This window comes from Eleutherodactylus coqui, chromosome 9, assembly GCF_035609145.1.
Source record: "Eleutherodactylus coqui strain aEleCoq1 chromosome 9, aEleCoq1.hap1, whole genome shotgun sequence".
In the NCBI taxonomy this organism is placed as follows: domain Eukaryota; kingdom Metazoa; phylum Chordata; class Amphibia; order Anura; family Eleutherodactylidae; genus Eleutherodactylus; species Eleutherodactylus coqui.
This window is the reverse complement of record NC_089845.1, coordinates 123,727,235-123,790,992: the sequence shown is the minus strand read 5'-3', so window position 1 is coordinate 123,790,992 and position 63,758 is coordinate 123,727,235. Positions and strand designations below refer to the sequence as shown.

Sequence of the window (63,758 nt, the reverse complement as noted above, 5' to 3'; positions counted from 1 at the left end):
TAATAGGTCAGGTGACTGCAGATGACTTGACAGATGCAGATGTAGTGTTAGGTCAGCACCATCTTGGGGTGGTGGAGTTGGAGGAAAATTGGTAGAGAAAGACAAACGTGTTCCAGTAACTTAAGACCCCAGTGTAGAAGGCAGCAGGAAAGCTTTACTCGCCGCTGCCATGGGCTATAAGGAGTTGATGAAGAGGGTAAAAAAAGATATATTTCTACACTGTCCAGACCTCTGCGAGCTGCCTGCACAACCCACTGTCTACAGTAATACAGTAAATGCATGATCAATACAAACTGTGTTCCAAAACACATTGATGTGTTGGCAAAATGTGACATGGACCTGACCATTTTCTGGCCATGAGGAAGCCTAGACCTGCAACCTGTAGCTAGGATTTCTTTGGGGGGGTACAAACAGGACACCCGGCAGTGGGGTCCACCATGCAGTTCTCCAAAGACACCACTATGGCCATTGGAGTTGCTTGCCCAAGTTTCTGAAAGACAAGCCGGGATACCGGTGTCAGGTAAGGCATTGGCTGAGGCTCCCCTCTGGCCCATTCCTCCTCCTAATAGGGGCTCCTTCTCTATTATAGGCCCCATTAAACATACATATTACGTTGTCTGCCAAATCCAACTACTTTGTATGGGAGTCTCCTGACTCTTGGTAGAGAAAATAATCGAGCAGTTGGATTTCAACATGCCCACTCCTTTTGCTGTCGTGGAGATAGGCACCGCCAGTGGAGTCTGGCAGCAGCTTTGTGCAATGTCCGAGGAGCGGGCCCTAGCCTAGGAGACAGCAGGGATTGATGTAGGCCTTGTCACGGTGGTCTACCGTCTCCACATGAAGGGTAACCAGGGAGTCATCCAACAGGCCATGGGCAGGCTATTAAAGTTAGGTTAACCTGGGAAGGGTTAACCTTAGTCCACTCTTGTCACGGGTGATGCCACCATTCCTTCCTCCGTGGTGATCTCTCGGTGAATGGAAAAAAGAGCCCACACACAGGGTGAAGTTCTAAAGGCAGAACTGGGAACAGTCAGTAGAGCCGTTTACTGGGAACATAACTTGTAACAACTCCAATACAGTTCACGCTTAACATGCACTGGTAGCATACGTAGTGCAAGAGAACATGTAATGTGACAGGGAGGAAAACACGGGTGAACAGAGTGACTAAGGATGCCTGTCCACGGCCGTGACGGAATATCACCATGACAAATAGATACTTTTCCAGACATAACCCAGACTGTAACCCATTCAGTGCTGCAGCTATGCAATACACATCATATTCACTCACATGGAACACATTGACAAGACACGATAGCACAAGACTACCATTCAGAAACATCCAGAAACTTCTGTACAGTACAATTGCACCTCTCTCCTCATTCAGAACATATACATGCCTTGGTGACCCAAGTGTGCTTGGGGTGTTGGGGGTGATAGCTGTTAGCTGTTGGGTGAAAGCTCATTTAGCTATCTAAAATGTATGGCCAGTTTAAGACCATTCATGGTCTACATTGGGAAAACAGCACCATAGTCTGGAGAGATAGGAAATACTGCAGACCAATTCCTTGTGATATGGAATCCCACTCTGTCCGCGGCCGAGGACACATATTTACCTGTGCGCATCTCCAGCGTCCTGCCCGGATCTTCTGTCTTTTTCACTGTGGATGTGCGTGGAAGTGCCACGCATATGCTCAGTACATTTTTTTTCACTCCTGCTTTCCTGCGGTATTCACGGCCCATTAAATTGCGGATGGGACGCGGATTGCACGGCTTCCATTGACTTCAATGGAAGACGTATGTGCGGGATTTGCAGCAAAATGGAGCATGCTTTAAAAATGGAGAAAGCTCCACAAAACAAATCTGCATGCTTTAATGTATTTGCGAATGCCCATGTATCCCTATGGGTGGCTTGATTTGCGGATCACCCGTGCAGATTCTGCAAATCAAATCCGCCCGTGGACATGAGGCCTTAGGGCTCCTGCACACAAGCGTATTTGTGCATGCGAAATTTGTTTTAATGGGTTTGTTCTCATTCCCCGATTTTGTGCAAGCGCAAAAATATATGACATGCTCTACTTTCCTGCACATTTACACAGCAAAGGCCCCCATAGAAGTCTACGGAAGGTGCGCAAGTGTGCAATATGGTGCATAACTCTGCTGGAAAAAGAACACATCTGGACCTCATTAGGCTAAAGTGTGAACAAAAAGTACAATACAATGCGCTAATACTCACGCATATCAACCTCGTTGTGCTGAAAAGTGTGCATTTGCGCATACGCTCGTGTGAAGGAGCCCTTATATGTTGATAAAGCCCCTGATGCATGATTCGAATGCATAGAGTGTTTGCAGTGTGAACAGAGCCTAAAATGAACATTTAAGGGCTTATTCACATGAACGCATATGAGCTGCATATTACTCATGCAAGTTTTGCGCGCACAATACGCAGTGAATAGAGCTCATTGATTTGCATCATCTGAGCATATTTTGAGCGTGCATTTCGTTTGCACAAAAAAATATGCAGCATGCTCTATTTTTTTGTACAATATGCTAATTAAACGTAATTGTCCATTGAAATCACTGTGGTTTTTTTTCCTGCTTATATGAAATGAATGCGTGCGCAAAAAATTTTGTAAAATACGCACGCAAAAACACAACGCCCATCGTGCAAAAACACAACGCCCATCGTGCAAATGCGCATGTAAATACGCTGACGCCCGTGTGAAGCTGGAATAAAAGACACCGTCGTGAAATAAATTAGGAGGAGCAGTACGAAAGCAGAGAACAGCAAAGTTCAGAAATGTTAGACGTGCGAGATGCCTTTAACATGGAATATTTGTGGATTGTCTGTCTCAGACGTTGCCGGTGGCTCATTAGATTCTGTCGCACTTCATGACTAAGTGATAATTAGTCCTAGAAGGAAGCATTATGCGGTGCCACGTTTGTAATCACTTTTTTCCCTCCGTTCCTAATGACTTTTTGCTCCTGTATATGCAGTAATGCCTATCTGGACATGACATCTTGGTACCCCTGGTGACATCACACCTGCACCCCAGTGCTGCATATGCAGCTGTTAGCATGAAGGCAAGTTGTCCATCCCACCTATGCAATTTGATGACCCCCTACAAGGAGCCGTAAGCAATACTATTTACACTACTTGGACTTGGAGGCCTACTGAAAACTATCAACAAACAGGACACGGAGTATCAACAGAGCTGCTCCTCCAGTTTCACTGTTCTTCTTGACTCATTTCATTGAAGTTTATTCACATAACAAAACTTTTTTCAATGCATATTTCTGACAGTTTACATATTTTTGTTCCCTTTCGTCTTCACAGCAGACTGCAATGAGTTGGACAAATTACAATAGATGAAAGAAAATTTAAATGGGCACTAAACTTTCAACAAACTTTGCATAATTCAATAATACAGGTGGATATAAGAAACTTTATAATACATCTAATCAGAGAAAAATGCTTCTCTCTCTACTTTTTAGGCTCTTTTCTTCCTTCTCCTCCATCCTAAACTGTTTACTCATTCTGAAAAACTGCTAAGACCCCCTGTCCACAGCAGTTTATTCGCTGGGGGTAAACCACCGGCGAATCACGCCGGCCGACGCTTCCCATAGCATTGCTATGGAAAGCCCTGCACCTGTCCACGAGCGGAGAATCAGTGCGATTCTCCGCTCGCAGCGGGCAATTCGCAGCATACTGCGAATTGCCCCAATTCTCCGCGGTCAGCCTATCTATTAGATAGGGCTGACCAGTGGAGATTCGGCGGGATACCGCATCATCCGTGAACAGCCGGCCTAAAGCTGTTGGACTGACAGCTCACTGGAAGATCAGATAACATGCTCCCCTTAGTAGTCTATAGAGAGGAGAGGGGTAGAAAGAGAGATCTGCAGGACAGAGGAGCAGAGAGACACACATGGATGTGCTGCTGTGTAACAAGGGCTTTCATTTCTATTGTTGCACTGTTTTTGTTCTGTGACGTTTTCTTTATGTTGTGTGCCTCCAGAGACATGGGGGAAGGACAAGGGTTGGCTGGGACTGATGCAGTGCTGCAATGCAGAAGTAAAAAAGAGGAACGGTGGAGTCTTATGAACATTTTTTACGCAGGTGTGTTGTGCAGCTACACTGTGTCAAGAGAAGCTTTGTGTGAGGCCCGTTCTGGCTGTCTTAGCCTGTGAGCTCCGAAGGTGTGCTGGACCCGATGCAAGTCCTGAAGCTTTGCTGCTTCTATTCTGCCACCGTGCTCCTGGACTGCGGTCCAGAGAAATTGAACCAAACCACGTAGAATTGTTTGCTGTTGCCGTTAATAAAAGTATCTCATCATTGGAGCATTCATTTAGAAGTGTCTTCCTTCCGTCTTTCTACAAACCTCCACAATGTTGCCCTGGGTAAGAACAGTGATTGGGCAATTGCCCAGCGTTTCCCCATTCCGGAGATAACAATGTACTACCTCCTGGTTCCCCATATGGTCCCTCCTCTGCTGAGCAGTTAGGATTTAGATGAGGACTATCCAGCTAGCTCTCTCCCTTCTGCTGCAGCTAATAGTATTTTACTGCCTCACAGCTACTTGAATCACATCTATACTGTTCAGTACTTCCCTATAACTTCCTCCATGCTACTGCTGCTCTGTACATAAAAGACAGAGAGGTAGGGGAGCAGGATCTCCTCTTCTTTATGTGTACTGTATATGGGAGACATCATAGCAGCTAGTCTACACCCACCAGCTCAATGAGGGCTGAGAATTACAGATAAAGCCTGCCGAGCAGAAAATGGTGATAAATACTGTATGTATACACACACCATTTATCGTCATAAGCTATAGGAATAATAGTTGCTGATTTATTGTATTCACACCCATGTAAGTTTCCTCTGTGTTTGATCATATTAAAAGTTACGTTTTAGGGAAAACTTCTTCTTCTGTGACTGGTTACATTTTGGTTGCATTTTGCATACTTTTCAGTGACTACTTCCAGAACATAACTTAGAGAGAGTGTAATCACTCCATGCCCAGGTTGACTAAGCTGTTTATGACAGCCATACCTGTAGGGTGTCATATGCAACAGATGAATCCAGCCAAGAGAAGCCCTAAAATTGCAGGTGGCATATCAGCAGCATATAGTCATACATGCGCTTTTGAATGTCTAAATCCGGGCTCGCACGACCAGGTGAGATTCCACATGCGGGAGGCCCACAGCGGATTCCGTATGTGAGCCCGGCTGGTGACCGTGCATATGACACTTAATAGTATTGCGCATGACAGTGGAAGCATACAGGCAGTCATGCGCAGTACAGGTTTTTTGCTGTATTTGTATTTCCCACACCAGCGCTTAGCGATAACACGGGCACCCACAGCCCATACGCAATACCAATTGTGTATAGGCTGAGGATTGTACGCCTCCACTGACATCAATAAAGGCCGTCCGCGCAGTAAAATAGATCATGCTGCGATTTTTCATAAAAAAATACATAATTCGTACCTGCAAATGCATGCCTTTCAATGCCCGTGTTTTACTTTGTACCAACCGCGCGGACACTGAACGCTGAATCCCCAATTCAAACCCAGACCCCCCCTTACATGTATATTTTTGTTGTCCCCTCCAGAAGTAACTCCGGCTAGTTTGTTGCAGTTCTAAGACTTCTGTTTGCATAATAAACAAAGGAGAAGAACTTTATATGTAAGGAAACAGGAACACAGCAGTTATTGTGTGTCACACTGGAAATTACAGCCTGTGAGGGCAGTCAGTGCGTGTGAGCCACCGGAGCAGGAACCAGAAGCCAGCGCCGTCATGCCTGGGTCCGAGTTTTATTTCAATGTGGACTGCGGCTATCTGGAGGGATTAGTCCGAGGGTTCAAGGGTGGAATCCTGAAGGCCGGAGACTACATCAACCTGGCGCAATGTGAAACCTTAGAAGGTAAATTACAATTAATGCTATCAGTATTTTATTATTGCAGAGATTGTGTGGAAAGACACAACTATTCTTAGACCGGCTGCACACGGACGTATTTGCGCGCACAATTCGCAGAAAAAAACACCCATTAATTTCAATGGGTTTGTTCAAATGTTCCTATTTTTCCTGTGCATTTTGGTCACGCAAAAAAAAACTAGAACATGTTCTATTTTTCTGCGTATTCGCGCACCAAAGGTCCCCACAGAAGTCAATGGGGGTGCACAAATGCGTGCGGAATACTAAAGGAAATGTGTGAATTTCATTCTATATTTCCCCTATCTCATTGGCTGTCAATTTGCAATCTGCTGATGCAATTCTTAACTGCAGAACTAGAACAACACACATTGAAGAGAATATAGATTATATGAGCAATTACATAAACTAGTGCACTCATTAACAAAAAAATAAACAATGCACGCTTATAGAAATGCCGGATTGCTGCAGAACTCGGCCCCCAGTTATGTCCTGGGCAGATATGTACATGATTACAGTTGTGGTCTGATTAGACATTGGGTCTTGCCTTCTGAGGCCATAAAGGTGCTTCCCCCCTGCTGCTATCATCTACTTTTGTGTCGTGTACCTCTTGTTGAGAGATCATTGATTTCTAGATGACTTTTTGTCCACTTAAGAGACCTTGAGAGAGCTCATTGGAATAAGAAAAGCAGGGCGGGCGTTCTGAGGAATTGCCCGCCATCCAGGCTTTCTAAGCCGTTGAGAGCAGTGGTTACGTGAGGGCGCACACGGGACATATCAGACTCTCTACGGCCCAGACACACCACCAGTAGAGAGGATCATTTGATCACCAAAAGCACAAGCAGAGCCAACAGTTTCATTGTTCACCATTCGGACAAAGGGCGCCAACACGGAGGGAATGGCGGGGAAGGTAAGTATAAAACCTACACCCTTGGACTTAGTGGGACACCTACTTTGCCCCCAAAAGCCTTGCTTATAGGGCTCAAAGTAGCAGGCAGATTCCCTTTAAGGCGAGCAGAAAACAATGCATGAGATAGTTGTTCCCTAAATGCAATTTACTTACCCAAACCAAGTTCATTATGGCTCCAGTGATTTATGAAGGGCCCGTGACTTCATATGTCCAGGTGCACAGGCCACTCTCAGTCTAACCCTGCGTCTCTTGTTACTTATGTCTTTGGGGTTAACATCCCCCATTACAGAACAGGACAGTTGGAAACTTATTTGTGCCTTTATTATATTTTGTAAGAAAAAGTGGCATAATGACCCCAAATCACTTTGCCACATCCCTTATATGCCAATGTTACACTAGCTATAAAGAAAGTCATGCCGCATACCTTCTCATGCCTGAAATGCTCACAGGGACCCAATTTTTTATCTACTCCACGACAACTATTAGACACCTGCCAGATGGGTGTTTTGCTAGAAAAGGAAATGTGCTGCTGCAGCAAGTAGTCAATGAGGAAAACCAACTGAAGAGGCAAACTGTAGCTTGGAGAACCCAGAGAAGACTGCAGGAGAAATATAACAAGCCCCATGCACAAAGTTTCTGGTGTTAAAACAAGTTGCAAACTTTTGAGCAAGTGTTTCTGCTGCCGTAAACGTAGTGGAAGAGGGTGGGGTCGTTTGTGGCCTCAAAATGTACTAGAATGTATACCAGGAACTTGCATAAACTATAATACTGCTATATGCATCACAAATTAAACCACTATATAGTGCCCAAATAATATGCAGTACTTAAAGGGAACTTGTCATCACTTTCCAGCATATTAAGCCTTTCCAATCCACTGTCTGACATCTGAAGACATTATGATTTAAGGCTGTACAGCTCCAATGTTGGAAGATGCCCGTCAGGGTTCTCTTACTGTATATTGCCAGCCTCTCAGCTGTCGGAGCCTATCCAACGTGTCACCTCACGCAGTACTACTTTAGCCAGCAGATAGAGCCGTTGGATAACAGCAGAAAAAGAGTAAGCCCCCTAGGCAAACCAGGATACAAATTGGATTGGAACAGGTTAAACCAAGCCCAGCGATAGAATATTCACCATCATTTGTTTCAGAATTTATATTGTTCTGGTTCCTAATAAAAGCATACCTGAAGAATGAGCACTGCATGCAAATTATGTAGACCACTCCACTGGGCGGTCTGGACTGTCTCTGCTGGCTGGAGTTTTTTTTTTCCTTAACCCAATCATGCATACGCCTTCAGCTTGCTGACTGGTGCATGCACAGATAAGCATGCTGAATCTGCCCACAAAAGGGACAGATATAATCTGTGCATATTCCAGCTAATGAATTCAAGGCAAGTGTGCAAGATCTGCTGCAATCTGTGGATGAGCAGAGAAGGGCGGGTTTAGGAAAAAACCTCCAGCCAGCCGAGATGGTCTAGTCCAGTGTTCCCCAACTCCAGTCCTCAGGGACCGCCAACAGGTCATGTTTTCAGGATTTCCTCAGTGTTGCACAGGTGATGTAATTATCCTCAGTGCCTCAGACATTGCCACAGGTGTTCTTAGCATAGGATATCCTGAAAACATGACCTGTTGGTGGTCCCTGAGGACTGGAGTTGGGGACCTCTGGTCTAGCCCACCCACCAGACCGGTCCACATAAATTGCATGTGGCGCAGAAATCTTATGATTCTTCAGGTATGCTTTTATTAGGAGCCATAACAAAATACATTTTTGAAACAACTGTATGTCAGTATTCCATTGCTGGGCTTGGTTTAATATACTGGAAAGTGATTACAGTTTCCCTTTAATACTGCCTTAAAGAGCACGGCTAATACTGCCATATAGCTCCCACATAGTACTGCAATTCAATGCAGTTTCCATATAATACCATAATACAGTACACTGCCAAATAATAGTGAGATGTTTCTATCTGCCCCTGTGGTACTTGCATTGGGGGGCCACTAATAAATGGAGGCCATTGACAATTATCAAGTGTCTGCACTAACGCCAGTCTTGTGCCATATGTCGGCTCAAACTGAACTTTTGCGTTGAGTGGGAAGTGACTCAAAACCGGAAGACAAGATGAATCATTGTCCCACGGATCCATTACTATGTATGGTGTATAATAGTAGTAGTGTCTCAATCTTAAAACTGCAGCCTGATATTTGGGATCTGTCTGAATGGAACAATATGGCAAACTATTTGAGTCTATTTACCAAAAACATTACTTTTATTAGGTGTTAATGGCAATTTGGAAGAAATATAATTATTACTTCTATCCTCACGATGTAAAAGTCAAGGTGAATTGACTCACTTATTAAAAAGTATATGCTCTCCTCAAAAGTATGTGGCCCCCTAAAATCATATGTGCCTCCTGAAAGGTGCGTGCTCCACCCCAAATGTTTGTCCTCGGAAATGTATGTGTCCACCCAAAAAAAAAAAGTGCCCTGCAAAGTATGCCCCGCCGGAAAAAGTATGCTTCCCCTAAACGTATGGACTAGAGATGAGTGAGTATACTCATTAAGGCTAACTACTCGAGCGAGTAGTGCCTTAGCCGAGTATCCTCCCGCTCGTCTGTAAAGGTTCTGGGGGCGGGGAGCGGCGGCGGAGAGCGGGGAGGAACGGAGGGGAGATCTCTCTCTCCCTCTCTCCCCCCCGCGCTCACCGCCGCAACTCACCTGTCACCGGCGCCGGCAGCCGAACCTTTTCTTCCGAGCGGGCAGGTACTCGAATAAGGCACTACTCGCTCGAGTAGTTAGCCTTAGCGAGTATACTCACTCATCTCTAGTATGGACCCCTCCCCAAAAAGTATGTGCCCTACTCAAAGAGGACGCCTTGATGATGTAAAACTTCTAATTGTCCATGGATCAGAGCATGGCAAATAACTTCTCAATTCTGCCAAAATTACAAAGGGACATATTTAGTTAGACTATTGCTTTATATGCCGGACTAAGTTAATGTCGCGCCCAGTAATGAGTGAAAAACATATTAAGAGGCGCATATATGTTTCATCTAGCAGCACCTCTAAAGGCAGGGTGGAAGTCTATAAGCTGGAGTAGGCTCATAGTATAATGTATGCCATTTAAGGGTGACTTCCCACTACAGTTCTTTTTCACTGCGAAATTTGCAGCGTTTTTTTTTTCTCCAGGGGTCTATGGGACTTGTTAATGTTAAAATCGCATCGCGCAAAATCGTGATTTCACAGTAAATTGCGATTTTGCCGCTATGCGTTTTTAACATTAGAAAGTCCCATAGACACCTGGAAAACAAAACACAGCAAATTCGCAGACGCTAGGGGGTAGTCACCCTTATGGACTACATTATATTTAATATGACAGGCTCTGCAAAGCCTCACCCACTAATCCTAGGCTCTGCCGACTTTTTGAAACTTTGTTGGCTCTTGGCACAAATGCCCGTAAAGTCACAATTTTGGCATGTTCACTATTGCACCTTTTGTACCCCAGAAAATTGGCATACAGCGGATCATAAATATGTTCCAATTGAGTCCAGAAGTGTCTAAAACACGTTGTAAATATGTGCAGAGCATGGAAGGGTGGTCTCACCTCTGCGTCCGGGTTCCACTTTACTTCTCCATTCAGGGAGCAGCAAAGGGGAATCCCTATAGCCGGACAGCTCCATCTCAGAGAGGAACTGAACAGGATTGAACGGACCCCATTGACTATAATCGGGTCTGTTCGGTTTCTTATCAGCTGCTCTTAGACAGTAGAAAAGGTGCTGCATGCAGTGCTTTTTCTTCCGGTATTTTGAGCCGGACCGGTGACGGAATGTGAAATCGGCCTAGGCCGCCTGCGCATAGGTGATCCGGATTCCGCATGCAGGAGAACATGGCAGACCCCAGCTCTGACCCCGGCCGGCGACCCTGCGTACCTCTGCTTTCTGTATTGCGCATGACTGCAGATACTCGCCGTCAATCATGCGCAGTACAGATTTTTTATTTAAAATATTTGTTTTTCGCACATTGTCGCTAGGCGATGAAGCGGGTAACCGCGGTGTATCCGCAATGTTAATTGAAGCTGTCTGTGCGTGATTTTAAATCTGCTCACGGAAATCGTAATCACTATCCATTCATGTGAGCGGACATACAATGTTCTATTTTTTCAATGGGTGCGGAATACCGCATATTGTCTGTGCAGGTGACGATCATGGATTCTGCAATGGAAATCCGGTTGTGTGCAGGCGGCCTAATACAGTTTTCCAGTGGATGGGTGGATAGATAGATAGATAGATAGATAGATAGATAGATAGATAGATAGATATCAGATAGATAGATAGATATCAGATAGATAGATAGATAGATAGATAGATAGATAGATAGATATGAGCTAAATAGATATGAGATAGATAGATATGAGATAAATATGAGATAGATAGATAGATAGATAGATAGATAGATAGATAGATAATATCTATTTATTTCTCCATTAGTCATTTAATGTCCCAGCTTAATGACACAGAACCTTGCTTATCAACTCTGTCACTACTCCCAGGCATCTCAAGCAGTGCGACCTTTGCTGTGTTTTGGCAACAGAGTCGTAAGCTGGCCGGCGTGCAGCCCTTGATTAGAGGACAAACATTTCTTACAGCTGAAGCAGTTCTTGCTGGTACCATTCGGTATAGTTTGGTAATATCCTAAGAGGCTCGTCCAATCCTGTTGAGATGAATGACATACATTTGGTCGAGAAGTCTTTGCTAGATAATCAAGTCTCACTTTCTGGATCACTGTTCTTGACCTCATGAGATAGTTATATTGTAAACTGAGATTCCCAGAATTTGTATTGAGAGCAGTCTCTTGTCCTCTTGTCTGAACTTGTAATTTATAAAAAAAAAAACCTGGACATCATTCCTTTCATTAAGGCCAATATATACATTTAAAGGGGTTGTCCCGCGCCAAAACGTTTTTTTTTTTATTCAATAGGCCCCCCGTTCGGCGCGAGACAAACCCAAGGGATGGGTTAAAAAAAAAAAAGGTTTAGTACTTACCCGAATCCCCGCGCTGCGGCGACTTCTTACTTACCTTACAAAGATGGCCGCCGGGATCTTCACCCACGATGCACCGCGGGTCTTCTCCCATGGTGCATCGTGGCCTCTGTGCGGTCCATTGCCGATTCCAGCCTCCTGATTGGCTGGAATCGGCACACGTGACGGGACGGAGCTACGAGGACCAGCTCTCCGACACGAGCGGCCCCATTCACCAGGGAGAAGACCGGACTGCGCAAGCGCGTCTAATCGGGCGATTAGACGCTGAAATTAGACGGCACCATGGCGACGGGGACGCTAGCAACGGAACAGGTAAGTGAATAACTTCTGTATGGCTCATAATTAATGCACAATGTATATTACAAAGTGCATTAATATGGCCATACAGAAGTGTATAACCTCACTTGCTATCATGGGACAACCCCTTTAACTATCTTCTGACATGTCCCAGAAACATATTTGAAGATAGTATTGGTTGGGGTCTAAACTAGGACTGCCACTGATTGCTCTAAGACTATGGCCCGTGATGTCATCCTAATATGCAATGGTGTACATAGAGGAAAGAGGGTCCCCTTTTGGTGCTGGTTGACATCGGCACACCCCTAACCCTCTGAGACAGAAGGATTTGATGCCTGTTTGACCATGCTCTTTTTATGATGGGTTGGTTCTTCAGTACAACAGAATATAAAACTTCTCTACAGTACCTGTGTTGCAACAAACTGGTGAGAAACGCTATATTTTCTCCATAGGGAGAGCACCTGGACGGTGAGGAGACTCATAAGGCCATTCATGCTCCTCTGGGTAATATGCAAGTAAGGGAGATAAAATAATACCTCCACAGTGCCAGCTATTGGAAGGCAGCATTCCTTCAAGCCAAAGTTAGACTCTTTATACAAGCCTTATAACAATGACTGGGAATTAAAATCAAAGCCAGACTCCTGTCTACTGACTAGTTCTCAGGGTGATGGCTCCAATCAATTTCCTGATGCGATTCTTCCTAGTCACTTGGTGTTTGGTTGATGGCCTCTCTATGACCATAACTGTCTCAGACATGTCACCTGTAGCTCTAGTCATAGTCTGAACTGATTTGGCCATTCAACTGTTGCAGGCCTGTTCCTGGTCAGTCTACCCTATGCACTCTGTTGTACCACTCTTCTGAGGAGAAGGTACATGTAGCAAGGGACCATGTCTGATAATCCAATATTAACTCTAAGGACAGTACTTTGACTAGAAAATATGGAATCCTGTTTGATACAGCAAGAGTGAGACTCAACTGGTATGACAGAAATATTGGACAGCACTCCCTCCCATCATCAATCCCGAAGGTCTTAAAACAATTAATCAATGATGATTTTCTCATTTGGTTCCCCATTCCCGAGTGGACGTCTGAGCTGGAGAGCGCACTGGTCTTGTCCCAGAAATCCAATTGGTCCCAGTTTAGAAATCACAGCATATGGAGGAAGAAAATAGTAACCATCACTCAGGGGTGTAAACAATAACAATTAAAGGGCCATAGACAGTAAATCCTCACTTGTTTAGTGGGATGTGATACTTGGTTCAGCCCCCCTAAATCCAAGATCATTTTTCATATTTCCGTTCGGAAATGGAGATGGAACACATGACCCACACTTTCTTAGGGTAAAGAAGCCTGGACTTTATTTCGGCATAGTCAGGAAAGCAAAGTGTTTTGGAGGTCAAATGTTCCGTCTCCAGATCTGATTAATCCTAATCCTAATTACAAGCGCAGCTCTCTTTGAAATCAATGGGAGCTGAGCTTGTAGTTACTAGCGCCGGCCACTACACAGGTGTCAGAGCTGCGCTTCCACTCTGACCCCGGTGTATCTTGGCGGCTGCTGCCTGGATAACTCCTTTGCGGTTCTTCGTACACAGAACGATTATAGTTCAAAAAAGTCATTGGATCATGCAAATTTGGCCAATAATCGTTCAGTGTAGACACACCCAACGATTGAATGATGGATGATAATTTGTGCGCTTCTCGTTAGTCGTTCATTTTATGCAGGCATAAAAATTATCGCTGGCTCGTTCGCAGCATATTACATACAAACAGCGATCATTCATTCATTTAATGATACAGTGAATGTGATCGACTGAATGATGAGCGAAAATGTAAAAGATTTATCTGCCTGTATAAACAGGCTAAACGAGCGACTCCGTCATCATTCGCTCATGTGAACGATTTCTCGCTCTGTGTAAAAGGACTCCAACCAATGCACCTTGAGGCTTTTTTCACACAAGCGTATAAACGGTGACGTTTTGACGCCCGACCGATATACGCAACCATCTGTTCACATGGGCGAATATACGGCACGTAAAAAGTGGAACATACGCGATCGAAATACACGCCAATGCATATACAGTGGGCAAAAAGATAGTTCTGGAACTATCTTTTGCCCAATATACATCTATGGGAGTCTATGGGAGCTGGACAAAGAAAGGGAGGGGAAGGCAGGTTAGCAGCTTCCAACGCTGCGAAAAGCTTACAGGTGCCTCTATATAGGCATTGGAAGGCATCCTGAGGATTTTTGCCGAGCGAGGGATTTCAAGGGTGCAACATATTTTTTCGCTAAAAACGACGCTCACGGTAGAGTAAATGGGCAAGAAAACGCTAGCCATAATCACGGAAAAACGTCCATTCATGCCAATAAATGGCGTGGACATGAAAACGTAAAATCGCGTACGCTCGTGTGAAAGAGCCCTGAGAACCACTGCACTCCACAGCATAACATGGAGCCCTATCACATTAGATTGTGGCAGGCGGAATACACAGGTTAAAAACATAAGGCTCCTTCTCCAGAACTCTACCAGTAAAGAACAACCAAGGGCTCCCGCACACTTGCGTTTTTCTTGCGCGTTTGTTTCACGCGATATCACCGCGTTTTTTCAATGCAAATGTCTTTCTAATGTTACAAACGCATCACACAAAAATCCTATTGACATTCACGTTAAAAAAACGCAGTGATATCGTGATCGCAAGTGTAAAGGCACCCTTAGGCTTTTGAAATCTCAGGCAACAGCTGATGCTGTGGGAGGAGTTATTGATGGCCATATATTTCTCTACAGCACCCCTGCAGGGGAAAGGTAGTATAACATGCTGGCCATTTAGATGCATGGTGAAACGTATAGGCCAGTCCACTTGAGTAAGTGCTGTTTTTGTCATGAGCTCTCTGCTCTGGCTTATAGAGGGGGATCCTGAATGAGGGACAACTTTTATGATGTCCATGTATCTTCAATGCAAATCTCTAATATTGTGTTACTTGCTGATGTATTGCAAAGTAATTGATGTGAATTGAACGGGGAACTGCTTCTTCTTCCGAGGAGTGCCAAGTAGGTGTCAGGAGACCTATTGGCCATGCAATGCTCCCCTCCCCTGAAAATTTGGTCTGCAAATAGGAAATGGTATAATGCCTCTGCAGCGCCACCTATGTGAAGGTATCTTCCCTATAAGTCAATGCCTGGCCTTTTAACAGACTTTGTAACATGACTAAGGATACATATATAAGGCAAACCATAAGGAATAGTCACCCATCTACAGAAAGCTGTTTGGGGCTTCTGGCTGTCATCAGGGTACTATAGGGTTCAGGTTGACTGGGTAAAAGGCCCATGATGTGGGTCAGGAGGGATACTGTTTCTCCTTGTAGTGCCACAGAGCCATTATACCATCTCCAATTTGCATACCAAATTTCTCAGAGGAACATTGCTTGGACTATAAAGCTCCTTACACTTAAATTGGTACTCTTTATAAGGAGACATAGTACCCCTCCTGATCCACATCACAGGCTTCTCATCCAGCCAACCAGAACCCTACTCTGATGAGTGGCAAGAATCCTCAAACGGTTGTCTGCATTTTGGTGTTTTTACCCCACGGGGAAGGTTTTGGTTTAGCTTTTATCCCTTGTCATGTTACAAGGTCTGTTAGAAGATTGACTATTGATTTATAGGGAAGCTATTTTCAATAGGTGGCGCTGCAGAGGCATTATACCATCTCCCATTTAGATACTAAAGTAATTGACGGCAACCAAGAGCTTTCATCAGCTTAACAAATACTAATACTCTAATGCAGTTTGTAACTAACCCTCTGAATCTACAGTTTTATTTCCTACTATTTTAAGCCTTTTTGCGGATCTCGGAATATAAATCTCCATTGATCCATCCATTCTTCCCATAACCTCTACATTTCCTCATGTTAAAGCTTTCAGAATGCTGAATACAAGTAATTAAGAATAAACTCTTCATACGGTGAGTCAGGAAAGTCTTCAGACGCTTTCACTTTGTTACATTCTGGTATGTTGTGGCCTTGTGCAGGTTAAAAACAAATATCAGGTTTTTCCCCCATCATTCTGCACTCAATACCCCATAATGACAAAATGACAACAGAATGTTAGAAAACTTTATAACTTTTTAAAAAATGAAAAACTAACGTTTCGCATTGACATAAGTATTCACACCCTGTACTCAGTATGTAGTTAAAGCACCTTTAGCAGCAATTACAGCCCCCAGTTTTCTTGGGTATGATGCCACAAGATTTGCACATCTGTATTTGGGGATTTTCTGCCATTCTTTTCTGCAGATCCTCTAAAGCTCTGTAAGGCTGGATGGGGCGTCTGTGGACAACCATTTTCAGGTCTCTCCATAGATTTTGGATTGGCTTCAAGTCAGGACTCAGGCTGGGCCACTCAAGGACATTCACAGGGTTGTATCTCAGCCACTCCTGTGTTGTCTTATTAGGGTCATTGTCTTGTAGGAAGGTGACCCTTTTGCCAAGTCTGAGGTCCTTTGTACTCGGCATCAGGTTTTCATTAGGAACCTCGCTGTACTTTGCTCCATTCAGCTTTTCCATCCCACCTGCTGAAAAACACCCCCACAGTATGATGCTTCCACCACCAGGCTTCACTACAGGGATCTTTGGGGGCAGGTGATAAGCAGCACCTGGTTTCCTCCCGATATAACACTTAGAATTTTCAGCCAAAGAATTCAATCTTGGTTTCATCAGACAAGAGAATCTTCTTTCTCATAGTCAGAGTCCTTTAGGTGCTTTTTGGCAAACTACTGGCTGGCTTTCATGTGTGTTTTACTGAGGAGAGACTTCTTTCTGGTCACTGCCACGAAGCCCAGATTGGTGGAGTTCTGCAGTGATCAATGACCTTCCAGACGTTTCTCCCATCTGCACACAGGATCTTTGGAGCTCAGCCAGAGTGAACATTATGTTCTTGGTCACCTCTGTTACCAAGGTCCTTCTCCCCCAATTACTTAGTTTGGTGGGTCAGTCAGTTTTAGGAAAAGTCCTGGTTGTATCAAACTCATTCCATGTAAGAATTATGAAGGCCGCCATGCTCTTTGGAACTTTCAGTGCAGCAACATTTTTTTGCAGCTTTCTCCAGATCTGTGCCTCCACACAATCCTGTGTCTGAGCTCTACAGACAGTTCTTTCCTTCTCATGGCTTAGTTTTGGATCTAATATGCTGTGAGATCATATATAAACAGGGGTGTGTCTTAAAATTATGTCCAATCAACTGAATTTACCGCAGGTGCTTCCGATCATGGTGTAGAAAGATCTCAAAGATGATTAAGAGAAATGGGAGACCCTCTGTGTTAAATTTTAAGTGCAATACCAAAAGGTCTGAATACTTATATAAATGCAAAGTGTAAATTTTGAATTAAGAAAAAATGTACAAAGTTTTCTAAGATTCTGTTTTGACGTTATCATTATGGGTAGAAATGAGTGAGCATGCTCAGATAAGGCAGCTACTTGAGCGAGCATCACTTTTCTCGAGTAACTGCATTCTTGTCCGTGCAGGCTCGGGGAGGCGGTGAGGGGTGGCGGGTTGGAGCAGGGGGGAGAGTGAGAAAGATCTCTCTCTCTCCCCCCGCTAACCCCCCCCCCCCCCGCCCCCCTGAACCTGCTCGGACGAGAATGCAGTTACTTGAGAAGAGCGATGCTCGCTCAAGTAACTGCCTTATCCGGGCGTGCTAGCTCATCTCTAATTATGGGGTATTGAGTGCAGAATGATTGGGGAACAGCTTAATTTTTTTTAACCTGCACAAGGCCACAACATAACAAAATAAAAAAAAGTGAAAGGGTCTGAAGCCTTTCTGGACCCACTGTATATATAGTATTTTAACTCAATACTTTTTGCTCTTTAATGTAAAAAATAAAGTGCCTTAATTTGCTCTTTGATGTCTCTGATTAATGGTCGGAAAAATCATAAACTTTTCCAGTGATAACCGTCTGTTGTATTTATATCGCTGTGTACAGTAAAGCAGTCATCAGGAATAAGTCAACCAAACAAGCTCTGTTTTCCGAGTTCCAGAAACAACAAATGAGTCAATAACTCATGGTCGCTGTCATGTGGTCACTAAGATTAGTAACAATAAAAACGGCTTTCAGGAAACATTTATTAACTGGAAATCGCAGCATTGTTCTCCTTAATTCTTAGCTTTGCGGTTGGTTTTGTGGTTGGTTTTAATATTTCTCAATGTTGCATGTATGATTTAGATAGGTATGTGTTTTCAATTTTTAAGACATTTGAACAAAAAAATAATTAGAGCAAAAAAATCATTTTTTTATTCAGATTATCACATTTTTAGATTTCTTTTTTATACTTATCTATTTTTATATCAAACAACTTTTTAAATGCTTTATAACACATTGCAGCTTGGGATCGGGGTGATGTCACAACATCAACCCTGGCCCATGTGATTTCGGCGCTGGCGCATGCAATCTGTTATTTGGTGCTGATGTGATCACTACTCTCTGCAGGTGTGGGGATTGATTAGTTGGCTTGGAGGTGTTTCCCCCAGCCAGGTGATGAATCATTCTGGAATACTGTATATGTTGGTACCTCTCCTCAGAGGGCGCTGGTGATTCATCTGCCTGGTGGTGTTCTGGTAATGTCAGCATCCCTGCACTGGGGCAGATAGGTTTGGTGTGGTCATTCCTGTACTATGCTTTGTGATATCTGTTACCTTGATCTGATGTTACTATTGTAATTTCTATCTGTCAGTCGTTACCTCCCTCATTACTAGCTGGGGTCAGACAAGGTTGTCCCAGGTTCCCGGATGTCAGGCCGCCCTTACCTGGGCAATCGCCCTGCTTTTAGGTAGGGATGGCTTGTATTAATACATTAGGGTAACATTCCCCTTTTCCCCACTTTTTAGTTTTGTGAATTTTAATGTGGATTTTGGTATAGATTTTGATGCAAATTTCACCAGCTCATTTGAAGCTGTGAAATCAGATGTAAAATTCTCCCCACAAGGCAATTTATGCTGCGGATGTTATCTGCAGTGTGTGAATACAATTTCTGGAATTTTCATCCACAGCGCCGGTACAGTAAGATGTAGTTGGTATGTTCACACGGCAGAAATAATGCTTATTTTCCGAATGGACAATCCACATTATTAACAGTACAAGCCGCATGGATGAGATGTAACAAATTTCATCCACATGGTATGGAAATAAATATTTTCCTCACATGGAATTTGTAATCCATGGGGAAAAAAATTGACATGCCAACTCATCTGAAGCCAACACAGATTTGCCCCATTGATTGTTGATAAATCTGCATGCGGATCAACATGAAAATCCAAGGCAGAACTCCGAGACTAACCTTGGAGATGACTAATTAGTCTGATGAGTGACAGATGTGTTATTTTTCCTGCACAATTACGCAGTGTTTTACACATCTCCTAGTGAACTCCATGCACATCTCCATATTATGTGTGTGCAAATTGTGCATATGCAAATATGCATAAACATACGCCCATGTAAATCCGGTCTTAAGGTGACCCCACAGGAATAAATCCAGAGAGGTCAAATCTAGAGAATGTGATGGCCAAGGAACAGGAAGGTGTTGACCAACCCAGCAGGTTCCAAACCAGGAATGGGGTGGAGCGTCATCACACTGGTGCCAAACCCATTGACATTGCACTAATGGAAATTTTTTGCATCATGCATTCGTTGTTGTGTTTAGAATGATCAAATGTTGGTCATTATTCAGGGAGCCCTCAATGAAAACAGAACCAATGAGCTGCTCACTGTAAATTCCAACTGCCACTAATGAAAAAATGCATTTTTATGCTAATTCATCTTAAATTGATTCAGTTTGGTTATTTTAATGCTGGAACAATACATAACATCGTGCAATATCTAGAAAGATCTTTGGTCTATAGACACCCTATATAAACTGTGACAATGTATCTGATGTGATCTATTTCTTCTATCAATTTAGACCTGAAGTTGCATTTACAGTCTACAGACTATGGAAGCTTCCTGGCCAATGAGACTGGACAACTCACAGTATCTACAGTTGATGGAAAGCTAAAAGAAAAGCTTATGACTGAATTTCACTACTTCAGGAACCACGCTTTCGAACCACTTGCCACATTTCTAGATTTTATCACGTAAGTAGCAACTCTGCTGGATTAATTTAAGACTACTGATTTTCTTTAGCTCTCTCTGAGAATATATGTCCTGGGTGTGCAGGGTTTGTATGGAGCAAGATTGGGAGCTTTTGAGTAACCTCATTCGCGTTTGGGGGCCCTGAATTGCCCCCTCATGAGATTGTGAAGTATTGTTCAATCATGACACCTAGGGATTGGGAACCTCCTGAAGGCTCCCCAGGCCTACCATGTATTTCTGCTTGTTAAGACAGGGTTGGCTGAAATACCATATACTGCAATACTGAAGTACTGCAGTATACGGTATAAGCAATCAAACAAACAATGACCCCTAAACCCCTTAAGGGGTTTAAAAATAAGTAAAAATAAGTGACAGTTTTTTCCACTACTGTAAAAATCAAAGACATTTAAAAGTAAGAAAAAAAACAACTTTTCTGTATTTATAAAAAATGTTAACAAAAAAACATATTTGGTATTGCTGTTTCTATCTAGCAAAGCAACACATTATTTATCACATATGGTGAACACAGTCAGAAAAGAAAATACACAAGGTCAGAATTACACTTTTCGGATAACCCCATCTCCAAGAAAAATTTCATTGAAAAGTGATCAAAAAGTCATCTGTAGTCCAAAATGGTACCAATAGAAACTACAGGATGTCCAGAAAAAAATGAGCTCTCACATAGCTATATCCATGGAAAAATAAAAAAGTTATAGTTGTCAGAAAATGGCGTCGGAAAGTAAATTTTTTCAAAGATATATTATTTTTTAAAACTAGCACAGAAAAAAAAACTATATAAATTTGGGATTGTTGTGATCATTATGACCCACAGAATAAAAATAGCGTGTTACCTGTGTATGTCATACAAATAAGACCCCTAAAGATGGTGGAATTACGTTTTTTTTCCATTTCACGCCACTTGGAATTTTTAAAAAGTTTTTCAGTACATTATCAGGTACATTAAAAAAAGACAACTCATTCTGCAAAAAAAACAAAACAAGCCCTCGGACAGCAACATCAATGGAAAAATAAAAGACATGATTTTTTTTACATTGGGGAGGAATCAACAAAAATTGAAAAAGGGGAATAAGGACCATTGAGGCCCGAAAAGTCCAAGTGGCCTCTTGGGAGTATTATATAGAGACAATGAATGATCAGACTTCTTTACAAAGTGACACAAGTTCTTTCGGTTTAGCTCTGAAGAGCATTGACCTTTTCACGTTATTATCTGCAGGTACAGCTACATGATTGATAACATCATCCTACTAATCACAGGAACTTTACATCAGAGGCCGATTTCTGAACTTGTTCCTAAGTGCCACCCCCTGGGCAGCTTCGACCAGATGGAAGCCGTCAACATTGCACAGACCCCGGCAGAACTATTCAACGCAATCATCGTGGACACCCCTCTTGGTTTGTGCAAATTGTCAGCAAGTTTATATTACACCATAAGTTGCTCAAAGGGAATCTGTCAACTCCCAGCAGCACCATAAACTAAATTATGGTGCTGTTCAAGGAGGTGACAGGGAGCTGCCACCCACCGACTTTTACACGCTCTTCCATACAAGTCTATTCAAGAACAAATAAGGGAGATGGAACACATCTTATTTGCATATTACCCAGAGGAGCATGAATGACCTTATAAGTCTCCTCACTCACTCACCTTCTAGGTGCTCTCCCTAAGGAGAAAAGATAGTGTTACTAACCCTATTCGAGAACAGGCGCATTGCAATCTGAGGGCCTAGATTATGTTTCCAGGCCTTCAGAGCATGATGGACATTTGCACATTTTGGTGAATTATTATTTTTTAAATAATTTTGCTATCATAAAATAATACTTTTTCATAAAGCAACTGAAACGCGAGCAGGATGGCAGCGATTTATATTGAGATTGGACTAAGAGTACTGGCTTTGTGCGCGGTCACCATATAGACTGGACGATTCCTAACAAGTCTGTTTAGATGGACTATGCTTTGTGGTTTCATGGGCCACTGACTATGGCCTTTGTGTTTGTACATATATTTCTATGTGTAAAAGTTTATGTCTGTGGAACCCCCCTAGAAAAATCCCGTTAGAGGTCACAGAATGGATGAAAGAGTTTCCACAACACAGAAGAGCTGACTTAATTGCATTTAAGCGCTGAAGCATCAACGCTACTCTACTACACCAACAGATCCCATCCAATGTTTCTATCATTTAGTGGGGCATAGCTTCTAGCACAGCACATGCCAAGTGCATATAATTTGCTAAGCCCTTAGAGTAGATGTACGGTATCGCTATTGAAAAAAAGTAGCATTTTCAAACCATATTATCGATTGTGTAAACTTAATGGAGAAACTGCCCCCTAGAACTGACTGATGTGAAACTTAGACCTTTTTTGGCACTTGGTCAACCAAATTTACCCGCATCCCATCTGATTGTGGCCTCTATAAGCTGTAATAGGGGGCGGTTTTAGTTTTTGTTAATTTTTCTACTGATATAGCTTCTGTGCCTTTAAGGAGGAAGGAGCGAGGAAATCGAGTCTCTGCGTGAGACAGGGAGTAGTCAGTGTAAGGCCTCATGTCCACGGGGAAAATAAGATCCGCTGCAGATTCTCCATGTAGAATCTGCAGCGGGTCCCTCCTGCCCCGCGGACATGAGCGCTGAAAATAAGAATTTAAAAGCATTTACCTATCCGGCGTGGGCGGGGAAGGTCAGCTGTTCCTCACGGCCGGATCTTCTTTTTCGGCCGGCGGATGAATTCCTGACGTCGTCGACGTGCCGCGCGCATGCGCCGGGCACATCCGCCGAGCCGAAGCAACAAAGATGCGGCCGTGAGGAAGAGAAGACCTTCGCGGTCTGCTCCGGATGGGTAAATACTTTTAAATTCCTATTTTAGGTCTCCCGCGGATCCGGACGGCTTCCATAGGCTTCAATAGAAGCCCGCGGGAGCCGTCCCCGCGGGAGACCCGCACGAAAATGGAGCATGGTCCAGATTTTTTCATGCTCCATTTTTTTTAAAATCCCTTTTATTGACCATCCGCGGGTATTTATCTACCCGCGGGTGGTCAATGCATCCCTATGGGGTGCGGATCCGCATGCGGGAGATCCGCTGCGGATCTTAAATCATATTTTGCCCGTGGACATGAGCCCTAAGGGTGCCTTTACACTTAACGATGTATTGTTGATGTCAGAGTTCGCTGGGGAAGCCTGTTTATACAAGCAATAAATAGTTCACTGGTTAAATCATTCAGTCGTTCACATTCCATGTGTCAGTGAATGAGAAAGACTGGACAATCGGTATTTAAATTGAGCGATTAGCGAACGAGCCAACAATGATTTTTATGCTTGCATGAACTGAATGATGAACGATAAGTGAATGAATATTGTTCATTGTTCGATCATTGGCTATGTTTACACTAAACGATTTTTGCTCAAATTCAAATGATCTAGCAATTTTTTTGAACGCAACTGAATGCACCTTAAGACAGCTACACTGCACGCCCAGGAGCCGGGGATACTCCCTTGCGCAAATGAGGAGGAAGAGCGGCAGCCCAATGGGCATTTGGGATGGTTTCAGAATGGGTGTACTTTGGTTTTGGAAAAGGTGGAAGTTCCACGCAGAGACTTTACTTGCCTCACTCCTCTCCCATTAGATACCGACAGACAGTAATGGCAACATCTACCATTAATCAGCCCAAGAGCGAGCATGGAAAGGTGCGCGAGTACCTATTACCAGCAGACTGGGATACACAGAGACATTTTCTGTGCCATAAGAGCACATTTATACCCACTAAGCAGGAAAGACATTTAGTGATAATAGACTCCGTAAGCACTCCTACAGCGGGTACCCACTTTGTTGCGGGCACAGATCACCATCAGATAGCAGCCTAATCTGGTGTGGCCTGATAATCGCCGCAAGAGCCTATTGGTCCCACCATTCACCTATGTGGACCTGCAAATGCTAGTGATGCTAAAGGATCTGGGCCTAGCTCTGCCTGTTCTATGCCAGACCTCCACCACCTGTTCAGAGGCCGGAGTTACTTCTCTGCCTCACCCCGACCACACTCTTACAAAGGGATCATCAATGTTGCTTGGTGATTGGAAAGTAGAGGAGCCTGATGGTCTGATTGTTGCTGCTCACAGGCATCATACCATTGTCAAATCCTGTTTTGTTTTTTATCTCTAGCTGACTATTTCCAAGATTGCCTGTCAGAAAATGATATGGATGAGATGAATATTGAAATTATGCGGAACAAGCTGTACAAGGTACGCTCTACTGCACATGAATAGCTAGACAGTAATTTCATATCTGGAGGAGACATGTTTACAAATCAAGAATATATGCCATGATGAATTGCTGTAGTTCTGTAGGCCAGAGAAGGTCCAACACGCTATTAGATGGTTGTCTCTAATAAAGTGATGACATACTACAGACTAACATCTTCTGTCCACTTGCAGCAACATCAAGTTGCTGCACTTCACCGGACTAGAGGGTCATACACAATGTTAGTTACTGTCCTACTTCTTTTGGCATGTCAATGTAATCTGACAATAAGTTGGCCCGATTGACAATCCCAGCTCTGGTACTGTTATAAATTAGCACGTTCCAAACAAAATACTACATAATCAAATGAAAGTACAAAATAATTCTGGTTTATGATATTATAAGTAACCATTCCCTGCAGTCTATTATTTATGTCTGTTTCCTTTACTAGTCATATCTAGAAGCTTTCTACAACTTCTGCAAAACTCTAGGAGGAACAACCGAAGAAATCATGTGCCCCATTCTTGAGGTATAAAATCTTTGAAATTAGTATGACTTTCCTTTATTAGACACCTGTAGAGATGAGCGAGCATACTCGTCCGAGCTTGATGCTCGTTCGAGTATTAGGGTGCTCGAGATGCTCGTTACTCGATTAAACGAGCACTGACCATTGAATTCAATGGAGCCGGCAATACAGCCATCTCCATTGAAAGCAATGGGCTGCCGGCGATCGCAGGATGAATTGTCGGGAAGGGCTTAAATATATAAGCCCTTCCCTGCAATTCATCCAGAAATGTGTAAAAATATATATACTCACCTGGTCCCGGCAGACGGAGTTCAGCTGCGGCCGGCGGCAGTCCTCCTGAACTGCTCTGAACAGCTGTGAGTAGTATTCAGCAGCCGGGGATTTAAAATCCCCGCCTGCTGAATGAGCTGCCTCTGATTGGTCACAGCCTGACCAATCAGAGGCAGATCTCACTCACACCCATTCATGAATTCATGAATGGGTGAGTGAATGCTGCCTCTGATTGGCTCAGCGCAGCTCTCAGCTGAATGACAGCAGTTCAGCACCACAGTGCAGGGGACAGCAGGAGAAGACGCGGTTTTGCCTCGGCAGCTGAAGGGAGGTGAGTATCTATTTTTTTTGTTTTTTAAATCACTTTTAATTCATTTCCAGGGAATGGCTTATATGTAAAGCCCTTCCCTGAAAAAGAATTAAGGTGTGCCAGCGGACCATTGTCTTCAATGGAGTCGCCGGCAGCAGCAGCGGCTCCATTGAAGAGAATGCCTGCATTTTTATTCTTTTTTACACTAAAATCTTTCTTTTTCAGGTAAGGGCTTATATTTTTAAGCCCTTCCCAAAAATTCATCCCGCGCTCACTGGCAGCCCATTGCTTTCAATGGAGCCGGCTGTATTGCCGGCTCCATTGAATTCAATGGGCTAACATCGTTCTTCTCTGCCACAGCTATTACAGCTGTGGCAGAGGAGAACGATCGTTATGCTGATAGTGGTGGGGGGGGGGGCTCACTCTTGCCACTATTGTGGCTTAATAGTGAGACCTCGGAGCCCGAAATGCAGCCCTGCATGTTGCTCCTCGCCTGCCCTATCCATTTCTGTGTTTTCTACATGACTTTGGTGATTTGCTAAGATTTTCACAAATGAAAACCTTAGCAGAGCACCAGTCATATACAAAAATGCTCGAGTCGCCCATTGACTTCAATGGGGTTTGTTACTCGAAACGAACTCTCAAGCATCACTGAAAGTTCGACTCGAGTAACGAGCACTCGAGCATTTTGGTGCTTGCTCATCTCTAGACACCTGTAAGGTTCATCCAATTAGAAGGCATCATCCAACATAAAGCTGGGCCTGAGTGCTACATACATTATGTTAAATGAATATTTGGCGACTATAGTGAAGACTCAGCTCTGGAGCCGTTTTAATATATTAGGTGCTTGTCTATAGTGATGAGCGATTATTGGAATAATTGGTTTGTATTGGCATTGCGCAGATTTCATGTAAATGATCATGAATCAGGACACCCAATTCCTGACTCCCAATAAAGTCAATAGGATTAAAAATTGGGTTCACTGAAATTGCCAGCATGCTAACTAATTGGTGGAATCTGCCATGGGAGTGCAGAAGTTAGGTAAAATTCACGCCCGATTCATTTTCATAAATGTCAGGCTTTCCACATTGTCTGTGGACAGACACGTGCGTCTGTCAGTTATCATACCCCATGTGTGCTGAACACGCTTTCTGATAGCACACTGGCATCAGGGCAGGCAAGCACCCCAAAGCATTTTTGTGCAAGGTCTAATCACTTATCCCTTCGCTTTCTGCTCTTCTTCCTCTATACTTTTCCCATGGGTGGAGAAAAATGTTGGAGAAGATGCTCCCCTTACTTGCCCAAAGCCACCCTCCCTTCACTGTTGAGTAATGGCAGACTGGGCAGACAGTTGGGAGATAGGAATGTATTTAACTAGCTGGCAGCCATATATAATTCTCCCTCTCTTGTAGTTTGAAGCAGACAGACGGGCGTTTATTATCACTATAAATTCATTTGGCACTGAACTGAATAAAGAAGACAGAGAGACTCTGTACCCGACTTGTGGCAAACTGTATCCAGAGGGGCTGCGACTACTCGCCAATGCGGATGACTTTGACCAAGTGAAGAGCATAGCAGAATACTATGCCGTATGTATAATAGCATTCGTGGGGGCTGTGGACAGTTATTGATTATTAATAGATCAAATACATATTTTCTAAACACCTTTAGGGCTCAGTCACACGGGCGCCGATCCGTCTGTGTTCCTGCACGATAAGACAGCCGGACTGCACGTGCGGACGACTCTCCGCACCGGTCGGTGAAAGGAGCCAGTAATGGAGCCAGTCATGCAGAGAGTCGTCTTATTGTGCAGAAAAATTACATGTTAACTATATTCTATGGGTTACGACCATTATGGAGATACATAACCGTTTTGGTTTTTTTTTGTCAATGGCGGATATGTGCATTTTATACGGGGTGAACTGGAATGTTTTTTTTTATCATTTGTTCGATGCATATGACTTTTTGATCACTTTTTATTCAGTTTTCATTAAGAAACAGGGTGACCAAAAATTCTCACATTATATCTATATTTTTACAACATTAACTGTGTGAAATAAATAATGTGATACTTAGATAGTTTGTGCTTTTGTGGAAAAAATTGAAATTTTAAAAAATATATTTTTAATAGAGATGAGCGAACGTACTCGTTTCGAGTAATTACTCGATCAAGCACCACGATTTTCGAGTACTTCCGTACTTGGGTGAAAAGATTCGGGGGACGCCGGGGGGGTGGGGGGAGGCGTGGCGGAGCGGGGGGTAGCAGTGGGGAACAGGGGGAGCCCTCTTTCTCTCCCTCTCCCCCGCACTCCCCGCTGCAACCCCCCACTCACCCACGGCGCCCCCCGAATCTTTTCGCCCGAGTACGGAAGTACTCGAAAACCGCGGCGCTTGGGTGGAAAAGGGGCGTGGCCGAGTAGGTTCGCTCATCTCTAATTTTTAACATTTTTTAATTTTCAAAAAATGAATTTGACTTCATTGTACAATTTTTTTTTTATAGTTCCCCCAGGGGACTTGAAGTTGTGATCATTTGATTACTTCTACAATGTATTGCAATACTTCAGTATTGCAGCATATTGTATTTTTAACATTCACCTATTCAGAACTGCCACAGGCATGGCTTAATAGGTTTAAATACATGGCAGCCTTGGAAGTTTTCACTGGGCCCAGGACTAACCATCACTATTCTACAATTGTTTTATGGGGATCTGATAGTGAATCGTAGGGGAGTACCTCCCCTCTGGTTGACAGCTGTCATGCTGCAGTCAGGAGTGGCAGCACATGTCAGCTGTCAAACAGCTGCCATTAGAGCTAGCTAGCTCTAATCCCGTCTGCGGAAGGTGTGAGCTGTTTCAAATTCAACCCAAGCCACACCATACATAAGAGGATTTACAGGTGAATCAGAATCTATAAAAATATTAGTTTAATTTCAATATCATTGCTACCTGACATAAAATATGAGAAAAGTAATAGTAATAGTGCAATCTCGGCCATCCGAATGTTTAATTTAGGTGGGATTCTTCATGGTTAAGATCAACAGTAATCGTCACTAAACCCCGGTTAAATAGAGCTTGGATAAGTAGAAGATTCCTGCAGACATGATTATTAACTATTGGGTGCAGAAGATATAAGGGGGGGTTAATAATGGAGATGGTAACAAGCCCCATTAATCAAACAAAAAGGGGACACTGGACCTCCCTTCTCAGGATAGGTAAACCCTTTAGCGAAAACCCTTTAAAAACTGTTGTTTTTGTATTTCTATGGAAAACCAGAAAGACTTCAAAAAGTTAGCAGAAGTCTAAAGCAAAGTTTACGCCCCTCCTCCCCCTGGATCCAGCGCTGATCAGTTCTTAACAAAAAACAATACTGTAGTCTGTCCGAATACATTCCGGCCTGTCTTTTGCAGGAGTACCGAGCATTGTTTGAAGGAGCTGGAAGTGGAACTGGAGAGAAGACATTAGAAGACAAGTTTTTTGAACATGAGGTATGAAGTGATAAAATCGTAATTAATGAACTGACTTGACATCTTGTTTATATCCGGCTCATCTCCTGTGGAAACACAGGTCATACATGTACGGTGCTGGAAGCCTGCTCTTATGGACTATCCCAGTAAATGTATGGCATAGTAATGATGCGCCTTTTGGGTCCGCGCAGTTATGGACAAGTAGCCTACCACGGCCACAGATTGGACATAACTTGAATCCTAAGTGATCGGGCCATCTAAGTGATCAAAGCAAAAGGAAGAGGTTCCTTATGTCATGTCTGACCACCGAGCTGACAGTTAAATATGGCATCCAGGGGAAATATGTACCCCAAAATAGGACTATTAAATAATAAAATAAACCCTCATATATATATGTAAATGGGACAAAAATGATGACAGTGAGAAGGCAGTGAGACAACACCCACCTTCCCCGCTGCTCCCATTCCTCTGGTGCCCGGTCTCCTGCCGGTCTTCCATCACTGACGCCAGGGCCATGTAAACAGTGCAGCCAATCAGTGGCTTACTATAGCTAGAGCGGTTACGCATCCCTTGCGTCGAGGCATCATTGCTCTGCAGCGGGAAGTGAGGACAAGCGGTGATAGGGCATTGGAGGAATGGGAGCAATGCAGGGGAGTATATCTTAATCTATGTCGGTACAGCAGGCGGAGCAAATTTGGGTAAAAAGTGTCTCAGAATAACCCTTATTAAGGGGTTAAAGAGGTTTTTACCCACTTTTATTTAACCCCTCAGTGACCATCCATACGTTTCTATGATAGTCACCAATGATCTTCTTTTTCTTTTTAACGGCAATCTATTTTAAGGCCAGCATGAGAGCCCCCTGTAGGGAACAGCGGGGACGTGGATGCCTACTGACAGACGGATTCCTGCACTAATGGCAGAGAGACCTCTGGTTCCAAACATTTAACCTCTTACATGTCGCCATTAAAAGAATTGCCTTTAAGGGGGCGGTTAAGGCTTCCTACACATAGCGCATATCTGCTGCGGTTCTTCCACAGCGAAAAACCCACAGCAAATACGCTGCAAAACTGGAGTGGCGATATCTGCTCCTAAATGATGCAGATTTTGCCATGGTTTTTGTAGCAGTTCTGGCGGATTTTAACCCTTGTATTTTAATGATTGAAATCCGCAGCATAAATTGGCCATATAAATAGACACACTGTGAATTTAGAATCCGCTGTGTTTTTTAAAACTGCTGCAGATTCATTATGGAAGTTTTCCACTCCATGTCAAGGAGATTTTTGATATCTCCTCCACATGACTTGTGCTGTATATGTGAGGGCTGCCTAAGGGCTCCCACCCACTGGCGATAATTTCTTTCTTGCGCTGCGACAGCACGAGAAAAATCTCGCATCGCAGCGCAAGAAAGAGGCCGGTATAGAACCGGCATATCGCAAGTGCTTTCAATAGGGCTAGCAACAGCAGCGCTAGCCCCATTGAAAGCATAGTGAGAATGCCGCGGACTTCTGCCACAGCTGTCACAGCTGTGGCAGAAGTCCGCAGCATTCTATTCTATTGCTTTCAATGGGATTGGCACTGCTGCCAATCCCATTGAAATCAATGGTTTCAGCCAAGCCCCGCGGAATGATTATCGGGGAAGGGCTTGAAATATAAGCCCTTCCCTGATAATCTGCCAAAAGTGTGAAATTTTTTTTTAAAAAGTCATACTCACCTCTCCTGCGCTCAGCCGCGTCCTCCTGCTGGCTCCCCGGCACTGCTATGAAGCTCTTTCAGCAGTCGGGGATTTAAAAATCCCCGCCTCCTGAAAGAGCTGTGCAGACTGGCTGAGGATTCAGCCAATAGCAGCTACTGCTTAGTTATTGGCTGAGCGCTCAGCCAATCACACATAGCCCTTAGCTATTCATGAATCTGCACAGCTCTTTCAGGAGGTGGAGATTTTTTAAATCCCCGACTGCTGAAAGAGCTTCATAGCAGTGCCGGGGAGCCAGCAGGAGGACGCGGCTGAGCGCAGGAGAAGTGAGTATGATTTTTTTTTTCACACTTTTGGCAGATTATCAGGGAAGGGCTTATATTTCAAGCCCTTCCCCGATAATCATTCCGCATGGCTTGCAGAAAGCAGTGCTTTCAATGGGATCGGCAGCAGTCCCGATCCCATTGAAAGCAATGGAATAGAATGCCGGGGACTTCTGCCACAGCTGTGACAGCTGTGACAGCTGTGGCAGAGGATTCCTTCATCCCCGCGGTCCCCGCGGAGATGAGGGAAACTCCTGCGACAGCTGTCACAGCTGTGACAGCTGTGGCAGAAGTCCCCGGCATTCTCCATCTCTTTTCAATGGGGCTAGCGCTGCTGCCGCTGGCCCCATTGAAAAGGCTGGCGATTTGTCGGCATGATGCCGATTTTTTTTCTTTCACTGCGATGAGAGAGTTTAACTTTAGAATCGCATCGCAGTGGAGAAAATATCGCCAGTAGGTGGGAGCCCTTAGGCCGACTTCACGCAGACATATTTGCACATGTATCTGAGCAGAAGGCAGCTAGATGTCAGCATACCTATGCCAGAATAGCTCAATGAATAAATACTGTACCAGAACCAAGCTCAGTACATAAGTACAGCACTAGAACTAAATTCATAACATAAATACAGCATAAACCAACCTCAGTATATAGTTACAATACCAGAACCAAGCTCATAACAAATACAGTAGCAGAACAAAGCAATTGTGTTGCAGGGGCGCTGATGGACTGATAGCGGCATCTTGGAATGCAGCGTCCTATACTGAGACCCCGGACGACTGACATACGTGGGGAGCTGGGAGGGTAGAGTGATGGCTTGTCATGGCAGCACTTACCAAACTCCTTCTCGGAGGGATAACACGCAGCCAAGGCCAGTGTATCACTGCAGCTCACTGAAGACACCCCAAGGATAGCGAATGATAATCACACAGTCTAATGGGGGTTGTAGTTGTCACGGGTGACGCCACCGTTCCTTCACACACCGGCATGACCCTCGGCAGAGAATAAATACAGTCTCAGACAGTTTCTTAGTACCACGGGTCCTAAGAACGGATAGAGCCCGGTAAACTTTACTTGAAAATTTGAACAATTATTACAAGGCAGTTCACTTATAGACTTCACAGTGCAGGTAAAGAAGATAGTCTTCAAAACACAGTACCTCCACATGGCTCTCACAAGCCTTGAGAAGAAGGAGTTACTTACAATTGCTCTCTCTCTCGGGGGCTCACTCCACTTACATCCCACATTCAGCCTGGGAAATCTCTCTTCCTCCTCCATCTTCACCACAAGAAGGCTGAAAGTGCCTTTATGTGACTCTGTGTTAGGTGGTAGGTAGAGATGAGCGAACGTACTCGTCCGAGCTTGATACTCGTTCGAGTATTAGCGTGTTCGAGATGCTCGTTACTCGTGACGAGTACCACGCGATGTTCGGGTTACTTTCACTTTCATCTCTGAGACGTTAGCGCGCTTATCTGGCCAATAGAAAGACAGGGAAGGCATTACAACTTCCCCCTGCGACGTTCAAGCCCTATACCACCCCCCTACAGTGAGTGGCTGGCGAGATCAGGTGTTACCCGAGTATAAAAATCGGCCCCTCCCGCGGCTCGCCACAGATTTGTTCTGACATAGAGGAGGGAAAGTGCTGTCTTGGTGGAGCTGCTATAGGGAGAGTGTTAGGAGTATTTTAGGCTTCAAGAACCCCAACGGTCCTTCTTAGGGCCACATCTAACCGTGTGCAGTACTGGGGAGGCTGCTTTTTGCAGTGTTGCACTTTTTTTTTTTTTGGTATACAGAGCATTGCGCCCTGCAGTAATACTGCAGGGCCAGAAGTGGTGGTTAGGCAGGGACAGAAGACATATTGATTGAATATAGGCAGTGGGCCTTTGCAAAAACATTTGGGGAAAAAAATCTATTTGGGCTGCCTGTGACTGTCCTCAGTGTTCTGGGTCTCTGCTGGGTGTAGTAGTCCTCCAAATTCATACGCAGCCAGCTAAGTGTTACAGCAGGCTTGCGCAAAATTATTTCCTGGCGTTCCGTAAGCGAAGTCAGCCTCCAACCACAGGCCAATAAGCGGCACATTTAATTACAGTGTTCTGTTTCTGCATTACTGGTAATACAGCATGCTGAGGGGTAGGGGTAGGCCTAGAGGACGTGGACGCGGCCGAGGACGTGGAGGCCCAAGTCAGGGTGTGGGCACAGGCCGAGCTCCTGATCCAGGTGTATCGCAGCCGACTGCTGCAGGATTAGGAGAGAGGCATGTTTCTGGCGTCCTCACATTCATCGCACAATTAATGGGTCCACGCGGTAGACCTTTATTAGAAAATGAGCAGTGTGAGCAGGTCCTGTCGTGGATGGCAGAAAGTGCATCCAGCAATCTATCGTCCACCCACAGTTCTGCGCCGTCCACTACTGCAACTCAGAATCCTCTGGCTGCTGCTCCTCCTTCCTCCCAGCCTCCTCACTCCATTACAATGACACATTCTGAGGAGCGGGCAGACTCCCAGGAACTGTTCTCGGGCCCCTGCTCAGATTGGGCAGCAGTGGTTCCTCTCCCACCAGAGGAGTTTATCGTGACTGATGCCCAACCATTGGAAAGTTCCCGGGGTCCGGGGGATGAGGCTGGGGACTTCCGGCAACTGTCTCAAGACCTTTCAGTGGGTGAGGAGGACGATGACGATGAGACACAGTTGTCTATCAGTGAGGTAGTAGTAAGGGCAGTAAGTCCGAGGGAGGAGCGCACAGAGGATTCGGAGGAAGAGCAGCAGGACAATGAGGTGACTGACCCCACCTGGTTTGCTACGCCTACTGAGGACAGGTCTTCAGAGGGGGAGGCAAGGGCAGCAGCAGGGCAGGTTGCAAGAGGCAGTGCGGTGTCCAGGGGTAGAGGCAGGGCCAGACCGAATAACCCACCAACTGTTTCCCAAAGCGCCCCCTCGCGCCATGCCACCCTGCAGAGGCCGAGGTGCTCAAAGGTCTGGCAGTTTTTCACTGAGAGTGCAGACGACCGACGAACAGTGGTGTGCAACCTTTGTCGCGCCAAGATCAGCCGGGGAGCCACCACCACCAGCCTCATCACCACCAGCATGCGCAGACATATGATGGCCAAGCACCCCACAAGGTGGGACGAAGGCCGTTCACCGCCTCCGGTTTGCACCACTGCCTCTCCCCCTGTGCCCCAACCTGCCACTGAGATCCAACCCCCCTCTGAGGACAGAGGCACTACCGTCTCCTGGCCTGCACCCACACCCTCACCTCCGCTGTCCTCGGCCCCATCCACCAATGTCTGTCAGCGCACCGTCCAGCCGTCGCTAGCGCAAGTGTTTGAGCGCAAGCGCAAGTACGCCGCCATGCACCCGCACACTCAAGCGTTAAACGTGCACATTGCCAAATTTATCAGCCTGGAGATGCTGCCGTATAGGGTTGTGGAAACAGAGTCTTTCAAAAACATGATGGCGGCGGCGGCCCTGCGCTACTCAGTTCCCAGTCGCCACTACTTTTCCCGATGTGCTGTCCCAGCCCTGCACGACCACGTCTCCCGCAACATTGTACGCGCCCTCACCAACGCGGTTACTGCCAAGGTCCACTTAACAATGGACACGTGGACAAGCACAGGCGAGCAGGGCCACTATATCTCCCTGACGGCACATTGGGTGAATTTAGTGGAGGCTGGGACAGAGTCAGAGCCTGGGACCGCTCACGTCCTACCCACCCCCCGAATTGCGGGCCCCAGCTCGGTGCTGGTATCTGCGGCGGTGTATGCTTCCTCCACTAAACCACCCTCCTCCTCCTCCTACGCAACCTCTGTCTCGCAATCAAGATGTGTCAGCAGCAGCAGCACGTCGCCAGCAGTCGGTGTCGCGCGGCGTGGCAGCACAGCGGTGGGCAAGCGTCAGCAGGCCGTGCTGAAACTACTCAGCTTAGGAGAGAAGAGGCACACGGCCCACGAACTGCTGCAGGTTCTGACAGAGCAGACCGACCGCTGGCTTGCGCCGCTGAGCCTCCAACCGGGCATAGTCGTGTGTGACAACGGCCGTAACCTGGTGGCGGCTCTGCAGCTCGGCAGCCTCATGCACGTGCCATGCCTGGCCCATGTCTTTAATTTGGTGGTTCAGCGCTTTCTGAAAAGCTACCCACGCTTGACAGACCAGCTCGGAAAGGTGCGCCGGCTCTGCGCACATTTCCGCAAGTCCCACACGGACGCTGCCACCCTGCGCACCCTGCAACATCGGTTTAATCTGCCAGTGCACCGACTGCTGTGCAACGTGCCCACACAGTGGAACTCTACGCTCCACATGTTGGCCAGGCTCTATGAGCAGCGTAGAGCTATAGTGGAATACCAACTCCAACATGGGCGGCGCAGTGGGAGTCAGCCTCCTCAATTCTTTACAGAAGAGTGGGCATGGTTGGCAGACATCTGCCAGGTCCTTGGAAACTTTGAGGAGTCTACCCAGATGGTGAGCGGCGATGCTGCAATCATTAGTGTCACCATTCCTCTGCTATGCCTCTGGAGAAGTTCCCTGCAATGCATAAAGGCAGACGCTTTGCGCTCGGAAACAGAGCCGGGGGAAGACAATATGTTGCTGGATAGTCAGAGCACCCTCCTGTCTATATCTCAGCGCGTTGAGGAGGAGGAGCATGAGGAGGATGAGGAGGAGGGGGAAGAGACAGCTTGGCCCACTGCTGAGGGTACACATGCTGCTTGCCTGTCATCCTTTCAGCGTGTATGGCCTGAGGAGGAGGAGGAGGATCCTGAAAGTGATCTTCCTAGTGAGGACAGCCATGTGTTGCGTACAGGTACCCTGGCACACATGGCTGACTTCATGTTAGGATGCCTTTCTCGTGACCCTCGCGTTACACGCATTCTGGCCACTACGGATTACTGGGTGTACACACTGCTTGACCCACGGTATAAGGAGAACCTTTCCACTCTCATACCCGAAGAGGAAAGGGGTTCGAGAGTGATGCTATACCACAGGACCCTGGCGGACAAACTGATGGTAAAATTCCCATCCGACAGCGCTAGTGGCCGAAGGCGCAGTTCCGAGGGCCAGGTAGCAGGGGAGGCGCGGAGATCAGGCAGCATGTACAGCACAGGCAGGGGAACACTCTCTAAGGCCCTGGACAGCTTTATGGCTCCCCAGCAAGACTGTGTCACCGCTCCCCAGTGAAGGCTGAGTCGGCGGGAGCACTGTAAAAGGATGGTGAGGGAGTACGTAGCCGATCGCACGACCGTCCTCCGTGACGCCTCTGCCCCCTACAACTACTGGGTGTCGAAGCTGGACACGTGGCCTGAACTCACGCTGTATACCCTGGAGGTGCTTGCTTGTCCTGCGGCTAGCGTCTTGTCAGAGAGGGTGTTTAGTGCGGCTGGGGGAATCATCACAGATAAGCCTACCCGCCTGTCAACCGAAAGTGCCGACAGGCTTACACTCATCAAGATGAACAAAGCCTGGATTTCCCCAGACTTCTCTTCTCCACCAGCGGACAGCAGCGATACCTAAGCAATACGTAGGCTGCACCGGCGGATGAAAGCATCGTTCTCTATCCCCATCAAAAACGGGGACCTTTTTGCTTCATCACTCTGTGTACAATATTCCTCCTCCTCCTCCTGCTCCTCCTCCTGAAACCTCACGTAATCACGCCGAACAGGCAATTTTTCTTAGGCCCACAAGGCTCAGTCATATAATTTTTGTAAACAATTTTTATACGTTTCAATGCTCATTAAAGCGTTGAAACTTTCACCTGAATCAGGCCTAGTTACCAATTAAGCCACATTAACCAAAGCGATTAATGGGTTTCACCTGCCCACTTGGTTGGGCATGGGCAATTTTTCTCAGGTACATTAGTACTGTTGGTACACCAATTTTTGGGGGCCCTCGCCTACAGTGTAATCAAATGAATTTTTAGCCCACCTGCATTACAGCTGACGTTACATCAGCTGTGTTGGGCATTGCAATGAGATATATTTATGTACCGCCGGTGGGTTCCAGGGAGCCACCCATGCCGTGGGTCCACAGGGAGTTGTAACTGCATGTGTCTACTTCTAAAGAACCCCAGTCTGACTGGGGCATGCAGTGTGGGCCGAAGCCCACCTGCATTAAGCACGACATTACCTCAGCTGTGTTGGGCACTGCAATGGGATATATTTATGTACCGTCGGTGGCTTCCTGGCACCCACCCATGCTGCCGGTCCACAGGGAGTTGTAACTGCATGTGTCCACTTCTAAAGAACCCCAGTTTGACTGGGGCATGCAGTGTGGGCCGAAGCCCACCTGCATTTAATCGGACGTTACCTCAGCTGTGATGGGCACTGCAATGGGATACATTTATGTACAGCCGGTGGGTTGCAGGGAGCCACCCATGCTGTGGGTGCACACGGAATTCCCATTGCGGATTTGTACCTGCCTGTGACTATTTATAAAAAACCGCAGTCTGACTGGGGCATGCAGACACCTTGACAGAATGAATAGTGTGTGGCACATAGGTTCCCCATTGCTATGCCCACGTGTGCAGCTCCAGATGGAGGGGGCACAGGATTGGATTTCTCATTGCTTCTGTACAGCATTGTGGACTATCGCCCCGCCCCTTTTAGAGAGGGTCGCTGCCTAGCCGTGCCAACCCTCTGCAGTGTGTGCCTGCTTTTCCTCTGGCAGATGCACTTATAAATAGACATGAGTGTGGCGTGGCATGAGGGCAGCTGAAGGCTGCGCAGGGACACTTTGGTGTGCGCTGTGGACACTGGGTTGTGCGGGGGGGGGGGGGGGGGCAGCATGTAACCCAGGAGAAGTGGCAGCGGAGTGTCATGCAGGCAGTGATTGTGCTTTGTTGGAGGTAGTATGGTGCTTAGCTAAGGTATGCATTGCTAATGAGGGCTTTTCAGAAGTCAAAGTTGTTGGGAGGGGGGGGCCCACTCTTGCCGCTATTGTGGCTTAATAGTGGGACCTGGGAACTTGAGATGCAGCCCAACATGTAGCCCCTCGCCTGCCCTATCCGTTTCTGTGTCGTTCCTATCACTTTCTTGAATTGCCCAGATGTTCACAAATGAAAACCTTAGCGAGCATCGGCGATATACAAAAATGCTCGGGTCGCCCATTGACTTCAATGGGGTTCGTTACTCGAAAGGAACCCTCGAGCATCGCGAAAAGTTTGTCTCGAGTAACGAGCACCTGAGCATTTTGGTGCTCGCTCATCTCTAGTGGTAGCCAATATGGAACACAGGTTGAACATAAAGACCCTTTTCCCACTCATACACTCTTATTTATACCTTCTCTCATACCACATGACATGAGAGACAAATGCAGGCTTTGGATTTTATTAAAACATTAACCTCTCAAGCACCGCAGCTGTGCAACATTCACACTGGAAATAACAAGACAGGTGTGCACAGTGCATCAACATAAGACAAACATGTATGACATTTATGGAGGGGACCAGGATGATGTTCTGGGACACTACAGGAACATAGGAGGGGATGAGATGTTGCTCCTCAAGACAATGCCGTATGAAGGAAGAAGATTATATGGCTAGGCAAACCTAAGCAGACCGATCATCCCCACCTTTCATCTGCCTGTTGCTTTTCCCCCTCCCCACAAGCTGCTGGCCAGCAGCATGTGCGACTGCACGGGTCGCATGTAGCGAAGGCCAGCCATGGATGCCCATCCTTACTCCTATGAGACTCACATTGCGGCTTCCAGTCCACACAGCAGAAGCTGCATGGCTAGTAAGAGCGAGACTCATGTCGGACAATGGGGGCAAGAACAGAGAATTCATGAATGAAGCAATCAATGTACTATTATGACAATTGCACATGACAGAAACTATGAAAAGTCTCCCCGGAGTGCTCCTTTAGTCCTCTTTCACACGGGCGAAAGCGATATAGCTGCAAGAAAATTGCAACGATATCGTAAATGTGCTCCCACGATTTTTGTGTGATTTCCTAAGGTGATATGACGATTTTGTTGCACGACTTTGTAGCGCTCTTTTGCTGTGATTTTTTTTTTTTTTTTGGGGGTGGGGTGGGGGGTGGTAGCTTGAAATGTAGGCCCTACCCCGAAAATAAGTCCTAGCTGCATTTAAAAAAAAACAAAAAAAAACAATACATTACCTAACAGGCGCTGTCTGCTCCTCCACACTTCTCCCGAAGCTCTGCTGCACTTGTTTACAGTCTTCAGCCGCCACTTCATGGTTAGGGGGTTCATAAATCCCACCTTCAGGAAGCTCTGGCTCTGATTGGTTCTAGAGCGCCGTGTCTCAGACTATCAATACAGCGCTTGATGAACCAATCAGAGCCATTCAATGCTTATTTTAGGGAACACAATAATACTTCCCACTGTTTAAGTAGCAGCGTACCACATGAAAACTGCGATTTCGTGTAATGCAACGCAAGGGAAGCCTCCATAGTGAAACATTGGCTGCAACCCCCCCCCCCCCCCCCCCCAAAAAAAAAACAAACCCACAAATTACGGCTGTAACTGGTAATTACTTTGTTTTGTTCTTTGTTTGCAGGTGAAGATGAACGTGCTGGCATTTAACAATCAGTTCCACTTCGGGGTCTTTTACGCCTACGTGAAGTTAAAGGAGCAGGAATGTCGCAATGTCGTGTGGATCGCAGAATGCATCTCTCAGAGGCACAGAACTAAGATTAATAACTACATCCCTATTCTGTAAACTGGATGCTGTCCGCACAGCCATAATGCTGAGGGTTGTAGTATCGGGCCATCGAGACTGTATGTGTAAAATTACATAAGATGACAAACTATGTGCTCACGCTTCTGTAACATTATAGAGGATACATGCTATGCAGCCTGAACCAATACTTGGAACATGTACAATGCTTCATAAGATTACGCAAGAAGGGAATATTTATGACATTTAAAGGTGTTTTCCCACTAAGACATTTATCCCCCTGCCTACAGGATAGCGGCAGACCGCGGCCGATCAAACACTGATGACCTCATCAATAGTAAATGCCAGGAACACCCTTTTAATACAATTTGCATAAAGAGGTGACTTTGAATGAGTGCGGCATTGTACAGATGTCAGAGGCGATCACCACTCACTAATCCATCCTTTTTTTTTTAAAGTTCTTGCTGTTTTCTTAATTTTTGAAGCCCAGCCTCCTTGTTTGGCCAGATGCTATCCCATTATCAGTCAAGTCCAAAAGACAACATATCATTCACGCATCATTCTGCCTCCAATATTCAAATGCACCAAGGAATAGTCAGTTTTGACTGCGACGTGCGTATATCGGCCGGGTTTTCACGCCCGGTCGATATACGCTGTCCCTCTCTGCAGGGGGAGGAGGTGGGCCGGGAGCAGTGCACTGAGCTCCCATTCACTCTTCACCCCTCCCCACTGTTTGCAATGGTAGGGGCGGAGAGGAGGCGGGACTAAGTTCCACCCCCTCTCATTGCAAATAGTGGCAAGGGGCATAGAGGGGGCGGGAACTCAGAGCACTGCTCCCGGCTCAGGCCGCACCCTCCGCCTGCAGAGAGAGACAGTGTATATCGGCCGGGAGTGAAAACCCGGCCTATATACGTACGTCGGAATAAGCCCTAGGGCTGGGTTCACACGGAGCAGAATTTCCACAGAATTTCTATGCAGACTTTCTGCACAGAAATTCCGCCTGCAATTCTAATCCCGGGATAAAGCAGCAAATCTCATCCACATGCTGCGGCTGTTCAATTGCGGCAAGCAGCGCTGAAACTGGACTGGGGCGCAGAATTCAAAGCCGCAGCATGTCAATTGTATTGCCGTTTCCGCTGCCACCATCTCTCCTATCTCTTCTATGGGGAGAGATGGCCACAACAGAATACAGGCGGCAAAGCCGCTTCAAAATGTGCCGGAAATCTTGTGGAATTTCCGTGCGGTCCGTGCTGCGGTCATTCCACAAGATTTCTGCAGGAATTACACCCCGTGTGAGCCCAGCCTTGCTGGAGGCAATATTGCTGTTATTTGGGACAAATTTGTTACATAATGTTGATGAATGCGTCGCATCTTTAACTATGCTTAGAGATCCGCAGTCACTTTTTATTCCACCCACCTACTGGAGTGAGATTGCAACAAGTTTTGCAACTTTTTAAAAAGTTACATTTCATAACTGTCTCTAAATCCTTACCAATCAGCAAACCACGCCCACTTGTCAAAATACCTTTAAAAGTTGCTGTGCAATAATTGTTTCCCTCCGCAGGCTAGATACTATTTGGGAGTAAAATACATCAGAAACAAACACAAATATACCCTCTAGTGACGGCCAATTGCCTTTTTACTGATCTCACAAATGTGCTTTAAGTTTGCACATACAACGATTTAAGGCAGTAACTTGGCTAACTGCTGACAGCCAGGCTACTGCCATGACAGTTTAACCCCTGACGTGCCAAAATCAATTGCAACTACAGCATGTAAGCAGATGACAGGGGGCCCTCTGTTGCCCATCAGAACACCACAGAGTGATTGCAAGGTACCAATGGGTTCCCATGGCAGCCTGAGAAAAGGCCTCCGTCTCTGCCATGTAACTCAGCCTATTATACTTGGCCTACGGCAGAGTCTGATAGGCTGCTGTCATAGGCATAATAAAATGCACTACATAAGTAATGCAGTGTACTATCCTAGTGATCAAAATATTGCATCTTCAAGTCCCCTTGGGGGACTAAAAAAACTGCGTAAAAAAGTTAAATACAGTTTAAGGACTTATTCACACGACAGATATCGTCCAGGTTTTCAAGCCCGGCCGATATACGCTGACCCACTGATGCATTGGCTTACAATGCTTCACTGCGCCGGGGCATAGTTCCGCGGCATAAAAGCGCCCAATCGGGGTGCTTTCACACCAGCAGTGGCAGCTGCATAGATTCCTATGGGAGCCTATGCTAGCTACCGGAGAAGGGAGGTGGGAGGGAGTTTAGCAGCATGTCTGCTAAACTCCCTCCCCCTTCTCTTCTCCTCTCTGCCCCTTGCAGCTGTTTGCAAAGGGAGAGGGCAGGGGCACAGCTAATCTCCACCCGCTCTGCTTCCTTCCATTGCTGGCTGCGGACACAGGGCGGGAGCTAAGTTCCGCCCCCTTCCATTGCAAACGGCCTGAGGGGAGGAGAGATGTGAGCCGGCGAGGGGTATGGAAGGGGTAATGTCTCACAAGATCCCACGGCATTGCAGCCTCAGTGTATATGTGCCGGACCCTTTGCCGTTCAGGCGTTTTTATGGTGCGGATGGGCGCACATAAAACACCTACAGCCGTGTACATGGGCCATGATTTAAAGACAAAAAAACTCCAGTTTTAAAAAATATGGATTTTTTCCCACAAAAATCCTTTTTAAATGGATAAAATGCCAGAGAACATTTTCAGAGTCAATTGTTTTTCATTAAAAATGTGTTTTTATTGTGCAAAAGTAGTAAAAAATAAAATCGTTATAAACTTGGTGTCGCAGGAATCGTTCTGATCAGATGAGAAAGGAATTATGTTATTTTTACTAAATGGTAAACGCTGTGAAGACAAAAGACAAAAACAATGGCAGGATTTCTGAGGAGTTTTCCAACTCAGCCCTGCCCTCCCCAGAAAAATGTAATAAAGTTTTACAACACACTATATGTATCCCAGAGTGCTGCTATAAAAAAATATACCTCGACCCAAAAAAAACAAGCCCTCATACGGCTATGTCAGCGGGTTACATGCAATGACATGATGAAAATGGCTTGGTCCTTAAACCAAAAAATAGATTTGTAAGTAAGGGGTTAATATAAATATATACAACTGTGGGCCTATGTGCCTCCCTACTGCACCTGAGCTAGATCTCTGGTCTGCGTAGATGCAGTGAGAAGGCACTAGGGGGCACATTTATTACCGATCATGTGCCAGAAACCTGTTATAAGTTGTGCTTTTGTTTGGCACAAATCACTTTAGACAGATTTATCACTGATTTGCGCCACAAAAGAACAGATTTTATGCCTCTCGTTCCACTTTCAAAGTGTCTAAAAAAGCGAGTGGGTTTGAGTGCTGTGAGATTTTTGCAGCTTAAAAAAAAAAAAAAAAAATTTATCACCGTCTCACTCTTGTAGCTGGGTGGCGTACAAAATGACTTCACATCTCTAGACATATTTAACCCCTTTATGCCCCTGGACGTCATAGGGGTATGTCATTTGTATGGAGCAGGATCAGAAGCGCGACAGCTGTAATCAGGGTGAATGTTGTTCACCCTATAAATGTTGCTGTCAATTCTGACAGTGGCATTTAAATCCCAAATGCCCCCCCCCCCTCCCCCGCAAGATAGGTGCTGTTTATTTGCCATGCAGCCTGAGGGCTTCTTAAGACCCCCAGGACTTCCATGGCTGATTGCCTATAGATTGCAGTATAATGCAATACAAGGGTATTGCATTATAGTCTATGAGCAATCAAATGCTCGCAAGTTCAAGCTCTCCTATGGGAACTAAACAAAAATTAGATTAAAATGTTTTTAGAAAAAATAAAAGGTAATAAAAGATTAACTCCCCCTACCTTTTTCCCATATTTATGATTAAAAAAATCAAGACAAAAAACACATATTTGGTCCGATCTATCAAAGTACTGCATTATTTATCCTGCATGATGCTCGTCGCCAGAGAAAAAAAAATACACAAAGGGATAAAAAAGGCATATGTACTTCAAAATGGTAATAATAGAAACTACAGGACATCCCACAGAAATGAGTCCTGGCACAACTATGTCAATGGAAAAATAAAAGACTTATGGCTGTCAAAATGTAATATTTTTTCATAGATATTTAATTTTTTTTAAGTAGTACAGAAAAAAAAACCAATATAACTTTGGTATAGTCAAAACTGTACAGAGACATAGAATAAAGTTGTAATGTCATTTTTGCCACAATGTGTACGCCATTAAAACACCCCAACCAAAGATGGCGGAACTGCAGTTTTTTCCATTTCACTCCACTTAGAAATTGTTCGAAGTTTTTCATTAAATTACATTAAATAGTAGCATTAAAAAATACAACTCAAAAAACAAGCCCTCAGACCGCTACATTAGGGAATGAATAAAAGCGTTAGGCTGCCTTCACATCTGCGTTGGAATCTCTGGTCGGAAGTTACAGTCAGATCTGGCACAAAGTACAGGTAGACATAGTGCTGCATGCAGAGCTCCTTCTTCCGGTAAAATGCCAGGCATCTGAATGGAAACTGAACGGACCCTATTATAGTCAATGGGGGCCATTCGGCGCTGTTCAGTTCTGCCGTTTGGCTAAGGGATTCCCCTTACCTGTTTCCCGAACGAAGCAGGAAAACGTAACCCCCGCCGAAGATGTGAAGGCAGCCTAAGGCCTCATGTCCACGGGGAAAAGAAGAATTAAAATCCGCAGTGGATTTTAACTCTTCTCCCGCACCCCATAGGGATGCATTGACCACCCGCGGGTAGATAAATACCCGCGGATGGTCAATAAAAGTGAATTAAAAAAAATATGGAGCATGAAAAAAAATGGACCATGCTCCATTTAGGTGCGGGTCTCCCGCAGAAGCCTATGGAAGCCGTCCGGATCCGCGGGAGACCTAAAATGAAAATAAACTTACCCGCAGCGGACCGGGCAGATCTTCTCCTCTTCGCGGCCGGATCTTCTTACCCTGGCCCGGAGGATGTGCCCGGCACTTGCGCGCGGCATGCTGCCGGCGTGCCAAGCACATCCGTCAGCCGAAGAAAAAAGATCCGGCTGCGAAGAGGAGAAGATCTGCACGGTCCGCTGCGGGTAAGTTTATTCTAATTTCAGCCCTCATGTCCGCGGGGCAGGAGGGACCCGCTACGGATTCTCCATGGAGACTCTGTAGCGGGCCTGATTTTCCCCGTGGACATGAGGCCTAAGGATTTTTTGGAAAGTGGGGAGGAAAGACCAAAAGTGAGAAAAAAAAGGACGGCATTACTAGGGGATTAAAGATGCAACAATTTATTAACATTGTACAACATTTGATACATTTGTTGCATTTCAAGCTGGAGAGGAAGAAAAAAAAGCTACCAGAAAAGTTGCATTAGAAAAAATTCAACTCGTTGCATTTAATATTTTTGTCATTTCAGAACTCATTATAAATATCATAGCTTACATCTCAATACAATTGTTGGTCATTTAATATTATCAGACACCACTGTGTTGAGTACAATATCCAACGTGCGCCCAGGGTCTGGGCAAACCTCGGCACATGTAGAGTCCGCTGGGCTTGGAGGGCACAAGGCAATCTCAGTCAACATAATCTACTCTTGTCCAGCCAGTGGTGAGAGCACAAACCATGATGCGGTGTCCAAAGGCTACATACCTGACACTGATCCTGGATGTCCCACACACCAACGGTCATGTTATACACTATTGTTTCCAGATGAATTAATCCTATGTATCATCTGCACTGCGCAATAGTACAGAAGTAGTAAAAAAAAGACTTCTAAGCCCTGATTTCACTCTTATTACTTATATGATAAAATGTGTAATTAATACGGTTCACTTGCCTATTTGGCAACCTATCTATATATATATAAAGACGAAAGCCCTCACTGACTCACTGACTGACTGACTCACTGACTCACTGACTGACTCACTGACTCGCCAAAAGTTCTCCAACTTCCCAATGTCGTAGAAACATGAATTTTGGCACAAGCATAGATTATCTCCAAAATAGGAAAAGTAATTGGGTCCCAAGACGATTATTTAATTCTAGCGCAAAAGAATTGGCGTCGAAATTTTACGTACATAATCTAAATCTCTCACTTCCCAATGTCATAGAAACTTAAAATTTGGCACGGGCATTGAATATGTCATAAATAGGAAAAGCTAATGGGTCCCAACTCGATTATTCAATTTTATGCGCAAAAGAATTAGCATCCAAATTTTACGTACGGAATGTATTTTTCTCACTTTCCAGTGTCATAGAAACGTGAAATTTGGCAGGAGCATTGATTATGTCATAAATAGGAAAAGCTAATGGGTCCCAACTTGATTATTCAATTCTATGCGCAAAAGAATTAGCTTCCAAATTTTACGTATGGAATCTTATTCTCTCACTTCCTGATGTCATTTTATATAAAGGAAATGTCGCATGGTTACCTCCCCGTGGTGTTTCCTGGGTAACGCAGAGAACTATGCAAAATGGTGAACATATGTTTTTCCTCAGTATCTCTAAAGTAACCACGACTTCATAAGATTTCCGTGTGAACACAAGCTAGTTTTTATATGTGATGCAGTTTTCCTTTTGTCACTAGATGGCGCCATTTGTGTGCTAATCAATTAGTCACAAAAGAAACCCAAAGATCTTTACATCACTACATGCCACCTGCAGAAACTGAAGAAAAACCTTAAAATAAGAAAAAAATATTAAGTGGGACTGAAAGATGATAATATATTAAAAAGCAGTTGTCCGGATAGATCATCAAGATCTGAGCAGTGGGGATCCATCACTCAGGATCCGCACTGACCAGCTGTTTGAAGTAGATCAATTGCTCAGGTGACCGCCGCTGTCACTTCACTGCATATGAGACAGCACCAGTGTGAATGAGGCCAAAAGTCTATGGCAGGGGTGGAATTACACAAGAGAAATGATGTGCCGCCGCGCAAAACTCAGGAAAATAAATACGGTGAGCGTCTTTGTGTTAATGCTCGTCTGAAGCCGCCCTAAGGGATTGAGCACTTTTGAGCACGCAAAATATGCACACACATTGCCAGAGAAGAGGACCCATGGGTTCATTGACGCTTTTATATGCACCTTACAGTAAAAAGCGCAGGGGAGAGCGGGGAGGAACGGAGGGGAGATCTTTCTCTCCCTCTCTCCTGCCCGCTCTCCCCTGCTCCCCGCTGCGACTCACCTGTCAGCCGCAGCGGCACCCGAATCTTCAGACCCGAGCACAGCGATACTCGGATAAAGCAAATTACTCGAGCGAGTAGTGCTTTTCCGAGTACGCTCGCTCATCTCTAGTGGTCATACATGTGCCGCTCCATTCACATAGGAACTCAGGGGGTACCGTTCTCATGATTGATGATGGGTACAGTAATCGGTTCCCCAATGCTCCTTTATCACCTATCCACAGTGAAAACCCCTTTAAGTACAGAACCATATTTAAGGGGGTTGGGTTTTCTTGACAAATACTATTGATGACCTATCCTTAGGATAGATCATCAATTCTTGATCGTAGGGGGTCTGCTGCTTGGGATCCCCGGTGCAGGGAGGCCATACATCGGGGTTGGAGGTGGAATTGTTATAGGGGACTTCTAAAGCAGGTAGTGGTGTTGTGTATGACGCAGTGGTGACAAACAGAGGCGAAATGAACTTTTACCATTTCATAATTAAACCGGAAGTCACACACTAATCACGTCTCCCGATCATACACACGCGGGACACTGGCAGACACAGTAGTGTAAGCCCGGCCAAACATAAGTGGTAACAATAAACATGGCGCCACTACCCTTCGGGAGATACTGCACCAGTTGTATCCATCAATCAAAGTCTCGTTTGTGTGCACGTCGTTGGATCGGTCTTACTTATCTAGCAGCTTTCGTCTTTATCTGGATCCTGGATCATGGCGCCGTCATCAACTTTGGGGACCAAGTCCCCTATATGAAGGGAGTCTAACTCTCCTTCCACACAGTCTGTGGTCATTTTTGGCACCCAGATCCTCAAGCCCTTCCGGTGGTCGATTCATGCCTGGGGACAACCCTCAGGTCACTGCACTCACTGGCTGCCGCAACAAAGTCTGCAGCCTTTGCTATTGGTTGCTCTCACTGCTGCCATGTCCCTGTGTGTGCTGCACTACAGCTGTGGCCAATCTCAGACTCAGTGGCGCAGCTCAAATTCTATTTAAGGTCAAAATGGCCGATAAGAGCTCTGGGGGTGGGCATGGAAGTGGCCTAGCCCCATTCTCTACATATTCCTTATCAAGGGTGCTGAACTTCTGGGTGGTGATGCACTATTTGCCTCACCATCCATGTCACTATGGGTCAGAACCCCTCAATAAGAGTGAAGCCCTCTATGACACTTCCACCGCCAACCCCGATGATGACATCTGAGCCCGCTGCTGATCGGTTGATCAGCCTATTGCTGGGGATCAAGAATTGATGATGTATTTTGAGGATAGGCCATCAATAGTATTTATTTATTCTCCATCAGTATTTCTTCTCCAGGTCTTACTACGCTAAAATCAAACTCACTTGTGATTGTTTGTATGAAAACCCCCATAATACCTCCATAATTATCGTACGAAGGACAGTTTCTCAAGGCATTTCCACGTATCACATTAAAGGGGTTCTTTCATTAAAAAAAAAAAATCTGTGCTTACCTATCCCTCCCCAGAAGCACTTCGTTTCTCCCTACCACATACAGGACTTCTGGCACATCCAAAAACCTTTGGAATTGTGTCACCCCAGGTATCCTATCATATGTAATCCAGCCGAACTGCCGAAGGGGCTCGTCGCCGAAACACGCATTCACCTGCTGGTTCTTTATGTTAAATTTTAAAAAGTGCTTTCACTACCGCATCTTAGACCATTAGCTTTCAACTAGCTTAGAGTGTTACCCTTTCACCCCCATATTTGACCACATTCTCTTTAGCTACACTCATACCCACCTTGGTGGAGCGTTATCTGGTCGGCAGCACCTCCATCATTCAAAACACTTTTTACTCCAGAACTATTTCACCGCTCTCACTGGGTCTTGCTTCACCCTCCTTTTTATCTTTGTTACTCCCCGGGGAGTCTTTTTACCAGATCTTCTCCACGACGATCTTCTTCTGGCTCCTCCAGTTCCCGGGTCACATCACCTCCAGCCAGTCGTATCCTCTTCTTCCTGAGACGAAGCCTACATTGCCGGCATTCTGCTTCCTGCAGGTTAGTGTACCTGGTCACTAGTGACATAACGTTCACTGCCTAGCAGGGAATGCTGAATCCTCAGCAGCCTGCTTTAGCACAACTGTGTATGCACAATGTCTCGCCACTAGTGTTTCATATACAACATGAAATACTAGCGAAGAGATATCGCACCTGCGCGCTAAGGAAGACTGCCAAGGATTCGGCATTTCCTGATGGGCAGTAAACATTACGTTACTCGCAGCATTTAATGCCCTGCAGGAAGTGAAGTGCAGCTAATGGACATTCTAAAACAGGAAGAAGAGGATACGGCCGGCTGGAGGTGAGGTGACCCGGGGGAAGGAGGAGCCAGGAGAAGATCAGGGAGGAGAAGATGCGATAAGAAGTCTGACAGGGGAGGAATAGGTAAATATTGGGTTTTTTTCTAATGATAAAACCCCTTTAAGTATTTTTTAAGCACTGGCTTGTACTGAAAAAAGAAAATAGCAGAGCTGGCTGGTTTGCCGGATGCTAGAACTTGCTAGGATCAGGATATCCAGTTGTTTATTGCGTGTCAGGAGTAGTCATACAAATAGGAAGATGGACTAATACCTCTACAGCACCCCCTATTGGAAAGCAGCATTCCTGCAAGTCAGACTTTTTAACAAGGCTTGTAATGGTAAATGGGAATTGTGAGCCAAAGCCAGAATAACCATACACAAGCAGTTGTTTCACGGTGATTGCCCCTCATCAGTGTGCAGTAGGTTTTTGGCTTGGTGAATGAGAGGCCTATTACATGGGTCAGGAAGGGTATCGTTTCTCCTTAGGTAGAGCACTTAGGAGGTGTGAGGAGACCTATAAGGCCATCCATGCAAATGGAAGGTGGAACAATGCCTCTGCAGTGCCACCTATTCCTGCAAGTCAATGTCAGACTCTTTAACAAACCTTATAACAATGACTGGGAATAGTCATATAACTGTGCAGTATCTAAAGAATGTGCAGATACCGAAAAGTATTGGTTTCCAACATAAATTTTACGAAAACAAAATAAAAGACAGCGCCCCTTATTTATGAATGAATGTACGGTAGATTTGTGTCTAATTGCTCTAGAATTAAGGCGTACAGAGTTTTAGACAAATTTACAAATACCGCTGTGAAAAAGAAGAAACAGATCAGACAGCTCCGTCAATTCTCTTCTCCCCGAACTGGGGGTGGGAAATTTCTGTCTATTTTTATGACACACGTATGAAGCGTTACTACAAAGAGTGTCAGTAAAAAGCGGCGCTAATAAAATCTAATGAAAGTTGGTGTAGACATTGAGGCATTTGCGGAAATTCTTGGTGCATATGTGGTTAGGGTATTTTTTCACATTTTTGCCCACATTCACTGGCATACCACTAGAGGTCGCAATTGAGATCCGGCCCCTTTGCAAATGCATGCCAGATACAGTATCACTGCCACGGCCCATGGGCACTCCTCCCTTCCACGGAGAGACTGCAGTTGTGATTGGTCACAACTGCAGTCTATCAGTGCACTACCGGCCGGCAGTGCACTGACCAATCACGTGTCTGGCAAAGAACGGAGGAGGTGGTAAGTACATGTACATAATCAAACATGTACAGCTAGTATAAGTTATACCAGCTGTACATACATAATTATATATAGGAGATACTTAGGCTATACCCCAGCATGGTCAATATCACTATATACAGTGGGATGTACATCTCCTGTATATAATGATTAGAGATGAGCGAACACCAAAATGTTCGGGTGTTCGTTATTCGGAACGAACTTCCCGCGATGCTCGAGGGTTCGTTTCGAACAACGAACCCCATTGAAGTCAATGGGCGACCAGAGCATTTTTGTATTTCGCCGATGCTCGCTAAGGTTTTCATGTGTGAAAATCTGGGCAATTCAACAAAGTGATGGGAACGACACAGCAACGGATAGGGCAGGCGAGGGGCTACATGTTGGGCTGCATCTCAAGTTCACAGGTCCCACTATTAAGCCACAATACCGGCAAGAGTGGGCCCCCCCTCCCCTCCCAACAACTTTTACTTCTGAAAAGCCCTCATTAGCATGGCATACCTTTGCTAAGCACCACACTAGCTACAACAAAGCACAATCACTGCCTGGATGACACTCCACTGCCACTTCTCCTGGGTTACATGCTGCCCAACCGCCCCCCCTCCCCCCCACAGCGCACACCAAAGTGTCTCTGCGCAGCCTTCAGCTGCCCTCATGCCACACCACGCTCATGTCTATTTAGAATTGCGTCTGCCATGACGAGGGACCGCAGGCACACACTGCAGAGGTTGGCACGGCTAGGCAGCGACCCTCTTTAAAAGTGGCGGAGCGATAGCCCACAATGCTGTACAGAAGCAATGAGAAATAGAATCCTGTGCCACCGCCATCAGGAGCTGCACACGTGGGCATAGCAATGGGGAACCTATGTGCCACACACTATTCATTCTGTCAAGGTGTCTGCATGCCCCAGTCAGACCGGGCTTTTTAATTCATAGACACAGGCAGGTACAACTCACTATTGTGAAGTCCCTGTCGACCCACAGCATGGGTGGCTCCCTGGAACCCACCGGCGGTACACAGAAATATCCCATTGCATTGCCCAACACAGCTGAGGTAGTAATGTCGTGCTTAATGCAGGTGGGCTTCGGCCCACACTGCATGCCCCAGTCTGACTGGGGTTCTTTATAAGTGTACAGATGTAGTAAAAACTCCGTGTGCACCTACAGCATGGGTGGGTGCCAGGAAGCCACCGGCGGTACATAGAAATATCCCATTGCATTGCCCAACACAGCTGAGGTAGTAATGTTGTGCTTAACCCTTTCCAATCCAATTTGTATATGGTTTTCCTAGGGGGCTTACTCTTTTTCTGCCGTTATACAACGGCGCTATATGCTGGCTAAAGCCAGTACTGCATGAGCTGACACGTAGGATAGGCTCCGACAGCAGAGAGGCTGGCAATATACAGTAAGAGAACCCCGACGGACGTCTACCAACAACGGAGCTGTACAGCCTTAAACCCTAATGTCTTCACAGGTCACACAGTGGACTGGAAAGGGTTAATGCAGGTGGGTTTCGGCCCACACTGCATGCCCCAGTCAGACTGGGGTTCTTTACAAGTGGACACATGTAGGTTAAACTCCCTGTGGACCCACTGCCTGGGTGGGTGCCAGGAAGCCACCGGCGGTACATAGAAATATCCCATTGCATTGCCCAACACAGCTGAGGTAGTAATGTCGTGCGTAATACAGGTGGGCTTCGGCCCACACTGCATGGCCCAGTCAGACGGGTTCTTTAGAAGTGTACAGATGTCTTAAAAACTCAGTGTGCACCTACAGCATGGGTGGCTCCCTGGAACCCACCGGCGGTACATAAAAATATCCCATTGCATTGCCCAACACAGCTGAGGTAGTAATGTCGTGCTTAATGCAGGTGGGCTTCGGCCCACACTGCATGGCCCAGTCAGACGGGTTCTTTAGAAGTGTACAGATGTATTAAAAACTCAGTGTGCACCTACAGCATGGGTGGCTCCCTGGAACCCACCGGCGGTACATAAAAATATCCCATTGCATTGCCCAACACAGCTGAGGTAACGTCAGCTGTAATGCAGGTGGGCTAAAAATTAATTTGATTACACTGTAGGCGAGGGCCCACAAAAATTGCTGTATCAACAGTACTAATGTACATCCCAAAAATTGGCCATGGCCAGCCAAGAGGGCAGGTGAAACCCATTAATCGCTTTGGTTAATGTGGCTTAAGTGGTAACTAGGCCTGGAGGCAGCCCAGTGTAACGAAAAATTGGTTCAAGTTAAAGTTCCAATGCTTTTAAGCGCATTGAAACTTATAAAAATTGTTCTGAAAAATTATTTGAGTGAGCCTTGTGGCCCTAAGAAAAATTGCCCGTTCAGCGTGATTACGTGAGGTTTCAGGAGGAGGAGCAGGAGGAGGAGGAATATTAGACACAGATTGATGAAGCAGAAATGTCCCCGTTTTGGATGGTGAGAGAGAACGTAGCTTCCATCCGCGGGTGCAGCCTACGTATTGCTTACGTATCGCTGCTGTCCGCTGGTGGAGAACAGAAGTCTGGGGAAATCCAGCCTTTGTTCATCTTGATGAGTGTTAGCCTGTCGGCACTGTCGGTTGACAAGCGGCTACGCTTATCTGTGATGATTCCCCCAGCCGCACTAAACACCCTCTCCGACAAGACGCTAGCCGCAGGACAAGCAAGCACCTCCAGGGCATACAGCGCTAGTTCAGGCCATGTGTCCAGCTTCAACACCCAGTAGTTGTAGGGGGCAGAGGCGTCACCAAGGATGGTCGTGCGATCCGCTACGTACTCCCTCACCATCCTTTTACAGTGCTCCCGCCGACTCAGCCGTGACTGGGGAGCGGTGACACAGTCTTGGTGGGGAGCCATAAAGCTGGCCAGGCCCTTAAAGACTGTTGCACTGCCTGGGATGTACATGCTGCTCGATCTACGCACATCCCCTGCTACCTTGCCCTCGGTACTGCGCCTTCTGCCACTAGCGCTGTCGGCTGGGAATTTTACCATCAGCTTGTCCGCAAGGGTCCTGTGGTATAGCAACACTCTCGAACCCCTTTCCTCTTCGGGAATCAGAGTGGGCAGGTTCTCCTTATACCGTGGATCGAGCAGTGTGTACACCCAGTAATCCGTCGTGGCCAGAATGCGTGCAACGCGAGGGTCACGAGAAAGGCATCCTAACATGAAGTCAGCCATGTGTGCCAGGGTACCTGTACGCAACACATGGCTGTCTTCACTAGGAAGATCACTATCAGGATCCTCCTCCTCCTCCTCCTCCTCCTCAGGCCATACACGCTGAAAGGATGACAGGCAATCAGCCGGTGTACCGTCAGCAGCGGGCCAAGCTGTCTCTTCCCCCTCCTCCTCATCCTCCTCATGCTCCTCCTCCTCCTCCTGTACGCGCTGAGAAATAGACAGGAGGGTGCCCTGACTATCCAGCGGCATACTGTCTTCCCCCGCCCCCGTTTCCGAGCGCAAAGCAGCTGCCTTTATGGTTTGCAGGGAATTTCTCAAGATGCATAGCAGAGGAATGGTGACGCTAATGATTGTAGCATCGCCGCTCACCACCTGGGTAGACTCCTCAAAATTACCAAGGACATGGCAGATGTCTGCCAACCAGGCCCACTCTTCTGAAAGGAATTGAGGAGGCTGACTCCCACTGCGCCGCCCATGTTGGAGTTGGTATTCGACTATAGCTCTACGTTGTTCATAGAGCCTGGCCAACATGTGGAGCGTAGAGTTCCACCGTGTGGGCACGTCGCACAGCAGTCGGTGCACTGGCAGCTTAAAGTGATGTTGCAGGGTGCGCAGGGTGGCAGCGTCCGTGTGGGACTTGCGGAAATGTGCGAAGAGCCGGCGCGCCTTTACGAGCAGGTCTGACAAGCGTGGGTAGCTTTTTAGAAACCGCTGAACCACCAAATTAAAGACGTGGGCCAGGCATGGCACGTGCGTGAGGCTGCCGAGCTGCAGAGCCGCCACCAGGTTACGGCCGTTGTCACACACGACCATGCCCGGTTGGAGGCTCAGCGGCGCAAGCCAGCGGTCGGTCTGCTCTGTCAGACCCTGCAGCAGTTCGTGGGCCGTGTGCCTCTTATCGCCTAAGCTGAGTAGTTTCAGCACGGCCTGCTGACGCTTGCCCACCGCTGTGCTGCCACGCCGCGCGACACCGACTGCTGGCGACATGCTGCTGCTAACACATCTTGATTGCGAGACAGAGGAGGAGGAGGAGGGTGCTTTAGTGGAGGAAGCATACACCTCCGCAGATACCAGCACCGAGCTGGGGCCCGCAATTCTGGGGGTGGGTAGGACGTGAGCGGTCCCAGGCTCTGACTCTGTCCCAGCCTCCACTAAATTCACCCAATGTGCCGTCAGGGAGATGTAGTGGCCCTGCCCGCCTGTGCTTGTCCACGTGTCCGTAGTTAAGTGGACCGTGGCAGTAACCGCGTTGGTGAGGGCGCACATAATGTTGCGGGAGACGTGGTCGTGCAGGGCTGGGACGGCACATCGGGAAAAGTAGTGGCGACTGGGAACTGAGTAGCGCGGGGCCGCCGCCTCCATGATACTTTTGAAGGACTCAGTTTCCACAACCCTATACGGCAGCATCTCAAGGCTGATGAATTTTGCTATGCGGACGGTTAACGTTTGAGCGTGCGGGTGCGTGGCGGCTTACTTGCGCTTGCGCTCGAACACTTGCGCAAGCGACGGCTGAACGGTGCGCTGAACTACACTGCTGGATGGGGCCGAGGACAGCGGAGATGAGGGTGTGGGTGCAGGCCATGAGGCGGTAGTGCCTGTGTCCTGAGAGGGGGGTTGCATCTCAGTGGCAGGTTGGGGCACAGGGGGAGAGGCAGGGGTGCAAACCGGAGGCGGTGAACGGCCTTCGTCCCACCTTGTGGGGTGCTTGGCCATCATATGTCTGCGCATGGTGGTGGTGGTGAGGCTGTTGGTGTTGGCTCCCCGGCTGAGCTTTGCGCAACAAAGGTTGCACACCACTGTTCGTCGGTCGTCAGGCGTCTCTGTGAAAAACTGCCAGACCTTAGAGCACCTCGGCCTCTGCAGGGTGGCATGGCGCGAGGGGGCGCTTTGGGAAACACTTGGTGGATTATTCGGTCTGGCCCTGCCTCTACCCCTGGCCACCGCACTGCCTCTTGCAACCTGCCCTGCTGATGCCCTTGACTCCCCCTCTGAAGACCTGTCCTCCTGAGTAAGCGTTGCACACCAGGTGGGGTCAGTCACCTCATCGTCCTGCTGCTCTTCCTCCGAATCCTCTGTGCGCTGCTCCCTCGGACTTACTGCCCTTACTACTACCTCACTGCAAGACAACTGTGTCTGATCGTCATCGTCCTCCTCACCCACAGAAAGTTGTTGAGACAGTTGGCGGAAGTCCCCAGCCTCATCCCCCGGACCCCGGGAACTTTCGAATGGTTGGGCATCAGTGACGATAAACTCCTCTGGTGGGAGAGGAACCGCTGCTGCCCAATCTAAGCAGGGGCCCGAGAACAGTTCCTGGGAGTGTTCCCGCTCCTGAGCAGGTGTTATTGTAGTGGAGTGAGGAGGCTGGGAGGAAGGAGGAGCAGCAGACAGAGGATTCGGATTGGCAGCAGTGGACGGCGCAGAACTGCGGGTAGACGATAGGTTGCTCGAAGCACTTTCTGCCATCCAGGACAGGACCTGCTCACACTGCTCATTTTCTAATAACCGTCTCCCGCGTGGACCCATTAATTGGGCGATGAATGTGGGGACGCCAGAAACGTGCCTCTCTCCTAATCGCGCAGCAGTCGGCTGCGACACACCTGGATCAGGAGCTTGGCCTGTGCCCACACCCTGACTTGGCCCTCCGCGTCCTCGGCCGCGTCCACGTCCTCTAGGCCTACCCCTACCCCTCAGCATGCTGTATTACCAGTGATTTGATTTCACAGGCAGGAAATAAATTGGCGCAAGACTGCAGGCCAAATATAATTTTTGCCCTTTTTGGAAAACGAAAGGCCCCACTGCCTCTAGTGAATGAATTATCTAAGTTTAATAACTGTGCTGTGTCCCTGCTTATGTGTCACAGAACGTGAGGGTAGCAGAGTTATTATAACTCTTGGAGAGCAGGTATTTTTTTCCCAATTAAGGAAAGCAAATGGCGAAGCCAGCAGTAAAGCGTAGCTGGGTGCGTCTGATTTAGCAATGTTGTTCACGCAGCTCACACGTGTCCACAGCCCTTAGGACGGACAGAGGCTGGACAAATAGATTTGTTTTCAGTTTTTTTCCACCAAAAGGCAGCACTGCGTATATTCAATGAATAACAACTGTGTTGTCGCCCTGCCTATACAATTCTTTCCCTGCAGTATCAATGGAGGGTGCAATGGTCTGCAGAGGCGATTTTGAGAAGCAAAAAAAAATGCAGCACAGCTAACAGCAGCCTGGACAGTACTGCACACGGATAAATATGGCCCTAGAAAGGACCGTTGAGGTTCTTGAAGGCTACACTCACTCCTAACACTCTCCCTGCCTATGCAGCACTTCTGTCCCTAATGCCAGGTGCAACGGTCTGCAGAGGCGATTTTGAGAAAAAAAAAATTCCCACTGCTAACAGCAGCCAACACACAGCTATCAGTGGCCCTAATAAGGACCTTTGGGGGGTCTTGAAGCCTACACTAACTACCAATTCTTTCCCTACAGCAGCTCCGGTACAAACAGCACTGTCCCTCATCTAACTCACCAGGCATCTGAGGCGAGCCGCGGGAGGGGCCGACTTTTATGTTCGGGTGACACCTGATCTTCCCAGCCACTCACAGCAGGGGGGTGGTATAGGGCTTGAACGTCACAGGGGGAAGTTGTAATGCCTTCCCTGTCTTTCAATTGGCCAGAAAAGCGCGCTAACGTCTCAGGGAAGGAAGTGAAAATAACCAGAACACCGCATGGTGTTCGTTACGAATAACGAACATCCCGAACACCCTAATATTCGCACGAATATCAAGCTCGGAAGAACACGTTCGCTCATCTCTAATAATGATATGGACCATGCTGATGTAACCTGGGTATCTCCTGTATATAATGATATATGTACAGCTGGCATAAGTTATACATCTCCCTGTATATAGTGATATCAACCATGCTGATATAAACTAGACCAGGTTATACCAGCATGCTCTATATCACTATATACAGGAGATCTATAACTTAACCCAGCTGTACATATATAATTATATACCCGAGATACTCAGGTAAGAGTGGTTTCTAGAGATGAGCGAACGTACTCGTCCGAGCTTGATACTCGTTCGAGTATTAGCGTGTTCCAGATGCTCGTTACTCGTAACGAGTACCACGCGATGTTCGGGTTACTTTCACTTTCATCTCTGAGACGTTAGCGCGCTTTTCTGGCCAATTAAAAGACAGGGAAGGCATTACAACTTCCCCCTGCGACGTTCAAGCCCTATACCACCCCCCTGCAGTGAGTGGCTGGCGAGATCAGGTGTCACCCGAGTATAAAAATCGGCCCCTCCCGCGGCTCGCCACAGATGCGTTCTGACATAGCTGAGGGAAAGTGCTATCTTGTTGGAGCTGCTATAGGGAGAGCGTTAGGAGTATTTTAGGCTTCAAGAACCCTAACGGTCCTTCTTAGGGCCACATCTAACCGTGTGCAGTGCTGTGGAGGCTGCTTTTTGCAGTGTTGCACTTTTTTTTTTTTTTGGTATATCGGCCGTGCAGAGCATTGCGCCCTGCAGTAATACTCCAGGGCCAGAAGTGCTTAGGCAGGGACAGAAGACATATTATTGATTGAATATAGGCAGTGGGCCTTTGCAAAACAATTTGTGGAAAAAAATCTATTTGGGCTGCCTGTGAGTGTCCTCAGTGTTCTGGGTCTGTGCTGGGTGTAGTAGTTCTCCAAATTCATACGCAGCCAGCTAAGTGTTACAACAGGCTTGCGCAAAATTATTTCCTGGCTCTGTCTGGGCTCTGAAATCACCGCTGTATTGCAGTTCACAGTGCAACACTCTGCAGTTCTTTGACATACCCCAGGGCCAGAAGTGCTTAGGCAGGGACAGAAGACATATTATTGATTGAATATAGGCAGTGGGCCTTTGCAAAAACATTTGTGGAAAAAAATCTATTTGGGCTGCCTGTGACTGTCCTCAGTGTTCTGGGTCTGTGCTGGGTGTAGTAGTTCTCCAAATTCATACGCAGCCAGCTAAGTGTTACAGAAGGCTTGCGCAAAATTATTTCCTGGCGTTCCGTAAGCGAAGTCAGCCTCCAACCACAGGCCAATAAGCGGCACATTTAATTACAGCGTTCTGTTTCTGCACTACTGGTAATACACCATGCTGAGGGGTAGGAGTAGGCCTACAGGACGTGGACGCGGGCGAGGACGCGGAGGCCCAAGTCAGGGTGTGGGCACAGGCTGAGCCAGTGCGGTGGCCAGGGGTAGAGGCAGGGCCAGACCGAATAATCCACCAACTGTTTCCCAAAGCGCCCCCTCGCGCAATGCCACCCTGCACAGGTCAAGGTGCTCTACGGTGTGGCAGTTTTTCACAGAGACACCTGACGACCGACGAACAGTGGTGTGCAACCTTTGTCGCGCCAAGATCAGCTGGGGAGGCACCACCACCAGCATGCGCAGGCATATGATGGCCAAGCACCCCACAAGGTGGGACGATGCCCGTTCACCGCCTCCGGTTTGCACCACTGCCTCTCCCCCTGTGCCCCAACCTGCCACTGAGATCCAACACCCCTCTCAGGACACAGGCACTACCGTCTCCTGGCCTGCACCCACACCCTCACCTCCGCTGTCCTCGGCCCCATCCAGCAATGTCTCTCAGCGCAGTGTCCAGACGTCGCTAGCGCCACTGTTTGAGCGCAAGCACAAGTACGCCGCCACGCACCCGCACGCTCAAGCGTTAAACGTGCACATTGCCAAATTGATCAGCCTGGAGATGCTGCCGTATAGGCTTGTGGAAACGGAGGCTTTCAAAAGCATGATGGCGGCGCCGGCCCCGCGCTACTCGGTTCCCAGTCGCCACTACTTTTCCCGATGTGCCGTCCCAGGCCTGCACGACCACGTCTCCCGCAACATTGTACGCGCACTCACCAACGCGGTTACTGCCAAGGTCCACTTAACAACAGACACGTGGACAAGCACAGGCGGGCAGGGCCACTATATCTCCCTGACGGCACATTGGGTGAATTTAGTGGAGGCTGGGACAGAGTCAGAGCCTGGGCCGCTTACGTCCTACCCACCCCGAATTGCGTGCCCCAGCTCGGTGGTGGTATCTGCGGCGGTGTATGCTTCCTCCACTAAACCACCCTCCTCCTCCTCCTACACAACCTCTGTCTTGCAATCAAGATGTGTCAGCAGCAGCACGTCGCCAGCAGTCGGTGTCGCGCGGCGTGGCAGCACAGCGGTGGGCAAGCGTCAGCAGGCCGTGCTGAAACTACTCAGCTTAGGAGATAGGAGGCACACGGCCCACGAACTGCTGCAGGGTCTGACAGAGCAGACCGACCGCTGGCTTGCGCCGCTGAGCCTCCAACCGGGCATGGTCGTGTGTGACAACGGCCGTAACCTGGTGGCGGCTCTACAGCTCGGCAGCCTCACGCACGTGCCATGCCTGGCCCACGTCTTTAATTTGGTGGTTCAGCACTTTCTGAAAAGCCACCCACGCTTGTCAGACCTGCTCGGAAAGGTGCGACGGCTCTGCACGCATTTCCGCAAGTCCCACACGGACGCTGCCACCCTGCGCACCCTGCAACATCGGTTTAATCTGCCAGTGCACCGACTGCTGTGCGACGTGCCCACACAGTGGAACTCTACGCTCCACATGTTGGCCAGGCTCTATGAACAGCATAGAGCTATTGCGGAATACCAACTCCAACATGGGCGGCGTAATGGGAGTCAGCCTCCTCAATTATTTACAGAAGAGTGGGCCTGGTTGGCAGCCATCTGCCAGGTCCTTGGAAACTTTGAGGAGTCTACCCAGATGCTGAGCGGGGATGCTGCAATCATTAGCGTCACCATTCCTCTGCTATGCCTCTTGAGAAGTTCCCTGCAAAGCATAAAGGCAGACGCTTTGCACTCGGAAACGGAGGCGGGGGAAGACAGTATGTCGGTGGATAGTCAGAGCACCCTCATGTCTATATCTCAGCGCGTTGAGGAGGAGGAGGAGGGGGAGGAGCATGAGGAGGAGGGGGAAGAGACAGCTTGGCCCACTGCCGAGGGTACAGATGCTGCTTGCCTGTCATCCTTTCAGCGTGTATGGCCAGAGGAGGAGGAGGAGGAGGGGGGAGGAGCATGAGGAGGAGGGGGAAGAGACAGCTTGGCCCACTGCTGAGGGTACACATGCTGCTTGCCTGTCATCCTTTCAGCGTGTATGGCCAGAGGAGGAGGAGGAGGATCCTGAAAGTGATCTTCCTAGTGAGGACAGCCATGTGTTGCGTACAGGTACCCTGGCACACATGGCTGACTTCATGTTAGGATGCCTTTCTCGTGACCCTCGCGTTACACGCATTCTGGCCACTACGAATTACTGGGTGTACACACTGCTCGACCCACGGTATAAGGAGAGCCTTTCCACTCTCATTCCCGAAGAGGAAAGGGGTTCGAGAATGATGCTATACCACAGGGCGCTGGTGGACAAACTGATGGTAAACTTCCCATCCGACAGCGCTAGTGGCCGAAGGCGCATTTCCGCGGCCCAGGTAGCAGGGGAGGCGCAGAGATCAGGCAGCATGTACAGCGCAGGCCGGGGACCATTATCCAAGGCCTTTGCCAGCTTTCTGGCTCCCCAGCAAGACTGTGTCACCGGTCCCCAGTCAAGGCTGAGTCGGCGGGAGCACTGTAAAAGGATGGTGAGGGAGTATGTAGCCGATCGCACGACCGTCCTCGGTGACGCCTCTGCCCCCTACAACTACTGGGTGTCGAAGCTGGACACGTGGCCTGAACTCGCGCTGTATGCCCTGGAGGTGCTTGCTTGTCCTGCGGCTAGCGTCTTGTCAGAGAGGGTGTTTAGTGTGGCTGGGGGAATCATCACGGATAAGCGTACCCACCTGTCAACCGACAGTGCCGACAGGCTTACACTCATCAAGATGAACAAAGCCTGGATTTCCCCAGACTTCTCTTCTCCACCAGCGGACAGCAGCGATACCTAAACAATACGTAGGCTGCACCCGCGGATGGAAGCATCGTTCTCTATCACCATCCAAAACGGGGACCTTTTTGCTTCATCAATCTGTGTATAATATTCCTCCTCCTCCTCCTGCTCCTCCTCCTGAAACCTAACATAATCACGCGAACGGGCAATTTTTCTTAGGCCCACAAGGCTCAGTCATATAATTTTTCTAAACAATTTTTATACGTTTCAATGCTCATTAAAGCGTTGAAACTGTCACCTCCACCAATTTTTATTTTTACTGGGCTGCCTCCAGGCCTAGTAACCAATTAAGCCACATTAACCAAAGCGATTAATGGGTTTCACCTGCCCTCTTGGTTGGGCATGGGCAATTTTTCTCAGGTACATTAGTACTGTTGGTACACCAATTTTTGGGGGCCTTCGCCTACAGTGTAATCCAATTAATTTTTAGCCCACCTGCATTACAGCTGACGTTACATCAGCTGTGTTGGGCAATGCAATGGGATATATTTATGTACCGCCGGTGGCTTCCTGGCACCCACCCATGCTGTGGGTCCACAGGAAGTTGTAACTGCATGTGTCCACTTCTAAGGAACCCCAGTCTGACTGGGGCATGCAGTGTGGGCCGAAGCCCACCTGCATTAAACATGACATTACCTCAGCTGTGATGGGCAATGCAATGGGATATATTTATGTACTGCCGGTGGGTTCCAGGGAGCCACCCATGCTGTGGGTCCACAGGGAGTTGTAACTGCATGTGTCCACTTCTAAAGAACCCCAGTTTGACTGGGGCATGCAGTGTGGGCCGAAGCCCACCTGCATTAAACATGTCATTACCTCAGCTGTGATGGGCAATGCAATGGGATATATTTATGTACCGCCGGTGGCTTCCTGGCACCCACCCATGCTGTCGGTCCACAGGGACTTCACAATAGGGAGTTGTACCGGCCTGTGTCTATGAATTAAAAACCCCAGTCTGACTGGGGCATGCAGTGTGGGCCGAAGCCCACCTGCATTTAATCTGACGTTAGCTCTGCTGTCCAGGGCACTGCAATGGGATACATTTATGTACAGCTGGTGGGTTCCAGGGAGCCACCCATGCTGTGGGTGCACACGGAATTCCCAATGTGGAGTTGTACCTGCCTGTGACTATTTATAAAAAAACGCGGTCTGACTGGGGCGTGCAGAGACCTTGACAGAATGAATAGTGTGTGGCACATAGGTTCCCCATTGCTATGCCCACGTGTGCAGCTCCAGATGGAGGTGGCACAGGATTGGATTTCTCATTGCTTCTGTACAGCATTGTGGACTATCGCCCCGCCCCTTTTAAAGAGGGTCGCTGCCTAGCCGTGCCAACCCTCTGCAGTGTGTGCCTGCGGTTCCTCTGGCAGACGCACTTATAAATAGACATGAGGGTGGCGTGGCATGAGGGCAGCTGAAGGCTGGTCAGGAACAGTTTGGTGTGCGCTGTGGACACTGGGTCGTGGGGGTGGGGGGGGTTGGGCAGCATGTTACCCAGGAGAAGTGGCAGCGGAGTGTCATGCAGGCAGTGATTGTGCTTTGTTGGAGGTAGTGTGGTGCTTAGCTAAGGTATTCATTGCTAATGAGGGCTTTTCAGAAGTAAAAGTTGTTGGGAGGGAGGGGGGGGCCCACTCTTGCCGCTATTGTGGCTTAATAGTGGGACCTGGGAACTTGAGATGCAGCCCAACATGTAGCCCCTTGCCTGCCCTATCCGTTGCTGTGTCGTTCCCATCACTTTCTTGAATTGCCCAGATTTTCACAAACGAAAACCTTAGCGAGCATCGGCGATATACAAAAATGCTCGGGTCGCCCATTGACTTCAATGGGGTTCGTTATTCGAAACGAACCCTCGAGCATCGCGAAAAGTTCGTCTCAAGTAACGAGCACCCGAGCATTTTGGTGCTCGCTCATCTCTAGTGGTTTCACATCTGCATCGGGGATTACGCTTTTCTGCTCCATTCGGGAAACTGGAAAGCGGAATCCTTGCGGCAGAACGGCTCAGTCTCTGGTCAGAACCGAACAGTGCCGGACGGACTCCATTGACTATAATATGGTCGGTCCGCTCTCCGCCCAGCTGCTTGGCTTTTGGACAGAAGAAAAAACGCTGCATGCATGAGTGTTTTCCATTGCTTTCAATGGGGGAAACCTTGTATCGCAC

General features: G+C 47.0%; 1 protein-coding gene across 1 annotated transcript; it reads left to right on the top strand.

Moving 5' to 3' along the window:
* The first annotated feature begins 5,722 nt into the window (after positions 1-5,722).
* ATP6V0D2 (ATPase H+ transporting V0 subunit d2) lies at positions 5,723-42,693 on the top strand. The gene is made up of 8 exons (XM_066578451.1): positions 5,723-5,920; positions 20,118-20,289; positions 21,522-21,700; positions 24,455-24,534; positions 24,984-25,061; positions 27,051-27,227; positions 29,045-29,122; positions 39,618-42,693. The coding sequence occupies exons 1-8, from the start codon at positions 5,794-5,796 to the stop codon at positions 39,777-39,779; spliced, it is 1,053 nt and encodes a 350-aa protein (XP_066434548.1). The 5' UTR covers positions 5,723-5,793; the 3' UTR covers positions 39,780-42,693.
* Positions 42,694-63,758: the final 21,065 nt, after the last annotated feature.

Excerpts from the sequence above, each read along its gene's own strand:
- ATP6V0D2 (XM_066578451.1), top strand. The coding sequence starts at position 5,794 with ATGCCTGGGTCCGAGTTTTATTTCAATGTGGACTGCGGCTATCTGGAG. Across the intron at positions 27,228-29,044 it reads GCATAGCAGAATACTATGCC|GAGTACCGAGCATTGTTTGA; the intron begins GTATGTATAATA and ends TGTCTTTTGCAG. Across the intron at positions 29,123-39,617 it reads ACAAGTTTTTTGAACATGAG|GTGAAGATGAACGTGCTGGC; the intron begins GTATGAAGTGAT and ends CTTTGTTTGCAG.